We start from the raw sequence: 72089 nt of genomic DNA, 5'->3' as shown, positions 1-72089 counted from the left end.
CGTTTGTATTTCTTTTTGCCTGTTTCATTACTGTATTTTTATATTTTCTCCTTTCATCGATTAAATTCACTATTTTTTCTGTTACCCAAGGATTTCTACTAGCCCTCGTCTTTTTATCTACTTGATCCTCTGCTGCCTTTACTATTTCAACTCTCAAAGCTACCCATTCTTCTTCTACTGTATTTCTTTCTCCCGTTGTTGTCAATTGTTACCTAACGCTCTCTCTGAAACCCTCTACAACCTCTGATTCTTTCAGGTTATCCAGGTCCCATCTCCTTAAATGCCCACCCTTTTGCAGTTTGTTTAGTTTTGATCTACAGTTCATAACCAATAGATTGTGGTCAGAATCCACATCTGCCCCTGGAAATGTCTTACAATTTAAAACCTGGTTCCTAAATCTTTGTCTTGCCATCATATAATCTACCTGAAGCAGTCCAGTGTCTCCAGGCCTCTTCCATGTATACAACTTTCTTTCACGATTCTTGAACCAAGTGTTAGCTATGATTAAGTTATGATCTGTGCGAAATTCTACCAGGCGGGGTCCTCTTTCATTCCTTACCCCCATTCCATATTCACCTACTACTTACCCTTCTCTTCCTTTTCCTACTATCGAATTCCAGTCACTTATGACTATTAAATTTTCGTCTCCCTTCACTATCTGAATAATTTCTTCTATCTCATCATACATTTCATCAATCTCTTCGTCATCTTCGGAGCTAGTCGGCATATAAACTTGTACTACTGTGGTAGGCGTGGGCTTAGTGTCTATCTTTGTTACAATAATGTGCTCACTGTACTGTTTGTAGTAGCTTACCCGCGCTCCTATTTTTTTATTCATTATTAAACCTGCTCCCTATTTGATTTTGTATTTATAACCCCGTATTCACCTGACCTGAAGTCTTGTTCCTCCTGCCACCGAATTTCACTAATTCCCACTATATTTAACTTTAACTTATCCATTTACCTTTTTAAATTTTCTAACCTACCCGCTCGATTGAGACGTAACACATTACAATTATTGGGTAACAGTTCGAAAGGAAGCATAACGAAACATCCACTTATCACTATAATACATTAGTTTGTATCAACACACTACGCCCTTCCTTACACGTCGGTGATTATATACAAGCATCGGAGTCATGCTGGCTTTCATATTCTTTGCAGCAACACCCTCATACTGAAATTTTTAGATCGCTGTTTACAGCTCCTCTCAAAATACGGAAAGTAAAGAGCTGGCCGTAGAAGCGATTTGCTTCACGGTATCGAAGATGAAGAAGAGGTCACAGCTCTTAAGGTAAGTGCTTTAGAGCACACGTTTGCTAAGGCTTTTTTGTTTCGAGTGATTGCCGCTGGAATATCCGCGAATATCGAAGGTCCCTCCTGAGACACCCTCTGCATTTGTGTCTGTCAGGTATATTGTAGCGCAGAGATCCAACACAAACAGTAGCCTGGCAGAGTCACTTCAGGCTATACAATATAGTTGGCGGCACTGCTGCACAAACTGGTTGGCACCAACCCGACACCACAGCACCACAGCTATCAATTTGTTCAGCACAGCGTTTTCGAATTCAGATTATTCGTGTGCCGCGCAAGGTATGATGAAGATGAAAATGTCATCAACGTCAAAGTAGGTGCCATCAAATTCGTACCACGTATTTCCTGATTCGCATATCGGATAAACCCAAGCCACGAAAGGCATTCGACATGACTAGAAAGGCATGCTGTTATGGCATTGACGACAACACATCTAAGTTTTCTATTTGTTGTGAAAGACAATCAGTGATTACTGTATCGGTTCTGCCTGTGAGTGATTGTGATGTATACCGACTGTTGTGGAGGAGGGATAAACAGCGAGAGACAGAACGCTAAAAACGATCTGTTTTTCGAGCACATATGTGATTCATATGTGTTAACTGGCGTAAGACAAATGTCACGAACGACATACGAACATTTCAGCTCATTTCCCACCTGATCTGGAGGCAAGTAACTCACACCGCAAAAATTCGCAACTGCGACTGGTTACCATCACAGCTGTCTCCGCTCTCCTGCTGACTGGTGAATTATTCTTACCTTTACGCCGAGAAAACTTCCTTGTCCACACTGAGAACTGAAATTCAAATCTCGTGATACCGATTTCTTTAAAAGAACATTAGTAACTTCGAATTCTCTTTTAATGCAGGTGTCTATTACAGAACAACCGTGACAAATGCCGAAAAGGAATAAATAAGATTTACTGTTTGTTAGAGCCGCGTTTGTCGACCTTTCCGACTCTTTGGCACACCAACTTACGTGACACCCCTGCATCTGACCATTTCTCGTAGATGCAGAAAAGCGAACACATTATGTTCATACAACATGCTTGTAATAATGATGAGTGATTTCTTACGAATTCAGCTATTCTAAGAAATGGTTTCGCGATAAATTTTTTGTGGTCAAGATGTTTTATCTGCGGACCACGGGAACAAAAAGGACTCCGCCCGAACACGCTTTGAAGGCACAACGGTTCCGACCGGCCGCCGTGTCATCCGAGCCTCACAGGCATTACTGGATGCAGGTAGGGATGGGCATGTGGAGAGCACCCCGCTCTCCAGGCTGTTGCCAGTTCTGGTGACCTGTGTCGCTGCTTCTCACTCGAGTAGCTCCTCAGTTTGCCTCACGAGGGCTGAGTGCGCCCCGCCTGCCAACAGCACTCTGCAGACCCGGACAGTGACCCAGCCAGGTGCCAGCCAAGCCCGACAGCGCTTAACTCAGGTGATCAGATGGGAACCGGTGTTACCACTTCGGCGAGGCCGTTTGCTGGAAGATCAGAAGGCACTGAGGATCCTACGACACACCTGACGTGTATTTGTGTATATCGTGTCGCAGCGGCTGCGTGTTGTCTAACCACAGTGTAGACTAACATGTTACTCTCATCACACTGGTGCCCGTTTTCCTTATGCACAGCGACGGCAGCGCCCCAAGCGGACAGTAACCTGCACTCCTGAAGACGATAAGGGATGAGAGCGGGTAGTGTCGTGTGTGATGACTTACAACACAGTTTTCACAAGAGGCAGTCTGTGTAGTGCAGTAAAAACCGGCATCAACTAAAAAACTACGCCGTATTTGTCTCTCTTTAGTTTGCTAAAGACCTCGGGAGGTACAGAGTGGTACATTAAGCGGGCTTTACACGGGCACGTATCGGTCGTGCACGTTGACTTACAAATGTAAAGGTGCACGTGTGGACACCTAAAATAGCACGTCGTAGCAACTGGCGCACGTAGAGATGAAAATTGAAAGCAGGTGTACCTAGTATCTTGGCTCGTTTTGACTTTAGCCATTTACCTACCTTCGTGCAAAATTTGAACCTATTTATACCAGTTAAAAGTACAGAAGCTGCACGTTTCAAAAAATTCCCGGATAAACGAGATTTCTGCATGTTATTGCACACAAAATGCTATCGCTGCAACTACAAACGGTGCCATTAGCTGTGCATTACTTTCATCCCAATTAAAATCTTCTGCAAAACGAATTAATCGCATTGCACAACTTGCCTGGGCGCCAGCTCGGGGTCGTCGTTCGAACCTCGCTTAATACAGTACACTGTAACGTAGCTGCAGTAAGGCAGATGTCGAATGGCTGCACATATGGCCGCCGGTTCCAAGTAATCCAAAGGCAGTTAACCCTATGCAGCCAGCTCAGACAGGAACCGAGCACCAAAACCTCCCTCCCTCCCTCCCCCCTCCCACACACACACTGTTACAGTGCTCCTGCGTTGTAACGATAAGTAGCCCGGGACAGGAAAAACAGTCTCGTAGCGAACGTAATTCAACGATTACTGTCAGTCATAACAAAAAAGTTAAGCGAACTGTCGATTTGAAAACAGCTACGGCGATGGTACTAGTCCCATATTACCCAGTATACGTATTGGCAAAAATGTTACTCCAATTTTATCCAGTTAATGAATTTTTCGCCCCTGAATTTTGGACGGTGCGTCTTTTTTAGTAAGCCAAAATTAAACTTCCTGGCAGATTAAAACTGCGTGCCGAGATTTGATCTCGGTCTGGCATACAGTTTTAGTCTGCCAGGAAGATTTATATCAGCGCTGACTCCACTGCAGAGTGAAAATCTCACTCTGGAAGCCAAAATTAGACGCACCTGTGCAACTGTGTTTTGTTAGTTTGCTGAGGATGACAACCAGATTCGCAGTGTGTCTCAAACTAACCGGTGCTCTTTCGCCCTGCACTCAACACAGAGCATTTTGTTAGAGCAGGGTTGCCCAATCTGTGGCCTGTGGAACATTGGTGCTCCGCGAGGACAGAAAATGTGCTCCGCGAAATAATGTTTATAACATGGCCAGTTTTTTCGTGAACACCTTGACGATATTAATTTTCACTCTATTTTATTATGATTACTGTGTTATTAGTCATGAGTTAAATTGAAGTAATCACTGAATGAAACTAATCCTTCTCATTTTTTAAAGTTTCATTAACATTCAAAACAAAAAAGGCGTTCCGTAAAAGTACCAGCATTCTCGAAGAGTTCCGTCAGAGGAAACGTTTGGAAACCCCTGTGTTAGATGGGTACTTGATATTACGTTGCAGTGTTTGTGCCACGCCTTGTCCGTCTCTGTGCTATATTGGGAGTAGATAAAAGTGAGGCAAAGTACCTTAGGTTTCAGAGCAGTGTGTTCTGTACGAAGCTTAACAGAGCGGCACTACGAATGGAACCCTATACGAAATGGGCAGTGGCGAAATACTCCCTGTTGGTGAAAGAGATGTACGAGAGACGAGCACTACCGCAGAACACAATGACAACAGACTCTTTCTCTCTCAGGAGTTTTCCATCTTCAAGATGTCCTCTATGAAAATGGGTAGGTCGTAGATTTGTGTTTACGGACAGGAAAAGTAATGTTGTTGAGTTTACTGGATTACAGCGAACGACATTCTGTGCTCCTTCTTCTACATTCGAGGCATACGAGGGTTTGTAAGGGTGAGTGACGCGTGTAGGTAGAGTGCACAACACGAGGACATTAAGACAAGAAATGGAGAACGGAGCAGCCGGCTGCGGCGGCCGTCGAACTGGCAGGTTTGGACCGAAGTTCGCCTCGTGCGCAGCTGTGCGCCGCCGGTGTAGTGCGCTGCTTCGTGAGGAAAGCCTTCGTAGGGCGAGCACGGCGTGGCAGAGTCCGCGGGGGACGCAGCCGGGAAGCTGCTCCAGCGGCAGGGGGGGGGACCCTCAGGTCTGGAGCAAGGTGCGGAAACTTAGGGACGGTACGTTTTTGTAGTATACTCCGCAAACGAAAGTGGAATAGAATAATACACACTATTTTCTTGTACCAGCCAACTAGGTAAGTGTTTTCAAGGCCGTTCCGCTCCCCACACAGGGTGGAATGGACCTCGACCTTTTCTTTTCTTTTCTTTTTAAGTTTCTTCGATGACACGTCTTAGAGGTGAGCTGGGATCCACCGTCCTCGCTGCCTGTGCCAGCACACGAGTCACCAGCCCACTGTTTGCTCTTCTGTCGGGCAATCCGTCCCTCAGTTGGAGTCCAGTACAATTCCTTGCGATATGTTCGTGCCGCATCTTCGTCGTCTTCGGATGTTTCATTTTCTGTAGAGTCAATTTGTTTTTCTTTTGTGTTCCTCTCCTGTAAGGGAAGATATGTTTCTTCTTCTCTTCTCCAGCCAGCAGCCTGATCTCTGCTCTATTCTGTTCAGATTCTTTAGCTTAAGTGGTTTCTTGGTCTCTTGTTGTACCTCATTCTCGTAGGCAGATGATGTGAGAATAGCGGTTCGACCTGTCTTTCTCGTCACTCTCAGGTGCTCTGGATACTGGCTTGACATTTTCCGGGGTAAAACCAGGGACGGTTGACCCAGTGGAGTTACTTATGGACGAATTTGGAGCGTCAGGCGTCAAAGAACACTGACGGCTTTGCTCCAGCTCAGTATTTTATAATCTGGCGCTGCAGTCAGCTTGCACGAGTCCACGAGATGCGTCGGGGGAGTCAGTGGGAGCGTCAGTGCGTGGGTTTTGCTGAACGGTCGGCTGAAGGCTTCTGGGTGGCGGCGGAATACCAGTCGTCGCGGCTGGTGGCAAGTCACCGCCTGAAAAGGCGTCGAGGTTCGTTGGACAAACACCAGTGTTCTGAAATCAATTCATTGCAGTTCTCATGTTGGCAGCAAACACGTAGGATGAGATTTGCCACAACATAACATATTTCCCCGGGTTCTATCTTAACCACCATCTCAGTTCGTCATCATAATATGAGCATTTGGAGCCGAAGGCCCACAAACCTTTACGCCTGGCCTGGGCCCGTCAACACCGACACTGGACTGTTGATGACTCGAAACATGTTGCCTGGTTGGATGAGTCTCCATTACATTGATCGAGTGGATTGACGTGTACAGCTATGGACGCTGCGTGTCAGCAGTGGACTCTTCAAGCTGGTGGAGGCTCTGCAAAGGTGTGGGGCGTGTGCAGCTGGAGTAACGTGGAACCGCTGATACCTGTACATACGACTCTGACAGGTGACACATACATAAGCGTCCTGCCTTGTCGCCTGCATCCATTCATATCCATTGTGCATTTCGACGGACTTGGGCAATTCCAGCAGGACAGTGCGGCACCCCTCACGTCCAATATCGCTACAGAGCGGTTGCAGGAACACTTTTCTGAGTCCAAGCACTTCCGCTGAGCGCCAAACGCCCCTTAGTGAGCATATCTGGGGTGCCTTGCAACGTGCTGTTCAGAAGAGATCTCCACCCCCTCGTACTCTAACGGGTTTATGGCCAGCCCTGGAGGATCCATGGTGTCAGGTCCCTCCAGTACTACTCCAGACATTAGTGGAGCCCATGCCACGTCATGTTGCGGCACTTCTGCGTGCTCGCGGGGGCCCTACACGCCATTGGGCAGGCGTACCAGTTTCTTTCGCTGTTGGGTGTATTATATTCTGCTACCTCAAATGCTCTCTACTGATTCATATATGAGATGTAGTAACAGAGTTGTTCTCCACTGATTTACCACAGCAGGTTACCAAGCGTCTTCTGGCTGCCGCCATTTACTCTCCCATCGGCTGCTTTTTGTCTGCAGACAGAACATGCGATACTCGAAAACTGGCTTCGAGCGGTAGAGAAATGAGTACTTCTTTCTTTCATTTGATGAAAAAGATATCTACAGATTCCTATAAGAAATGTAGTAAATCTGCATAGGTACCCCTGAAGCCACCGTATGGTGCGTGGCAGAGGGTGCCCTGTACAACTACTTGTCAGTTACTCTCCTGTTCCACTCGCAGACAGAGCGAGGCAAAAACGACTCTCCATATACCTATTTATGAGCCCTAATTTCTCGTATCTTCTCTTCGTGGACCTTACGAACAATGCTTGTTGGTGGCACTGGAATCGTTCGGCTGTCAGCGTCGAATGCCTGTTTCCTAAATTTTCTGAATAGCGTTTCTCCAAAAGAACTATTATATCGAGTGCGTTTTATTTGGAAAGTGAACATGCCCTAGTCAAAAAATAGCTTCAAGAGGTAGGGAAATGAGTACTTCCTTGATTCGTTTGGTAAGTAATAACGTCTGGTTTGCATTGTACGAAACGCAGTAATAGGGTTGTTCTCCTCTTCTTTATCAGCAGGTTAACGACCTTTTGACTGCCAATATTTACTCAGCAATCGACAGCCTTTTTCGAGCGAAGATGAAATGCGTTACACGAAATCTGGCTTTCAAATGTAGAAAAATGAGTACTTCCTTCTATCGGATGTTAAGTAATTAGATCTGGTTAAAATTTTTAATATTACATTCTGCTACGTCAAATAATATCTACAGATTCCTATGTGAAATGTAATTTTGAAAGTTTCCTTTAAAATAATTGCTTTCATTTTATTTGAGATTTCGTACTAGTTTCCTGTTTAGCCTTCGCTGCATTTCCAATAACGAGAGAAACGTAATATAATTGTCTGCCAGAATGCGACATGTTGCATAATCGTTCTAAAAATGTGAACTTTACTATTAATCTCTTTGATTAAATTAAGTTGTTCCTATGCGTTAATGATCTGCCAAATAATGCTGTTCATGAAATGGTCTCTGTGCTCTGATAATTTTCGTAGCAAACAAACAGATCGTGAAATGAAAATATCTCACCTCGTAATTTAACTGCTTGGAAACGCAGTGCTTGGTGCTCTCTGCAAGCCAGTTGCGAATTTCTGACTACAGTTGCTGAGAGCCCAGTGCAATACTCCAGACAGCAAGTAAACTATTTCACACACATCACTGAGTGAGGCAGTCCTTAAATGAAAATGACTTGGATCGAGGTTGTGGACAATGCTCGTAGATGAAATGTCTCTTTAACCAGCTTTTTTTTTAAATTATCTGATATATTATTACTCGTATGCAGTTCATATTACAACATTTATTAACGCTGACAAAGGACGACACCGATACCAAACTCTCAATCTCACAAACGTTAGACAGATAATCAATAAACATGAAAAACAGCTCACAGTGAAAATTACAGAATCTTTAATGAAAAACCTGAAGTTCCCTGATGTGGATGTCTCATTAGCTACGTGCGACTGCGGTGTCACTAAATAAGGAATGTTGCCTTTATTCCTCTTCATACTCTTTCCTGCTCTCATTTCATTCCAAATCACTAGTCAAATCTTCCCCCCCCCCCCCCCCCCGTCTCACAATATCCAGACACAGTTCACTTTAACTCAGACGTGCCCACCTCCACGCCTACTCTGCCACGAGTCCGCTGCTCGGCGCCTGCCTCGCTACCCCTCTGACGTCACAACTCCCGCGCTCCTCGCTGCCAGGCAGACTCTGGCCGAAGACTGCCCGTGAAGAATAAGACACTCAAGATTGTCGTTTGGCGTCTCACACACACATAGTACGTATAAAGTACTGAAAGGCAAATGAAAAACTCACAGAAGGTCGGAAGAAGAGTTTTAAGGAAAATACTGGGAGCTAAAAGAGATGATAATGCTGAATATACGTTAAGACCAGAGTGCTGTACTTGAAAACTGAAAAACTAAGTGATGTAATGTGGAAGAGAAGACTACAGTTTTTTGGAGGTATTTTCGGAATGGATAACAACAGACTAACCAAACGTAGAATCACATTACTCTGTAGCTACCAATCCAAACCCGCATGGTTCATAGAGAGTGAAAAGGACATGGAAAACGCTGGAATTACTATACACACAACAGGAAACAGAATACATTTCAGAAAGTCAGTACAAAAGGCAGAATTTCAGGAGGGAAAGAAAACAACTAGACGAGAGTGGACCCAACAAGAAAGGGAACAACACACTAAAAGGAGGAAGGAAATCTGGAAACTAAGGAAATCTAATACAATGAAGAGTAGCCAAAGTTGATTCATCGTACCCTCCAAATAGGTTATTCGAAAGAAGAAGAAGAAGGAGAAGAAGAAACTTACAGTAGACCTATTTCACAGTCTATTTCGCTATCCCACAGCCTCTCCAGCCAGAATTTTGCTCGAAGATGTTTACACATGTCAACGATGGTACTGAAAAATTCGTCTACGTAATATTACACGAAAATAGTAGTAAGCTAGGAAGTGGTATAGTATACTATAAAGAAATATATAGCGATAACAGAATATGCAATATATACATGTTAAGTGCGTATATATGCACTATAAAGAAGTTTTGTAAGTAGCAGTGCTCTGTCGCTCATAAATTAATTTGCAAAAATCATCGCACATTTCGCGCTCAGCTGCACTCCAAATATAATGCTGATTACACTGGTGCTCAGGTGTATTTAGAATGCGCTACATTTCGTTTGAAGGCAGTGTGCACAAGTTAAAGAAAATTGTCCACTACATTAGTGTGCACTAGTTGTTAAGTCATTAATTGTGGGAAAAATGACACTGACGGCATTTTCCTTTGCCGTTATTCTGCACAAAATGTCGTGAGACTGGCTGAGATTACGTCGTCTGCTTGTCGTAGCAAATGTGTATCGAAGCAATGTCTTTTCGTGGTTTTCGTACACGAAGCTGCTGGCTCGAGTGTACACAGTGCGCTATGCAGCTCATGCTAAAGTGTCTTCCAGCACTCACTCACAGCGCTGTGATATCTGACCAGGTGAGAGCGTCGTACCCTGACTGTGTGGGAGGCGGCTGAGGGCGGACTCGGTGGACGCTGCACCTGTCCATAATGAACCCAGTGACAACTCAGAGCCAGACCGCTCACAAAAGGTACTTCCACGTCACTTTAACAAAATGTCCCTTAAACCCATCTAAAATCACGATAACCCATTTGGCTTGCCGTCGGAAAGAAAACGTCCATAATACGTCCAACTGTCTCACTGTGCAGAGAATATCTCTACTCGAGTCCATCAATGTGCTGTTTTCTCAAAGTACGTGTATCCTGCTACAATGCAGTGAAAGAAAATGAATCTTTTACATTTATCTAAAACTACATAAATTATGGTGAATTCTCAGATTAAAAAACAAAGAATAACAAGCATTTCTTACGAATATTCAAATTACAATATACACTGCTGTGTCGGCAGTGACATGTCAGACAGAATAATCATAATGGAAATCGGTTTCACGCTGTGAGAGAAAAGAAACATTAAAATACAGTAACCACTACACGTACAATGCGTTGTGAGAATATCAGTAGGCAAACATTGCCGTCTGCCTTCTTACTGTTCACACGAGCATGCGTCTGCCACTCGTGTTGTTATGCAAGCGTACAATACTGATTTCTGCAGCGTGTATGTTTTTATATACTCGAGTAGATGCCCATAACGATACAGGGGAAAGGAATGAAATGTGAACAATATTTTACTTCTGTAGAGAAAAAAAAAGAAATTATTACATCTGTCTTTTGCCTCTGAGTCACAAAACATAAAGCAAATGAAAATGTGTTCACAAAACCTATGCACGTGCCAATTACAAGTAACTCCCCCAAATGAAAAATGTAAGTGGTATCAGGAAGAGTACTTAATATCTACGAAAAAGTAAAGTCAAGGTGCAGAGCGAAAACAATTAAGAATTTATCTCTTTCCGATTAAGTCTATTATCTAGAGGCGAAAAAGAATGAGAAATGGTATTATCCTGTGAATGAGAAAAAAATACACTAGCACAAGCAAAGTCAGAAATTCATCAAAACAAGTACATCGTAATAAGAGTCTTCAAACCTTCTCATTGCTGTTCACAAAAAATTGCATATTTTAGAAACAATGTGTTTATCTTCCTGTAAATTCATAGCCTTGTATTATCGTTTTGCAACACCTTTTCTCAAACCATTAGAAGTACTACTCGTCAGAGATACACATCAAAACATAATCAACAAAGCATGCAACAAGAGTAAAGTTATCATGTACTCCGTGACAATCCCTAACATCAATATGCCACTTCATGTCATAAATAATAAACGTCTGCATAATAATCATAAAAAGATCGCTATTCTCACTTCCTATTATCTCACCGTATTCTCATTATAGAAATCTATAAATCATTGGTACACATACTTCATCTATAATGAAGCCTTAAGTCTTCACTTCACATACGACACCTACAATAAAATTCCAACAGTGAATGAAGAAATCCTGACTATATCTCAGTCTTTGAGTATCTCAGTGCAAGGCGCTTAAATTGAATATCTCCTCCGATTACTGACAGTACGTGGTATACCTGTGAAAAAATATATACTCTACCTGTTTTATCAGTACTGTCTGGAATCCGAAGTTGCATACTTCTGTACGTTAGCTTGTAAGAGAAAATGCTTTATGACGCGCAAAATTCGATTTATTGTTTCTCGTGTTGCTTATATCTTCTGTGATGCCTTTGTCATTGACGAAAAAAATCATTCCTGCCTTCTTTTACGTAATCTCTGCTTGTAAAATGATGTAGTGTAAAGATCGGGGTGAGTTATGTTAGAGCATGCGTGATATGTGTTCTGTTGTATCTATTGCATAAAAATAATGACAGTGAAAATTAACATACAAACTGGCTTGTACTTATAGTACTGTATGAGAAAAAATTGTTATTTTCATGTACACATACATGTCAGTGAAAGAAAACCTGTAGAAAATGCTTAACTACAACGCGCAACCGGTTGACGTCATAAGAAAATGAAATACGTGTTGTCAGAACATAAGTGTTATATATTAGTATGGTGTAGTCATCTCAAGGAAGAGTAGAAAGTCAAATAATTATACAATGAAAGGTTTTATATTGGTGAGGTGATGGAAACCTCTGGAAACTTTCGTTCTGAGTGTATCAAGATGTGCTACGTTCGGAAGTGGGATTCGTCGACTCCGAAATCGTCCGTTATACAGGACTAGAAATATTTGACACCTGTTCTTTGCTTTAGAAGACAATGGGTGCGCTCGAACTAAAACTTTTTGTCCAACTTTGAATTTTCTATTGTGACTTACCTTCTTTATTAGCATTTTCCTTTTCTCAGCTGCCTTTTTTGTATTAGTAATTACAATGTCAATCAATTCACGATGACGTAAACATTGTGACTTGGGGAGAGAAACAAGTTCTTTTATTTTGTCTGGCGGATTTTTATTCTTCAAAACTAAATGCAGCGAGAGCAAAGTTGAATCATTAGGAATTCTATGAACGGTGTGCTGAAATATCTGTCCCATTCAGTGTGTTGTTTGGTTCGTCTGTTGCTGCTTCACAAGTGTCTACCTTGGCTTTGATTCTTCACCTGTATTGGCGAGAGCAAAAGATGGGTCAGTGAAAAATTGTGTATACCATTGTGTATTGTTTGTGTGTGAAAAAAGCTCCAATCTGTTAATTTCCTGTTCCTCGATGGAAATGCTCTGCTGAAACTGTACTGTTAATCTCTTGAACTAAACAAAGTTGTCCCTGTGCTTCAGTGGTCTGCCAAACAATGTTGTTCATGAAATGGTCCCTGTGCGCTGATCATTTTCGTAGCAAACAGATCGTGAAATGGAAATGTCTCACCTCGTAATGTAGTTGCTTGGAAACGCAGTGCTTGCTGCTCTGCGCACGCCAGTTGCGAATTTCTGACTGCAGTTGCTGAGAGCTTACTGCCGATGCTCCAGCCAGCAAGTAAACTGTGTTGTACACACCACTGAGTGAGAGACTCCTTTAAATAAAAATCACTTGGACTCAGGATGTGGACAATGCTCTTAGGTGAAGTATGCCCTGACAAACAGTTTTTACATTAACTGATACATTATTAATTCTATGAAATTTATGTTACAACATGCATTAACATTGAAAAAGGACAACATTGATGTCAAATGCTTACTCTCACAATTGTTAGAAAAATAATTGACAGACATGAAAAAACCCTTACAGTGAAAATTAAAATATCTTTAATGAAAAATCTCAATTCCCTTCACATGGCTGTCTGATTCAACAATGAATCCAACTACGCGCGACTGCAGTGCCACCAAATAAAAAAAATGTTTCCTTTATCCCAGCAGCGATGACAAAAACGAGCACACCTTCCAGCGACACAGTTACTCTGAGCAAAGACTGCGAGCGAATAATAAGCGATTCAGAAGTGTCTCTCAGCGTCTGAGACATACGTAGTACGTACAAATCCAGAAGTGCAAATAACAGACTCCCAGTAGACCTGTCCAGTGACAGGTTTGTTCTCCTGCTCTTTCTCGGCAGGTTAAGCTGTGTGTTCTGGCTGCCACCATTTACTCTGCCACCTGCTGGGCTTTAACTGCAAATAAAGATGAGCTACTGGAAAACTGGTGTTGACATTTGGCCAAATAAGTACTTCAGTCTTTCATCTGGTAAGCGATTACATCTTATTAACGATTTTAATATTACATCCTGGAACCTCGAATGCTGTCTACAGAGTCCTATATGAAATGTAGCAATGGGTTTGTTCGCCTTCTTTTTATCAGCAGGTTAATGAGCATCTGATGGGTGCCGCCACAAATTTCTGGGTAGCATCTGGCTACTCGCTGCTGCTGCTCATACGGGAAACAGCCGCGCTTCAAGCGGCCAGGAGCGGGAGAAGGCACTGCTCGTACGCGAATTCAGCTCTGCGCATGCGCACGAACGCGCTGGCAGCTGCTCACAGGAACCTCGGGCTTCCTACGCAGTCGCCGCCGCGCGTGCGCAGTGACTCGTGTTTCCTGGCGTTTCCTGGCAGCTGCTCAGACGGACGTAAGCAGCCGTAGCAAGACGAAAGGCCCCAAAGAATTGTCGCCAGAAATAGAAAATACTTTTTTCGTTACAGATGTGACAGAGGCTGAACTTAATTTATCAGCATATGACGCGGAATGTACAAAGTAGCTGTTTAGCGGAAGAGTGGAACTGTTTTCTGGCAACACTTCGATGGTTAATTCTGGTTGTGAATGGCGGTAGCTTTTTAGTTTCATTTCTTTCAGCTAAACACATATCTGCAAAGAAGAGCGATTTGCTTCCTGAAAGCGGAAGGAAAGCGTGATGCATTCCAACTGTAACAACACTCGTGTTGCCACTTTTCCAGATGTCGATGAGTCTTCTGTCACTACTTTGTGTGTGGGTGACGTTGACCTTTCCACAAGTCCTGCACTTTCCAGCCGATTGACTCAGGTAACAATGGACATTGAACCACCCAGAGTGATAATGTGTATTACCCTGTATAGAAATGTGGGTGCAGATACTGACTCCAAATCCGCCTCTTCACGCCTCTCAATGAAAGCGTCCTTTTAGCGGAAATTCAGAGACTGGTTTCATTGTTCACGGTAGACTCACTGTTAGCAGCGATCGTATTCTTTACATATCAAACAAAGCGTACCAACACCTAAATATGAATTATATACTTTTAAGACCTTCTTCTCGGTACCTTCTTTATTATCTTTCTGGACGTGATTTTCTGCGATGTTTTGGGAGCGGATAGTCCAGCTTGGTGAAGCTACAAATTCTTTCGCTCCTTATATCGTTAGCAATATCAGAAACCATGTCCTGCAAGATGGTGTTTCTGTCACTGATTGACTTTTCTATTGCTTCATAGAAATAGGTCCAAAGTGTGTACATTAAACGTCGCGATTATTAACGACCGGATTTCACGTTATTCTGCATCTCCCTATTCATCGGATTGCTTTCCACCAGGGCTACCAGTATGTAAGCATTCCTTACCACACACTTCTCAGCACGTTCTTTCATCCCATACACCAACGCTTTCCGTACTTGCGGCATGGAAATTTTAACTCTTAAATTTATTTCGGAAACATTTGCTGGTCATCTAAGTCACTATGGTTGGCCGTTTCTTTACGAGAGTATCTGCCTACGATTTCTTCACTTCGGAGAACCAGCAGTCGGTTTTATCGAGCATTTCAGTCCCAACGAACCACATGCTGCACTATTCAAACGCTCATCTGGGAGGTTAACAACAATTTTGTTCTTCACACAGTCCTTACAGGTGTTTGCCTTTGATGCGTGTTTCATTTCGATGCATTCAGTTGGCGCCAATCCTAAATCTCCGTAGCAGGCTGCGAAACATTCACGGCACTCACTATGACCTGGGTGGCGAGACTGAATGCGAAGAATTTTTTGAACACGAATTACGCTCATGAGGTGATGGTACAGATTTATTCCCTACTGGGCGTTGTGTAGCTGTGGCTGTGGATAAATGACGAAACGTGTAAGCAGTTGGCGTGGCGCGAATTGTGTACGACGTGAGATCGACTTAACGGCACTACTTTGAGTTCTGGAGGACACGGTGTGTGTTTTGCCGTAACCTCTCACACCTCGCTACAGCCAGCAACTGGGTACAGGAGTGCGCTGTCTCGCCTCTACACAGGGTGTCCAGCACCACGGGGACGGTGTGGAACATTGCGTGCGACGTGGTACGAAATGTGTAATGCAGTTTCTACCCGAATATTGGGTATAAATAGCAGAGGACGCGAAAAAACAAAACTTGGGTGGGCGGACGACAATCGGTGTATTCAAAACGTACGGCCGTGTGGGTGTCTCTCCAGACATACAGAATTCACAACTGTCGGCCGAAACCGGGCAATATTTTATCCAAGGATGGCCGCCCTGCGTTGTGTAGGATGCGGTAATGAAATTACGTGTGTAAGTGGTGGTGAAGTGTTGGTCTGTTTCTACTGTACTCCACTCCGTTCCACCCTCGATTTGATTCAGGAGTTGATACTGCCAGTAAACTGGACGCTCACGCTTTTTGGAAAATGCCCATAATGCAGAAATATCTCGTGTCGGCACTTAAATGAGAAATCGAAACGGGGTGTCCTATTTTCTGTGTCAATTTTCTAGACGTCTGGGTCACAAATCTGAATGAAGTTGTGAATTTGACAATTGCACTCAACTTCTGTAGTATCGGTACAACCATATTCGTTGTAGGTCTGTTGCCGAGACCACAAGTGTTGCTTCCTTTCACGGCAGTAGCAGGCAGTGTGTGTGTCGGGCGGTCTGGCTGTGTACTCGGCCTGCCGAGTGCTGGAGACAGCGTTAGATCAGGGGGACTTTGTACCGACATACGTCGAGTAATGGAAAAATGTCCGTATTTCACATACTTGTAACTGTGTAGTTTGTTATTGTTATGACACTGCGTATGGCTGAAGTTTGCACAAGAAATTTCATATTGCAACATAACGTTTTGTCTCGTAAGTGAAACAACTGTTGTCGAAATAGTGTTTGGTATTAGTACACCGTATACGGCCATTAGGTAGATGTAACCTGCTGAGATACAACTGCGAAATTATTGGTAGATCGGGGGAAAATATCTTTGTAATATCGTGACATTAACTGCTAGCCGGACGCTGGTGTCTGCGATCACGGCTGAATTTTGAATTGTTGAATAGAACTGGAGCTCTAATCGCCAAACAGTGTTGCAAATTTTATATGCAAAGTGATAATCCCGATTTATTTTCGGCCTGGATGTGGTGTGGCCGGTCTTCTCTCTCTCTCTCTCTCTCTCCCCCTCTCTCTGCCCGCAGCGCCCCTACCGCCTGTTGCCGCCCCGACCGCTGCTTCTGCGCATGCGCGGCCCTCGGCCGGATTCGCTGCCCGCATTCCGCGTCGCGCCCCCACCTACGACTTTCCCCGCGGCGTAAATGTCGCCCCCTGCAGCTACTTGTACGTGGATAAAAGTGCCGTAAGCATTTTTCCCTAAACTACCAGACCGAATGTTTACGCAGGTTTTCGTCACGTAGAGAGTAACGCAGCAAGTTACAGGTGTGGATCGCCTCCCACAAAGAACTCTTTCTTTGGCTCGAGTTCCATTGATGACATTCGGATCTCTTGTCATTTCTGTGCTGTTCTCTTGTGTTCTGGCGTGCGCCGACGCGCACTTGTATGGAAATCGGTGCCTTAAACTCATCGCTGTGATCCTACAGCGTACTGTACGATGCTCTTCAACTTCTGCCACTGACACCCACGCTGTTTGTGCTGCAGAGGAAATTTTTGTGCTGACTGCTCAGGTAGTCTGAAGCCTGTTTCTCGTCGCTCTTGCTAGGCAGAACGACCTTCCCACCTTTCTTTGTATTCCTGTTTACAGTCATCCTCAGTGATGCTGTAACGGCCTTGTGATCGCCGATTCCCAGTTCTACCCCAACAGATTCGAAAAGTTCGGGTCTCTTTGTTACCGGCAGGTCTAAGATGTTATCTTCACCAGTCGCTTCTCAGACTAATGGCTCGCGGTAGTTTTTGGGTAAAATACTTGGATCAATTTATTATGATTTTCTGGCCCTACCACCAGTTTTAGCCACCTGTCTCCCTGTATAGATGGCAGGATAAAGTTTCCACCTAAAATGGCCAGCAAATTCACGCGAAACATTCTCCAGGTTCCCCTCAAACTGTTGCGCCGCTGTTGCCGCTGAGTCTATGGAAGCATCTCACTACCACATTTGAGCCAACCTTAACACTTCTGTCGATACAAATTATTTTACATTCGGGATCTCCACTGATCTCTCTAATGTAATCCTACTTCTCACTGCTTTAAACACCAGCGATCGACCTCTCTTAACGACCTACGTTGCGACCGGAATTTAGAATCTCGTTGCTACTGACTTCGCGTTTCACCCAGCTTTCCGTCCCTGCTACTATGTGGACATTGTTACCGCTTTTAAGCGAGATTAGTTCTGAGAACTTTCCGCAGACGCTGCTGCAGTTAACTAATACCGTGTTGAGACAGTGAGAACAATTCAAGGCCAAGTTCTCCAGATTATAGCGTGCTGCATGCGTGACGGCGCTGGATCGGTTGTAGTAAACACGTCACGAGTTGAGTGGATTCTGGGAGCAATGGCCACCCAACGTCGGTCTGTCGCCAAAGGACGAAAAACCAGACAGAGCTCTTAACAGACGAGTAGTCGGAAGATATTTCTCGCACCGTCCCTGAGGACTAACCTGCCACGGCCTTTCACTTACCAAATATTCTACAGTCCTCCGTTCCGAATCATTGATACATGGGAAGCATGTCAACAGAAACGGCAGAATTTCAGCTCCGTTCTCGATTGCTTCCTGAGTTACAGTAAGCCTAGCGTCAGAATGAACCTTGTCCACTACAGTTGTGAAGGAGCTTTTAGGAAAAGGAGGACAATGCAATTTCATAATCTCAATACAGTTCAACAGAACTGTACAAAAATTAAATTTTGAACGGAAGTACGTGGAGGATGCGCTCGGCACTTCTGCTAATCGTAATTGGAACTGATACTTTGAGCTAAAACTTATGAAAGCTGTTTACTCTTGTGGACGTGGAAGTTTTTCAGTCGATTTCAAACTTTTTTATGAGAGTACAACACATTGGCGACTGGAACAGGAAAAGGCTGAAACTCCTGTGGTACTCAGAGTATCCTCCATCACACACCAGAATGGATCTGTGAAGATATCATATCATTTCAGACGTTTCTGATCGGTAAATTGTTTCAGAAAGATGTTATCTTGTGAATTTTTAAGCAGTTTGACACAAACTCAGATGTGTTAAATTTTATGTTCATTTGCATTATAAATACAAAAGCAGTTCTGGTACAGTCATTGTTTCCATGTCTAAAGATAAGTATTAACAGTATCCAGGGCCAACATTTTAATCTAAGTCATTAGTTTTGTAGACAAGTTGCGTATATAAATTACATTCAAAGCGGCCTGCTCTCTCGCAGGCAAATCGTTTGATGAACTGGCTAGAGGGGATTTCGCATCGTGTAGCGTGTCCTTCACATACATTTTTATACAGTTCTGCTGCACTGTATTGAGATTTACGCATATCGATATCAAATTTCAACAATTTCGCACATGGTTCAAATGGCTCTGAGCACTATGGGACTCAACTGCTGTGGTCATAAGTCCCCTAGAACTTAGAACTACTTAAACCTAACTAACCTAAGGACAGCACACAACACCCAGCCATCACGAGGCAGAGAAAATCCCTGACCCCGCCGGGAATCGAACCCGGGAACCCGGGCGTGGGAAGCGAGAACGCTACCGCACGACCACGAGATGCGGGCTGTACGAGTCAAAGTAAGTGTAATTTTATTACCTGTAGCTCCACGACTTGCGTCACCGTCTCAGCTGTGCCGTTGTGACCGATGAGTGTGGAGACTCGTGTGCGTCGTTGCGAAATTGCTTTCGTGTGCTGAAACTCGGGCCCCGGTGTTCTGTCTCCAATACAACTAGGATTGCTTTGCTCGTTGCAATCTTTTACGTCAAGTAGAGACAACAGTACTAGATAGAGAGGATTTCCTTCACATTTTGTATGCGTGTCATGTTGTGGTCTGATTGTGTTTAGTTCAATGTAGACTGACTGTATGGTTCCAGATGATGGTCGCATTATGTGGTGTGAATACCGCTACTACTATGTCATTGTTATTAAACACAACAGGTACGGTAGAGTAGAATGTTTGCTGAATATGGAGAAGTAAATTGAGTCTGATATCAGGAGTGAGAATTCTGGTGATACAACTGATATAGCATTAATCTCGGTATGTTGCAAATTAGAATAGTCTGATGTAGAACCTTGTAGAGTGGTGTGAAATACTTTTCAGCGATCAGATGTTATAGAGCAGTTGTGTTTGTTCACAATGAACTGTTGACTTTTGCCATGTTTACTCTGGAAGTGTACTCGAGACATTCTTGTTGACAGAAGGATTGTCCGTTGTTACCTGAATTATTTTGCTGTTATCTGGAGTTGTCCGGGTTTTGCTACAACGTTCCTTAGAGTATGTGTGTGCTGTATGTTACTTGAGGAGGCCTGCAATTAGTGAGTCACAATGGGATTGAGTTTTTTGGATCTTTATTTAAAAAATTATGAATATTGCTCTCGTACAAACTCTTTCAGTTCCTGTTTTTTTGCACAGAGTTCGCTGGACTGCCTGCCTCATGACAGCATCTCCACCAGCCGCCTGTGGTTCCTCTCCCTGGCGATGTCCAGCGCTGTCTGCCCACCATCACCAGCTGTGGCCCCCCTGTCGGCCCCCGCGACCAGCAGCCCAGCCGCCACTTCTGCGTGGCGGTTGTATGCCGCGAAATGCAGCGGCGTCCACCCACAGTCATCCCTGGCGTCCACCGCCGCACCCGCCCCCACCAGCAGCCTCGCCACCTCGACGTCTCCCCTGCACGCTGCATAGTGCAGGGCGGTCCGCCCCAACTCGTCCCTCGCCCCCACGTCGGCCCCTGCGGCGATCAGCGCCCTCAGCTCCCCCACTGCCCCATCCTCAGCCGCCTGGACCAGCCTCCTGCCCCTCTCCTCTGCAGAGAGGCTCCTGCACAAAACACACAAACTGCCACTCTCTGCTGCAAACACACAACACACAGAACGAGGAAAACAGCCACACGAGGAAACAACTGCTGCGAATACAAATCTGTCCTGAAACAAACCTACCGTATTCCCCCTCCCACAGTACAAAACAGTGCGCAGTTGTGTGTATGTATTAAATTACAGCAAATCTGTTCTATCCCCCTCATAACAAAATCTTCATTCATCGTCCATTACAAATAGCATTATACAACCTCTGAAAGAATTTCATTACCACATTTTGTCACACTCATTCCTGCAAGTTGAAAGGTAGCTACACTGAGCCACAGCGCCAGAGATTGCACCAAAGAGTTTTATTCCGCCGCCTCCACTGGCAGTTCTTGTCGAGATGTGGCAGTTGTCAGTGCTTGCTGAGATGTCGTAGTAAAGAGTTCTTGTCGAGAGGTCGTGCTGGAGTGTGCTTGTTGAGATGTGGTAGTAGCGAGTCGGTGTTGAGATGTTTTAGTAGGGAGTGCTCGTTCCATGTTTTATGCAGTTGTTTGATGGGCTAGACAGCAGATGTTGTTCTAATGGAGATATTGTAATGATTAGAGTGCTTTTCATCAATATATATGAAGGTAACAAAACTCGCTTTTTTTCTCATTATTTCAATGTCTTGAATAATGCGTCATTACAGGTTCAGTCAACAAAGCATCTGGCTTGTCTTCTTGTATTACAGTGTAATTCTGGTTTTCTTGCGTAATTATAGTATTTCTATTTTCTTTAATTACTTCAGTATGAATGACATTTAAAATTTCTTGTCTTATTGAAGAAGAACTGTGCCAGATGTGTACGTTGAATCACACTTCCACACACAGAACAGCTACACTTGTGCTTTGTTGGCTTCGTAGATTTTATAGTTGCTGGAGACTTAATTAATTGTGTTAACGGAAATTTTCTTTCATTCTTTGTTGTTGTTCTATGCAGTCTTTGCCTGTACAAAATGTTCACTACATGAGCCCACAAGAGAAAACTGCTCTGTGTCATTATCGGTTTACATGCAAACTGACACTTTGATAATGCAAATATCAGGAATCGTGTTATTGTACATTACACAGCCATTACGCTTACATATTCAAATTTATTGTAATAAATCAAACCTCAGAAAGCAGCATCCTCCTTTAAATGACACGACAAAAGTTTTCTCACTTCGCTACTATCTGGGAATGCAATCCAGCAAGTAAAGACGAAATATCTCAAGTATGGTTTCAGTCACAAGTAACAAAGAGTGTCCAAGTTGAAACTTGAAATGATCTGCCATAAAGTTTTGCTTCCCGGAGATTCGAACGCAGCACTTAATCGGATGGTTAACTAAGCAGAATGAAACGCCAGAAGTCGTCATTTTTAACCAGCAATGAGATGACAAACTGAAACCAGGAGACGAAAGTGTTTTGCGTTATGCGCACTCAAACCCAGTACCTATCGACACTGACTTCTAGTCATGCGTAGACCTTCTACACTGATTTACTTCATTAGCAGCGAAATGTGCGCATTTCTGTATTGTAAATAAAATTATGAAAATTTTCTGCTGACTAGCAATCGAACCCTGGACACACAGTTGTTGACTACATACAAAGATACCTCGACTGTGCTATTCTCTTTCACCAGTAGCTAGGAGTGGCATGTTTGAAAGTGACACGAAAGGGACGAAAAGCTGCCCGTCTGACTTGGGACTCGAAACCAGTACCACCATTATTGTTAACAAAGTCCAGAGAATCGGTAAAATCAGAATAATTTCTCACATGTATTTTTTTGAGCTCATGTTGCAACTTAAAGTGACATGCCAGGATTCGAACCCAGGGATGTGTCTCTTGTGAACGTCTTTATGACTTTGCAGACAAGTGGAGACAATGAAGCAGTGGAAATGCATCATCTGAAAGTGATCAAACGTGACGAAAAGGGAGATCCGAGTTCGAATTCCAGTCCATCGTCAATATTTTCCACGTCTCAGGCTCGAATACAGTAAGAGTCAAGTGCGCTGCGGACTTGTACAGCAATTGGCTCATTGATTTAAAAAAAATATCGCTTAAGAAAGGTGACTGGTGACAGAGTTTCGACCCGGCGTGACTTCCGCCTCTGTCAGGGCCCAACCTGTAGCGACTCTCCTCCAGGCTACCAGAGGTGGGAGAGATGCTGCTTATGCTTGGTAAAAATGATTGCCGGATACGAGAAACGAACCCAGACCTTCAGCATTCGTAGCAAGAATCATTTCAACTTTTTCTTAACTAGCAACTATTACCACGAATTAAAATTCATGCGAGTTGCGGTATTCGAATCCAGTACACGCAGACTAGAAACTCGCGCCCTTAACCCCTTTATTTCATTTAATTTTTTAACCATTCCGAGGTCTGGCCACGACGCCTCCCCCATACCTGTCACCGAGTCGCTGCGCTATTTTCGCGCATTATTTTTTATTTTTTTATTTCTAATTTTTTTTTATTTTTAGCACTTCATCTGAAAGACCGTGTTTGCACACAAACTAACTCAGCTGAGAGCGACGCCTTCCAAGCTGTGTTCACGATGGTTTGCTTTCCGATTTATTTCTCAACATCTTGTAAATCGCCCAATGCCTCAGTTCCCGAGGCACGTTTGGAAAGCTGGTCTTCTGCCATCACTGAGCACTGCACGCGCTGGAAGCTCCGTGCTGAGATTCCTGATACAGCGGGTGACGATGAATGTAACGCAGAACAGCAGAAATCAGCGCAGTCGCTTCTGGCTAAAAGGAGTTTCGACATACGGAACGAAGTGAAATAAAGTGTCCTAAAAAGTACCACGTGTTCTGTCGTGAGGACCAGCTTTTCCTCCGAGATTCCTTCAACACAAAATATAGTGCTTCTGAGCTAAGTATTTTAAATTAGATTTCTGTTTCCTTAAAAGTAAATAAGTCAGTAAGAAACACCGTTTAACACAAAAGAGCTTAAGGACGATACATTACGATGTTCTTGCGTTACGCCTTTTTCTATTCAGTTTGCACACTGTTTCACGTAACTGTATGTACTGAAACATGTTGCGAAGTTCCTCTCGCAGTTTCCCGCCTCAGCGACGCACGCGCCGCCCCGTGGCCCGCTTGTGCCCGGCGTGCGTGCGGCGACCCACCCAGCGCCCGCCCGTCTCGCTTCCCTCTGCTGGCAGGTGGTGCGTTGTCTGTCCTCTTAGCCAGTTTACAGCATTCCTTTATTCACGCGGCACGTCGCTACGATTCAAGAAAATTGTAAGGCAAGGTACTGGGAGTAGAGTTCGTGTTATTGTGGCTAACAATTGTCTGATAACTCACCAGATGTCCTTCACTTGAGCGCGTACGAACCTCGCCTGCTGTCAGGTAGTAATTCTCTCACGTGCTGCCGACCACCCAGGTGGACTGCCTCAAGTTTCGCTTCGGTTGCTACTTTCCTGTTTACTGCCCTCTACCGAGTAGTTTTCACACTCGTTGGTAGGTGAGGGGTGCCGATGTTTGTCCAGATGGCCCTCCAGCCGTAGTGCGGCTACTTTTGTACAGTCACGTTTCCGCTTTTGCTTCTCATTAATTCCACGCACATGTTCTTGACTTTTACCATATTCGACGGCCAACTCTGGTTTGAGTATAACAGAGTTGGAATCAAAATTGTTCAAAATGATAAAAGCCATTGGCGACGTGCCGTACATCTGTGGGTGGATTCCAGACAGTGGGAGTAATTTCGTCTGGTAAGTGCGGCGTGAGGGCCGTCTGTGTGTCTTCTTCCGCATCTAGTGTGTGGAACACACGAATATAGTTTCTCACTTTCTCCCAAAGTCGGCGATATTTAATCTCCCCCTCCCCCCTCCCCGTTGCCGCCTGAGATGGTCAACGTGTCAAACTTTATCTTAAAAATATTACCACGAGTTACAAAATGGCGCAAAGCTGACAGAAATCTTGCTGCTGTTTCACCTGTTATGGGTAAAACTTGTGCCACACAGTTGACTTTACAGACCATCTACATATGTGCAAAGTGTGCCCTTTGGATGTCGTCAACTCTTCTCGCCCTATGTTCTTTGACTCCAACTGGCACGCTGGCAAGCACTTTCTTAGGGTTTGCAGCTGCAGTACGATTTACGTTAGACCTGTAGTCCAGAGCCAGAACTTGGACTGAGGTCTCGCGTGTTTCGCAAAGATATTCCGCACCCCACATTCATGATGTGTGCTTTAGTGTTGCTTAGCTTTGAACCTGACGCAAGTTGGTATTTGTTGGTGACCTGCAATGCCTTCTGCGACTCGCTCTCGCCGGAGATCACGACACCCCGTCACCTGTGTACGCCCTACACACGATATTCTGGCGACGTGTGTGTGTGTGTGTGTGTGTGTGTGTGTGTGTGTGCGCGCGTGTGTGTGTGCGTGTGCGTGCGTGCGTGCAGCCCTCGTAGCTGTTTCTGCAGAGCGGCTAGCAGGGCCTCAGCGGCAGTGGCGAACGAGGCCCTCCACACAGGACCACCTCGGCGCAAACAACTCTTGAGTGCGAGCTGCCTGGTTAGCCGACCACTCACTGATCATGACTTGCAAACTGCTGTTCCTCAACATTATACCAATTACCTTGACAAAATATTGCAGAAAATCCAGTACGGTCATTGTTTCAAGAAGGCACTGGTGACTCTCCCTATCGAAAGCATTCCCGAAATCGAGCGACATTACGGCGCACTCGAGCGTGACAACATGTGCCGCAGCTACCATGTCGCTACATTCACGGACAGTTTGAATACTTTATCTGTCTCTACCCACCGTAGTTCGATACGGGCCAGTCACCTCATGCATTATCATTTTCACTCTCCAGCAAGAACGCGCACCATTAATTTTGTAACCACCATTCAGGACAATAACTCATCTCAAGAGTCCCTTTAGTCAGCCATAGTGCCAGCAGTGCTAGTGTTTTCAATACAGTCCTTAGACAGGTAGTGCTTTTTTATTGTTTTCTACACGAAGTGTGTGGTAACCACAGTTAACTAGTAGCCGCCTTTAGTGAATTAGCAGTCTAGTTAAAAGTTGATTAACTCTCTACAGTAAATTGATTCCTTAGGACGGATAGGATGTGTGACCGCTGTGTACGGACGCAGGGGGAGCTGGCCACTGTCCGCGAACAGCTGAGCGTGTTGATGGCCGCGGTCAGCCGTCTTCAGGCTGCTGCCTCGGAGTGTAGCGGCAGTGGGGAGTCCGGTGTGTCGCAAGGTACACCCCAGGTGTTACATGCTTCACCCACTGTCCCTGCTGTCGAGACATCTTCGCGGGTACCGGGCGCGGTTGGGCCACCCTCTCCCCAAGGGGAGTGGCGGGTTCAGCGGCGTCCGCGGCGCACGAGGCGGAGGGTCAATGTGGAGGCTGGCCGTGTGGCATCGCCCGCTCTGCCTGTGAGTGGACATGTGGCCGCTCCTTCAGCAAGGTCCGAGCAGGCACACGGGGGGAGGGGTTTATTAGTTGTTGGGAGCTCCAACGTTAGGCTTCGGGAAAAAGCGGAAAGGTCGGGGAAGAAGGCCAGTGTTCACTCTGTCTGCTTGCCGGGGGTCTCACCCGAGATGTGGAGGAGGCCCTACCGGCGGCCATAGAGAGCGCTGGGTGCACCCGACTGCAAACTGTTGCTCATGTCGGCACCAATGACTCGTGCCGTCTGGGTCCAGAGGTCATCCTCAGTTCGTACAGGCGGTTGGCTGAATTGGTGAAGGCGGAAAGCCTCGCTCGCGGGGTGGAATCTAAGCCAACTATTTGTAGTATCGTCCCCAGAACCGATCGCGGTCATCTGGTTTGGAGCCGAGTGGAAGGCTTAAACCAGAGGCTCAGACGATTCTGCGGAGATCTGGGGTGCAAATTTCTCGACCTCCGCTATCGGGTGGAGAAATGTAGGGTCCCCCTGAATAGGTCAGGCGTCAGGAAGCGGCTACAAGGGTAGCGGAGTACGTGTGGAGTGCACATGGTGTTTTTTTTAGGTTAGAGAATCCCCTCCCTAGGCCCGACAACACGCCTCCTGAGACGCAGCAAGGTAGGAGTAGGCAAAATGCAACAGGGAATAACAATATTAATGTGCTAATAGTAAACTCCAGGAGCGTCTACAGAAAGGTCCCAGAACTGCTCTCATTAATAAACGGTCACAACGCTCATATAATACTAGGGACAGAAAGTTGGCTGAAACCGACGTATATAGTAATGAAATCCTAAATTCAGATTGGAATGTATACCGCAGAGACAGGCTGGACAGTGAAGGGGGAGGCGTGTTTATAGCCATAAGAAGTGCAATAGTATCGAAGGAAATTGACGGAGATCCGAAATGCGAAATAATTTGGGTGAAGGTCACGGTTAATGCAGGCTCAGACATGGTAATTGGATGTCTCTATAGGCCCCCTGGCTCAGCAGCTGTTGTGGCTGAGCACCTGAAGGATAATTTGGAAAATATTTCGAGTAGATTTCCCCACCATCTTATAGTTCTGGGTGGAAATTTTAATTTGCCAGATATAGACTGGGAGACTGAAATGTTCATAACGGGTGGCACGGACAAAGAATCCAGTGAAATTTTTTCAAGTGCTTTATCTGAAAAGTATCTTGAGCAGTTAAACAGAGAATCGACTCGTGGCGATAACATATTGGACCTTCTGGTGACAAACAGACCCGAACTATTTGAAACAGTTAACGCAGAACAGGGAATCAACTATCATAAACTGGTTACTGCATCGATGATTTCAGCCGTAAATAGAAATATTAAGAAAGGTAGGAAGATTTTTCTGTTTAGCAAAAGTGACAAAAAGCAGATTTCAGAGTACCTGACGGCTCAACACAAAACTTTTGATTTAAGTACAGACAGTGCTGAGGATCAGTGGACAAAGTTCAAAACCATCGTACAATATGCGTTAGATGAGTATGTGCCAAGCAAGATCGTAACAGATGGGAAAGAGCCACCGTGGTACAACAACCGAGTTAGAAAACTGCTGCGGAAACAAAGGGAACTTCACAGCAAACACAAACATAGCCAACACCTTGCAGACAAACAAAAATTACGCGAAGCGAAATGTAATGTGAGGAGGGCCATGCGAGAGGCGTTCAATGAATTCGAAAGTAAAGTTCTATATACTGACTTGGCAGAAAATCCTAAGAAATTTTGGTCTTGTGTCAAAGCGGTAGGTGGATCAAAACAAAATGTCCAGACACTCTGCGACCAAAATGGTTCTGAAACAGAGGATGACAGACTAAAGGCCGAAATACTAAATTTCTTTTTCCAAACCTGTTTCACAAAGGAAGAATGCACTGTAGTTCCTTCTCTAGATTGTCGCACAGATGACAAAATGGTAGATATCGAAATAAACGACAGAGGGATAGAGAAACAATTGAAATCGCTCAAAAGAGGAAAGGCCGCTGGACCTGATGGGATACCAGTTCGATTTTACACAGAGTACGCGAAGGAACTTGCCCCCCTTCTTGCAGCGGTGTACCGTAGGTCTCTAGAAGAGCGTAGCGTTCCAAAGGATTGGAAAAGGGCACACGTCATCCCCGTTTTCAAGAAGGGACGTCGAACAGATGTGCAGAACTATAGACCTATATCTCTAACGTCGATCAGCTGTAGAATTTTGGAACACGTATTGTGTTCGAGTATAATGACTTTCTGGAGACTAGAAATCTACTGTGTAGGAATCAGCATGGGTTTCGAAAACGACGATCGTGTGAAACCCAGCTCGCGCCATTAGTCCACGAGACTCAGAGGGCCATAGACACGGGTTCCCGGGTAGGTGCCGTGTTTCTTGACTTACGCAAGGCGTTCGATACAGTTCTCCACAGTCGTTTAATGAACAAAGTAAGAGCATATGGACTATCAGACCAATTGTGTGACAGGATTGAAGAGTTCCTAGGTAACAGAACGCAGCATGTCGTTCTCAATGGAGAGAAGTCTTCCGAAGTAAGAGTGATTTCAGGTGTGCCGCAGGGGAGTGTCGTAGGACCGTTGCTGTTCACAATATACTTAAATGACCTTGTGGATGACATCCGAAGTTCACTGAGGCTTTTTGAGAATGATGCTGTGGTATATCGAGAGGCTGGAACGACGGAAAATTGTACTGAAATGCAGGAGGATCTGCAGCGAATTGATGCATGGTGTAGGGAATGGCAATCTTATCTCAATGTAGACAAGTGTAATGTGCTGCTAATACACAGAAAGAAAAATCCCATATTATTTAGCTACAATATAGCAACTCAGGAACTGGAACCAGTTAATTCCGTAAATTATCTGGGAGTATGCATTAGAAGTGATTTAAAATGGAATAATCATATAAAGTTGATCGTCGATAAAGCAGATGCCAGACTGAGATTCACTGGAACAATCCTAAGGAAATGCAATCCGTAAACAAAGGAAGTAGGTTACAGTACGATTGTTCGCCCACTGCTCGAATACTGGTCAGCAGTGTGGGATCCGTACCAGACAGGGTTGATAGAAGAGATAGAGAAGATCCAAAGGAGAGCAGTGCGCTTCGTTACAGGATCACTTAGTAATCGCGAAAGCGTTACGGAGATGATAGATAAACTCCAGTGGAACACTCTGCAGGAGAGACGCTCAGTAGCTCGGTACGGGCTTTTGTTGTAGTTTCGAGAACATACCTTCACCGAGGAGTCAAACAGTATATTGCTCCCTCCTACGTCTCGTGAAGAGACGGTGAGGATAAAATCAGAGAGATTAGAGCCCACACAGAGACATACCGACAATCCTCCTTTACACGAACAATACGAGACTGGAATAGAAGGGAGAACCGATAGAGGTACTCACGGTACCCTCCGCCACTTAAAACTAACTTACGCTAAGGTCGACACACACGCCCATACCAGAGGGAGGACTCGAACCTCCGACGGGGGCAGCCGCGCAGACCGCGCGGCGAACGGTGGAAAGTATCAACACAAAGGCATCAGACGTGACGAAAAGGGAGATCCGAGTTCGAATCTCAGTCCAGCACCGATGTTTTGCACATCTCATGCCGAAATAAAATAAGAATCAGCTGCCCAGTGATCTTGCACAATGAGTGGCACATTCACCAAAAAACACTCTCGCGTAGGGAAGCTTACTGGTGACTGACTTTCAACCTGGCATGGTTAGGCCTCTGTCATGGCCCACCCTATAAGGACTCTCGCGCAACAAGTAGCAAAGTGACGTCTCGTATGTCCGTTTGGAACCACAGTGCAACACTACATTTTTCGAATGCCGTCACCAGAGGTGAAGATGTGCTGTTTGTACTTCTTAAATTGATTGCCTTATGTGAGAACCTAGCCCCGACCATCACAAGAATCATTCCAAATGAACACCCGTCTGCACAGAGCATTGGTTCATGACTGTGTCGTAATGAAGGCCTTTGCACACTAATGGAAAATTCCGATTCCGTGGAGGTCGATTACAACCTGTTGGAAACATTTCTTTGTTGGTCCATATCGGCATTCACTGGCCACCTTGGCTACCCAAGGCGTGCTCCTGACTTGGTTCTGTTATCGCCGAAATGAGATCACGTTAAGAGGCAGCTGCACGAACGGGCAACACGGTATAGTGCGCAGATTTCTGCAGGATGTGTCTCTCCACTTGCGGTTCTACGCTCCTAGTATTTCGGGTCTATTCACAAATTTGTGTAAACCCAAATACCAGATATCGAACATACTCTCCTCTTTGGTTTCGAAATTGCATTTCGTCTCGCATAATTGCATTCCTGCAGCATTTTATGGGGAGAGTACTGCAGCATGTAAGCAACCAGGGTAGATTATACCTAAAAACTGGACAAGTTTCTGTCAAAACTTAAATCGTGTTTGCAGGTGTTAGTAACATAATAATTGGTTGGATGAAAACGTGCACTTTTGAAATGCAGCAAACAGTGGAAACTAGCCAATAATGTGGATTTAAAAACTTCGTTTCAAATAAATTCACTGCCTCAGCGAGGAAGATTAATATAAGCCAAATTTCTTCAGCAAACCGACCAAAATAACTCTATTGTTCTGCAAGGCGATTAAGGCCCGACTGTCAGGAAGATGGTAATAAAATAAAATCTGAAACTAATAACTTCGCTTGATAGCTGCCGGCCACAGAAATCTATTTTGTTTTCGTTTGACGTGAGAGCAATAAACGAGGAGGAGACAGCAAAATCACTAAACGTAAACGCAGGTCACGTGGAGGTTAGCCGCCTCCCCACCATAACTCACAAGGAGACGGCACGACCACGGGGTCGGGGATTTGTCCGAAATTTTGCATGGTCAAAGACGACCCCTAACACTTCACGTGGTTAAAATATTAGGACACACCACTCGGAAAATCCCGTGAAAAATCGATCCAAAGTTTCTCAGGTGCCTTATGAGTATAAAATGTTGGTCCAGTGGCGAGCCGCCGTTTGGCCTAGTCATTGTGGTATTATTTTGTGAATAGGAAATTTTCAATGAACTCCAGACTACATTCCATTCATCTGGCTGATTCCCCTTCGCGTACCACTTGCAACCTGATTGACACAGATGAACATCGATTTGTCTGTGGAAATGAAAATAATATATGGTTGTCAATCAGAAAAAAATTAGCAACTATGCAGAGAAAACCGCCGTATTTGATAACGCCAACGTGCCTTTTATACCCGGAAGAAGAATTATACCCCACCTCAAAGAAAAATGCCGACAACTGGTTGAAGGGACACGCGGTATTTTACCTGCTGTCCAGTAAAGAAAGGAGCAGAGGAGATTTTTGGACGTACATCTCCGACCAGCATCACAAGCTACTGCATATAAATAATTACTACGATACATACGCCAACTTCCTCAGAAGAAGCGTCATGTGAACTCCATTTTCGATTGTGCGATTCAGAACATGAAGAAACGAGAGACAATTTGATCTTTGAAAACCAAATACGATCAAGTGACGAACATCGCTATCTGGTTTAGGCCTTGATTTCTTCTAAAATGTCAAGGAACCTGTAATTAATTTTCGTTTGTTTTATTACTTTTAAATGTTAGTTGATAATTATGTACTACTGTGGAATGTTATGACCAATTTAAAAAAATGGTTAGGGCTCGCACTCTTATGCCAGAGGCCTTGGGTTCTTTTTCTTCTGATTCATTTTCTTTTGTTATTCCACCAATTATTCAAAAAGTTTCTCAAACTTACACTATTTTAGCTCAAGAATGTAAAGTTTTTCATTCTGAAAAATATTCGTGCTCGTTATTCTATTTCGTTTCATGGGGTTTCGAGGTTTAGAGGGGCTTTGTAAGGGCCCCCTTGGGATTGTAACGGCCATCTGGGCATAGGACTGTGCGCGAGCCGTGGGAAGTAAACGGCAGTTTGTTTTTCGACTTCGTCGTGAACAGACATGCCCGTTTCAAATTTCGACGTGTTATTCCGATCCGCGGTTAAACACGTCGACTGAAGAAGTTGCTGGCTCATCTGGAATAGGAGAAGAAATTCCTGAAGAGTCCGTTCATAGTGATCTATCAAAATTACGATTGAAGGGCGCAGTGGTGTATTCTGAAAAGCTGTTGATGGAAAATATTTTAATTGCATCGACATCTTCGGAAGAAATCTCTCACGATGCTATGTTATTGGCCGGAGAACTTTATAATAATACACTGGAACTTTTGGGTGCAAAAACATTCGTAACTGAAGAGAAATTAATTCACGCTCATGAGGATTGTGAAGAATGTGAGGAGAACGATGAACAGTTCGAAGTGCCACAAAATGATTCGTCTCCAGACGAATATAAACCGTCACCGAAAATATTTAAAAGTAACATGATTCCCATAGCCTACAAAGTCGTGAATATTGCTAAAGCGCACCTCACGTGGTCCTTGGCGACGTTGGGAAAAAAGGATGCCGCCAATTGAAGAGAAAAGAATATCTTTCCCAATGGGAGAAAGATCTTAAAAGCGGTGGTACGCGAATGGATAAATTTGAGGCGATAGATTCGTGGACCTACGACCGTTTTGTGGAAACAAGACAGTAACATCAGCAAGTCACGACAAGAAATTTACAGCAATGGACATTGGTTGCGGCTGCACAATTCGTCGATTTCAAATTCAAGGCGTCTGATCGATAGGTCACGGCATTTAAAGAGAAGCACAGAATTTCACAACGCAAGCTCACGAAACTGGTTTCGAAAAAAGAAGCGGCGTCAATGGAGGCCATCAAGGCGTCTGCGGAGGCCTTTCGTCGGCAGACGTGCCGGTTAATCCCCAAATACCACGACGAGGATTATGCGATACATACTGACCAAACAGGTAAATACATGTTTTCTGCGTACAAAATGTTTTACCGATGTAAAATATATCAATTCAAATTTAATTATAGAAAAAGATATTTACATACACATTCGAATATTGTTTAATATTAAAAATACTATTGTTTTAGGATACCAATATCAATCTCACTGAAAAAGTAAGTAAAACAGTTTTCGTGAAAAAGTCGGATTTGAATAAAGTGACGCATTCGTATACCGCACAATATTCAATAACATTATCCGGAAAACTGCTGCCACATGTCTTCATATGCTTACAAGAAGCGACCGGTCATTTCGGACCTCGTATTCACTAATTAATAGATGGCTATGGCAATACTTATACGAACGTCATCGTAACATCATCGCAGTCTGGAAAAGGAACAACAGTTTTATACATGGATTTTCTCCGCAAATATTTAAAATCTTTCGTCGGGGAGATTAAATACTTACTTCTCGTTGACTCTTGGGAAGGTGAAACGATTCCAGAGACATATGATGCAATTTTTCAAGATGACGAAAATATGCCTACTTGGTCTCAAAGTCATACCTCAAAAATGCACTTCTTTGGTGCAAACTTGTGATGTTTACTTTTACAGGCAAGTTAAAAATTTCGTAAAGCGCTTGCAAAATTGCAGCGCATTGTAACAGCAGAATCGTGAAATAATTCCCGGGAAGATTGCATCAAAATTCATTCTATAATTCTCCATCAATCATCGTCACCAATATTCCGAGACATAATTCAGTATGACTGGTTTGCCTCAAAATTATCAGAAACTAGGAACATTTTCGTAAATGTTAATGGGGCATGTTTTTGTACAGATTTACTGCAAACGCCCGTTTTTATTTGTTGCGCAAGATGTCGCAAAAATTATTGCTTTGTTTGTTTTTACGATAATTACTACTGCGGTTCTTGTTTATCATTATTATATGTATAAAAATTGAATGTTTCCCAAGCGACTTTGTTATTCTGATTAAAAAACCAATGTTTGTCCTCATATACTTTACAGTGGAAAATGGAAATCCCACCGCCATGATTTGTGTTGTTGGACAAAAAGAAAGAAATGACAAATGAGGTGACAGATAATTCCAGTCATAAATTACAGTGTTCAAAGAATGAGTCTTTAGCAGTAGCACAAATCGGCACCTTCACTGTCACCTTTAGCTGGCGGCAGTTCAGCACGCACATTTTCTTCTTCTGCAGCCTGAGGTTCCTCATCATAATTTCCCAGACCCAAATTAATCATTCAGCAAATCCTTGACGTGTGTTCCTTCCAGAGTAAATTACGTGGACAGAGGAGCAGTCCCGAACAGCGACATCGCAAAGTCCTTCACTGCCTTTTATGTTTGTCAGTTCCAGCCTTCTAAACGCATCCTTGGGGAGATCAAGATCTTCCTTCATATCAGACACCAGATGTTTGCCGTCATATTCTTGTATCTGCTGTACTACTGATTTATTTTTCATGTGCGACTTGCAGGTGAGGTTGGGGTTGGGGTCGGGAACGTGAACCCAACCCATTCCCTCAACTACGAATCCAGTTCCTAACCTATTCTTTTGAATACATTTCGGAGCATCTTACCATAGTTCTTATTGTGATTCTGATATTTAAGTATTTTCTCGAATTCATTTTGCATATTTTCATGTTTCCGTCTTTCAGCTAAAATCACCTTTCCTGTAACTTTTTTGGAGTTTAAAAGCTTTTTGCTGAGATAACTTAGTTCAAGATTATACTCCCTAATGTGTTTTAGCTTAAAACTTATTTTTTGTATATTTATCGGCGGCTCTACACTTGGCCTGACAATGTATAGTTTCGCTGTAGTGCACCCTGGATCGTTACACATTATGCACCATGTTCGTTAACATACAACGCCATCGCTTTACACTTTATGTCAGACCCATTCCTCCATTGCTTGGATCCAAAACTGCTGTCTTCACCGGCACTCGAAACAATTCCCCTTTCCACAAGAACTTTGCTAAGGTGGACATGATCGCCTTCTCCACCATTGATGGAATGGGGTGAACCTGTGCTATGTAGTAGGCCTTGGATAAAATATACGTGTTGATAAACAGTATTCTCTGGAACTGGTCTATGCTACGTTGACAGCTCCCTTGATTTTTCTTGCCACCTCCCGCCAACTTATTGCTATCATTTTTAAAAGGGGAGTTGTCAATGCTATTCCAAGAGCTTTCCGTTCATTAACATGGTTCGCCCACTCAATGCGCAAGTTAGCAAGCCGCTTTATATCTTGAAATTTACTTTTGTTTCCATTTACCCCCGCACCCGATGCGGAACAGTATTTTGCAAGTACCATCTCTAGTTGCGTCACATCTGTTTGGTCTCTGATGATTACGCCTGCATCGTCAGCGTAAGCGCCTACCACGGTCATGGTAATGCCTATCAGCCTGTGCTGTAGCTGTCTCAGGGGAGGTTCCAGCGGTATAACGAACAGGAGCATGGATAAGGGGCTTCCTTGGGTAACACCCCTTTTTATGTCAATTTGTTTTGTCAGTTGACAGCTAACGGAGATTTGTGCAGTAACACCCATAGCCACATTCTCGAGGATGTAGATGGTTTTTGGCAGTAAGTCCATTCGATGCATTGTCTCTATCAGGTATTTGTGATTAATTTGATCAAATGCCTTATGGACGTCTATGAAAAGCAGTCCACATTTTATGTTACTTGCCTGCGCTAGTGCAATGACATCGCAATACAAAGCCGCAGTTTGTAAAATCGTCCTTCTGACAGCACAAGTCTGCTGTTGACCTATGGTGTCAGCGGTGCATGGCGTAAAGCGCTTGTTAATTACTCGAGCCAAAAATTTATAATCCGAATTTAAAAGCGAAATCGGCCGTAGGTTGTTTATTTTTTTTGCAGCCTCTGTTCTTCTGGATCAACACGATTTTGCATTGTTTGAATTCTGCAGGCACTGGCTTCCCCTATAAGACTTCATTGACAATTTCGGTGAACTTTCTCCTATTAGGGTCCAAAATCGTTTATAGAATTCAATGGGCAGTCTGTCAGCTCCTGGAGATTTCCTAGCGGGGGAGCTGCACACGATTTCCAATACATCTTCCTTGGTGATGTCCGAAGAAATGTTATCATCATCTCCTCGCGATATTCGTGGAAGATATGCACCAAAGAGCTCATCGTATTCTTCTTCGTTTGTTTCCCCTGACGCATACATACGTTCATAATACACTGAGATATCTCTATTTCCTTCTGGGTGGTGAATATGGTACCATCATCGATCTGAAGTTCATCCACGAAACTACTACTATTCTTGGCGTGTCTGACAAGGTGGTACAGTGCAGCAGTCTCATCTTCAGTGACTGACTCTGCTTTGCTTTTCATTTCAAGTCCCTCCAGTTACTTACGTTTCAGACTTGATAATTTTGCTTTTATTTGCTTGATGTCTTTTAATCTTGTAGGAATTGCATCTGTCTGATCGTAGAGTTCCCTTAGCACGCTGTAGTAGAATTCTACAGTCTGTTTCCTTTCTGTGGCCATATCTATACTGAAAGATATTAAAACTTTCCTTAACTTTGGTTTCGCTCGTTGGGTCCACCATTCTATCACACTTGGAAAGTTGGTCAGTGAACGGAGACATATTTCCCAAGCTCTGGTCAGGGCATCTTCTAAGTCTTCTTCTGATAATAACGAAATATTTAGATTCCACTGGCTTCTTACTCTTCTGGTAGGTTGTGGTGTTAAATTTACGCAGGTCAACAACACACTGTCATCGGAAAAACTAACGGGAACAGCTTCTGTTTTCAGTACTTTATCTGCTAAATTTTCCGTTACGTAAATTCTGTCAATTCTACTACATTAATTCGCAACAATGAGTGAAGTTCACCATTGTTGGTTATTTTATTTCCCACGCATATTTTAAATCAACAACGAGATGTCTCAAGTCTCGTGAGTAATTGAAGTTGGGGATTTGATCCTTTCGACTCAATACACAATTAAAATTTCCCCCTATTAAGTTGGAGGGGGTGTTTCCTCAGTAAAGAAATGACGCTTTCAATAAAGAATGTGGCTCTTGCAGCTTTATTACTGCTGCCAGAAGGAGCATATGAACTGACTATAGTGACTCCTGCTACGTTTATTCCAATACCTCATCCCGATTCTAATTTATCAACGTTATGTACGGGGATGCCTTCTCTAACTAAAGTGGCTGTGCAACACTCGTTTCAGTGGAAATATTGTAAAAATCGACGTAACTGGACAAATTTAATTGTGGGAATACCACTTCCTGTAGGAGAGCAATATCCGTCGCTGACTCATACAGAAACTGTTTCAGAGCAGCTATTTTAACATCCGACTGTATCCTATTAATGTTTAGCGTGGTAATCGTATATGACTAACATAGGGGAGTGACCTCTTTTCCCGCTAGTCTATCATTTGATGCCACTCCATGCCGGATACTTCCTGAGAATCTGACTGGAGACCACCGTCCCGGTTTGCATTACAACCTTTCTTTATACTTTTCTTGCGATTTGCATTGAGTCTGGCCTTCACCGAATGTCTGCTCCGCCCACCCCCTGAGCAGTTTTCCACTGAGGGCGGTGTCGGTGGATCTGAGGGGCAGTCGTGTGCCACCATCTCGTCTCGTCTGCCAAAGGCGGCGCACACGCAGTTTGCGAACGTTCTTCCAACGCCCCGTCACTTCTATGATCACTTTCGTTTGCTGTTTATGTGTTATTGCTGTAAAACTCCACTTCTTCGTCTTGGGATTTGGGCTGTGACGTCGCCTGTTGTTGACAATCACTCGCTACCTCGTCACGTTTGCTTTCAGTTGCATCTGCGAGTGAATCTGTCTGCGATGGTTGACGTACGGCTACTGCAGCGCGGGGCTGTGGCGTCACCAAGACGAGCGCATTGCCATCTACTGGCGCGTCCAGCGCTACAGAATGGGACTGTAGTGTCACTTTGACCTGTTCCGGTGATGGTGGCGGGTTCGATTTGTCTACTGATGCACTTGACTCAAGAGTTTGAATCTATGCTGACAATATTGTCTGAAATCTGTGCTACTGCCGTTACAAGTTCGACGTCTCTTGTTAGTCGCTATACTACTTTTTCCAGCCGGATTGTCTGGAGTGTCTTGCCTGAGTAAAGGTGGAAATGCTTCAAGAGTATTTTGTGGCCCGTCGTCCACATTACCTGTAATGCTGGAAAGGTCGCCACCCGTCATTGATTTTCGGTCACAAGATCAGCCAATGTTAACCTTTTATGCTGTTGTAAATTATTCTGCAATACAAACACTTTTTTTTAGACCGTTTTGCCGGAGATGCCTACTTTCATATGTGACAAGTCAAAGTCTGTCCATTGTATATAAGGTGCGTTTTGTAGCCACAAACCAAAATATGAGATGGAATGTTTTGTTTGATATGCACATCGACAGAACAAACGCCACTTAAGCATCGCAATCTATGCTGGCTTGACCATCGTTCATTACAAATTTGCCTGATGTCACCTTATTTAGATAACACGTCTTTTAAGTAGCAGTTTTCTACCTCATGGGGGAAATTAAATTCTCTGACTTGTTTATAATCAACATCAGCATTTGAAATGGTAACTCTACTCACCGAATTATCGCGATGGCGCAATTCAGCTTTTCCTTCAAATTTATGCAAAACACAGTAACAGCGAATATATCTGTCCACTTATCATTGTAAACAAGGATGGAGGAGTACATGTTGCCATTGATGCACAAACTCTAAACAAAATAAAAAGAGAGGTGGACAGGCCTGAAAATCTGGACAAAATGTTGCAAAAATTTCATAATGAGGTATTTAACCAGCTTCGACATGACTGCTGGCTATTGGCAAATCCCATTAAGTCTAGAATCGCATGAATATAAAACAATCCTGTTTACCGGGAAATGTTATCGATACAAAGTAGTTCCATTTGGACTGAATACCTCTCTGGCAGTGTTTATTAGAGCTCTGGACTGTGTTAGGGGAGGAGTTGAGTTCCAGGTTAACTATTTATGCAGATGATTTATTTATCTCCAATGAAAACTGGCAAAAAAAACTCCAAACTGTTGCTCTTCAAGCAGGAGGCATCACTTTAAAATTATAGAAATGTGAACGTGTAAAATTAGAAATTAAATTCTTGAGCCATATAATTACTAATACTGGCATTAATAAGGACCTGGAGGAAGCTACGTGCCTTAGAAAAATTTCCCCCACCAAAAAATACGAAACAGTTGTAAGCTTTTTTAGGTTGGTGTGGATTTTACAGAAAATTTGTTAAGGGGCAACCCTTCAATAATCCACACTCGAACAATCTATAAAAAGATTTAGTGCTTTTGTTTGGACAGATGAGAGTCGGCAGGATTGTGAATCTTTAGAGATTAAACTTTGACATGATAATGTTTTACATCACCCAGTACTGTCACAGACTTTCAATATGAATACTGACAGCAGCACCTATGGGATTGTATTGAAATTTTCCACGGGTGGACCAGAGGGTCCACAGGATAAAGAGCTTGGAGACTGAGGAGAGAGCTGAGAGAATCTGAGCAGATAACTTACTGTATCCGCTGATGGCGGCGGATGTAGTGGACAGCCTGGAGAACAGTGTAAAGCTCCGCAGTATAAACCGAACACTGGTCGGGAAGCCAAAAGTGATTTGGGGTGTCGCCAACAATATAGGCACTCCCTACACCTAACGATGTTTTCGAGCCGTCGGTGTAAATAAATGTGGCGTCCGTCATTTGTGCACATAGAGCAGCAAATGCCCGACGATAAACAAGTGTAGGGGTACCATCCTTGGGAAATCGACAAAGGTCACGGAGCAGGCAGATCCGGGGACGGAGCCAAGGCGGTGCTGTACCCCAAGTTGTCAAGAAGGTTTTAGGAAAGCGGAAGGAAAGAGAATGGAGCAGTTGACGGAAGCGGACTCCCGGGGGTAGTAGGGAGGAGGAGCGGCCTGCATACCCTACATCAAAGGAGGCGTCGAAAAAAAGGTCATGGGCTGGATTAGCAGGCATGTAAGACAGATGGCTAGCATAACGACTCAGAAGGACTGCTCGCCGATTGGACAGCGGAGGTTCAGCAGTCTCAGCATAAAGGCTTTCCACAGGGCTAGTGTAAAAAGCTCCGGACACTAAACGTAATCCACGGTGGTGGATAGAGTCGGGACGCCGAAGAATAGACGGCCGAGCAGAGGAGTAGACTATGCTTCCATAATCCAATTTCGAGCGCACTAAGGCGCGATAGAGGCGGAGAAGGACCACTCGGTCCGCTCCCCAGGAGGTACCATTCAGGACACGGAGGGTGTAAGCGATCGCAGACAGCGAGCCGAAAGATAGGAAACGTGGGAGGACCAGCACAGTTTTCTGTCAAACATAAGACCCAAGAATTTAGCGACGTCTGAAAACGGAAGGTTGACAGGACCTAGATGTAAGGAGGGCGGAAGAAACTCCTTACGTCGCCAAAAATTGACACAAACGGTCTTACTGGGTGAGAAACGGAAGCCGGTTTCGATGCTCCACGAGTGGAGGCGATCGAGACATCCTTGACGACGTCGTTCAAGAAGGCTGGTCCGTTGAGAGCTGTAGTAGATCGCAAAATCGTCCACAAAGAGGGAGCCCGAGACATCAGGAGGGAGACAATCCATAATTGGATTTATGGCGATGGCAAACAGTACAACACTCAGCACGGAGCCCTGGGGTACCCCGTTTTCTTGGGAGAAAGTACGGGAGAGAGTAGTGTTCACCCGCACCCTAAAAGTGCGCTCTGCCATAAATTCGCGAAGAAAAAGGGGCAGCCGGCCTCGAAAGCCCCAAGAGCACAGTGTGCGGAGGATGCCTGTCCTCCAACAGGTATCGTATGCTCTCTCCAGATCAAAAAATATTGCTACTGTTTGGCGTTTCCGGAGAAAATTGTTCATGATATAAGTGGAGAGAGCAACAAGATGGTCAACTGCAGAACGATGCTTTCGGAATCCGCATTGGGCAGGTGTTAAAAGACTGCGGGATTCCAGCCACCAAGCTAAACGGTAATTCACCATACGCTCCAAAACCTTACAGACACTACTTGTGAGAGAAATGGGGCGATAGCTAGAGGGGAGATGTTTGTCCTTTCCAGGTTTCGGAACGAGAACGACGATAGCTTCCCGCCACCGTCTGGGAAAAGTACTGTCGGTCCAAATTCGATTATAAAGGCGAAGGAGGTAACGCAGACTATGGGTTGATAAATGCAGCAACATTTGGACGTGGATACCATCCGGTCCTGGGGCGGAGGAGCGAGAAGAAGAGAGGGCATGTTGGAGTTCCCGCATGGAGAAAACAGTATTGTAGCTTTCGCGATATGGAGAGGAGAAAGCAAGAGGTCGCGGTTCCGCTGCACGTTTCTTCGGGAGAAACGCTGGCGGGTAATTTGAAGAGCTCGAAATCTCAGCAAAGTGCTGACCCAATCAGTTAGAAATTGCGACGGGGTCCACTAAGGTATCATGCGCGACAGTGAGCCCAGAGACCAGGGAGAAACTAGGCGCGCCTGAGAACCGTCGAAGCAGACTCCAAACTTCCGAGGAGGGAGTGAAGGTGTTAAATGAGCTAGTAAAGAATTTCCAGCTTGCCTTCTTGCTATCGCAGATGACGCGACGGCATCGCGCACGGAGCAGCTTATAGCGGATACAGTTGGCCAAAGTAGGATGGTGACGGAAAATGCGAAGAGCACGTCGCCGCTCATGTATTGCATCACGGCATGCCTCGTTCCACCAAGGAACTGGGGGGAGCCAGGGCAATTCGGAGGTGCGTGGAATTGAACGTTCCGCAGCTGTAAGAATAACGTCGGTAATATGTGTGACCTCATAGTCGACGATGGGAAAGCGACGGTCATCGAATGTCGCTAGAGACGAAAAAAGTGTCCAATCAGCTTGGGCAAACTTCCAGCGTGGCGAGCGCATATATGGCAGTTGAGGCTGCAGTCTAAGGACACATGGAAAGTGGTCACTCGAGTGTGTATCATCAAGGGCGAACCATTCGAAGCGCCGAGCTAGCGGAATAGTACCGACCGCAAGGTCCAAATGTGTCGTGGAGGCAGACAAAAATGTGGGGACCCCAGTGTTGAGGCAAACTAGATCCGCTTGGTGGAAGACGTCTAGCAATAGTGAGCCACGTGGACAAGGATGTGGAGATCCCCAAAGCGGGTGGTGGGCATTTAAGTCCCCAACCAGCAAATAGGGGGGTGGAAGCTGACCAAGAAGATGAAGGAGATCAGCTCGTGCCATTGGTGTGGACGATGGAATGTATACAGTACAAAGAGAGAAGGTATATCCAGAAAGGGAAAGACGGACGGCGACAGCTTGGAAGGAACTGTTTAAGGGGATTGGGTGATAATGGAGAGTATCATGGAGAAGAATCATGAGTCCTCCATGGGCTGGAGTGCCTTCAACAGAGGGGAGGTCATATCGGACTGAAAATGAGGGAGAACAAAGCGGTCATGGGGACGCAGCTTTGTTTCCTGAAGACAGAAGATGACCGGCGAGTAGGATCGTAAGAGGATCAATTCATCCCGACTGGCTCGAATGCTGCGGATATTCCAGTGGATAATAGACATAGGGTGAACAGAAAATGGAGGAATGTGACCAAGGGTGCTGTCAACTCAACGACTGCTCAGAGCTTGCGACCGACAGCATGGAATGGCATTCAGCCGAAGGCAGAAGATCCTGATCCATAGGTTGGTCAGGAGCAGCTCCTGCCACCAGCGATCGGCCGGTTGACCGGCCACCAGCAGTGCGCCTCGGCGACAGAAGACGGCCGAGGGCGATTTCCGCCAGGTGGTGCTGTAGATGGGACACGCCTTGGCAGAGAAGGAGAGGAACTGGGTTTCTTTGTAGCCTTCTTGGAAGTATGGTGTTTAGATGAAGGAGGTACCGATGGTTGTGAAGTTGCTCTCTTTTCGAAGACTTGGCGTCTGACTTTTGGGCTCGAGATTTAGCAGAACCCGACGAAGGGTGAGCCATAGAGAGGGCAGGCGAAAGTGGTGAGGTTGAACGGGCGATCTTTGCGCTGGCCGATCTGACGACCGTGGCACTAAAGGTGAGGTCGCAAGTCTGCGTGGCCGCCTCCTTTGTTGGCCGAGGAGAAGCAAGGACAGTGGTGTATTTTCTGTCTGAGGCATGGTGGGCTGTCGACTGGCGAATAATTTTCGAGCAGCAAAGGTCGACACCTTTTCCTTCACTCTTATTTCCTGGATGAACTTTTCGTCCTTAAAAACGGGGCAATCTCGAGAGGAAGCAGCGTGGTCACCCATACAGTTGATGCAGCGAGGGGATGGAGGTGGACAAGCACCCTCATGGGCATCCTTGCCACACGTAACACATTTGGCCGGATTGGAACAGGACTGGCTGGTGTGATTGAACCGCTGACATCGATAGCAACGCGTAGGGTTTGGGACGTAATGGCGAACGGAAATTATCTCATAGCCTGCTTTGATTTTCGATGGGAGTTGAACTTTGTCAAATGTCAAGAAGACAGTGCGGGTTGGAATGATGTTCGTGTCAACCCTTTTCGTAACTCTATGAACAGCCGTTACGCCCTGGTCAGACAGGTAGTGCTGAATTTCTTCGTCAGACAATCCATCGAGGGAGCGTGTATAAACGACTCCACGCGAGGAATTTAAGGCACGGTGCGGTTCCACCTGGACAGGGAAGGTGTGGAGCAGAGAAGTATGCAGCAATTTTTGTGCCTGGAGGGCACTGACTGTTTCAAACAACAAGGTGCCATTCCGTAATCTGCAACAAGACTTTACAGGACCTGCAATTGCGTCAACACCTTTCTGAATAATGAAAGGGTTGACCGTGGAGAAGTCGTGACCTTCGTCAGACCGAGAAACAACAAGGAACTGTAGCAACGATGGAAGAACTGTCTGTGGCTGAGACTCAGTGAACTTACGCTTGTGAGCAGACATAGTGGAAGGTGAGCAAACCATTGCGGAAGAATCCCCCATGATTACCGGCGTCTCCGATGGCGTGCTCCTCCCTTGTGGGGGCCCTCACTGAGGGCACTCCCGCCTTAGGTGATTGTTCACACCTCAGGTCACACCTCCCGACAAACGGACAGAGGGACCAATCGGCACTTTCGGAAGGTATCAGCTCGGGTAATCACCCCTCCCTGGGCCTGGCCGTTACCAGGGGGTACGTACGTGTCCTACCTGTCTACACGGGGCGGGGAATTACGCGTTACCTCTTCACCGGCTACGCATGGAAGTGCGTGGGTCAGCCTTCAGACACGCACAGGGAGGAAAAAAGAGAAAGGGAAAGGAAAGAAGAGGGGTCTCAAACGCCGTAGCAGAGAAAAGGGGCAAAGAGAAGAGGGAAGGAAAAGAGAAGGACAGAGGAAGGATGAAGACTTGCAAGTGTAGAAAGCAAGGAATTTGGAACAGTTTCGAGCGTCCGTCTCCGGACGTAGGCACAAACCACACTCCCAGAGGGGGAGAAAGGGAAGGAAAGAGCCAGAGGTGAGGGGGGGGCGAAGATGGGGGACGGGGAAGGATGCGGAAAGGGAAGGTATGCAGCCCGGAAAGGAAGGAGGGCCACATTAGCTCGGGGTCCCGTGCTCGCTACGCACGTGTCCACAAAAGAGTTGTGGACCCCCTGGGGGGGAATGGATGGTGTGTTGGCCTACCCAATTTGATACAGATGTCAGATTATTTTCACTAGCATTGGGCCAAAGAAGTGTCTAGAAAAATTGGCTAGTGTTATAGTGATTGCCAATAGTACGAGTCGACAGGTAACTGAACGTATTAGGTCTTGTGACATTTGCCAGAGAGCTAAGGTAACCAATAAAACTAATCAAGGCCCAATGCAGAATACGTTACCTAAAGATACCATGGATTTACTGTCTGTGGACCTGTATGGACCCCTCCCCACAACTTCTGGTAAATGTAAATGCATTTTAGTGATTTTGGAAGTATTTTCTAAATTTATAAAATTGTATCTCCCGAAAAAGGTGACAATGTCAGTATTCGATAGGATAATTCAGTATTTGAGAACCATTGGAAAACCCAGTGCAGTACTGCCCAATAATTGCCCCAATTTAATTCCAAAAACCTGGAAAGATGGCATGGAGCACAATGGTGTAGAAACTAAACATATTTCGGCCTACCATCCAGGCAGCAACCCTGTTGAATGGTACACGAGGGAAATAGGATGGTTATGTAGGACCTATTGTCACCACAACCACTGAGCGTAGGGCAGATTTGTATGTAAATTTGAGGGTCTAATGAAGACCTTGCCTCATGGGTTTACTGAGTTCACACCTGGGGAAATTCTACTCAATACTAAGAGTAAATGTTTAAATGAGGAAAAAACTAGAGTTCCTACCATTTACAGATTTGGGATTAGCCCAGAAGAAAGAATTGGTGAAAGAAAAAACAAAGCCGAAACGAGATCTAAAAGGCACAATAGCAACCTGAAGTTTGCCATGTTCAAAATTGGAGACTATTTTCTTCTGAAGACCCATGAATAATCAAGTGAACTTAACCACAAAATTTCTAAATTTATGTATATATAATGGGCCATTCACAGTACAAGACACCTCACAACTACGCCTACTATTTAAACTACCCAGAGTCGAAGAAGCTCCTTGATGTCCATAATGTAGTGGATCTCAAACTGTATGTACCTAGGAATGAATAAATGAAGGAATCATACCAGACAAAAATGTATATTATGCTGTAGATGAAATAATGTATATCTTATGAAGCTACTATACTGTATTTAACTGTAATTTATGTTCTTATAAAAATGTTACGTATGTAAAATTGCTGTTACTATCTTAGAAGTTTCAGATTCTAAAACCTGTTGTAAAATATGTGATACCCTATACTGAAAGGGCTACAAGCAAATGTTGCCAAATTGAAAAGAAATGTGGAATGCTTTAAATACAGAATGGGCAGCATAGAAGACTTGCCAAAGTGGGGCAAAAAAAAACAATGTCTGTAATAGACTGCCAAAACCCAAAATGGGCAGCCAATTGATTAATGTGATATGTAATTTGTTAATGTTGTCAAATGCAGTGCAAGCTGCTATTGCAGGTAGCAAAATTATTTTATTTCCATATCTGTTAGTGTTGTATGTGTTTTGCTACAGTTTTCAAAGAGGGACTGTGTTTCAAATAAAGGCAATAAGAAAAGAATAGTAGGTTCAGTTTAAATATGTTTGTTTATGTAAATATCAAAGGATGGACTACTATTATTAGAATCAGCATTGATAGTTTCCTCCTTTGTAACTTCAAAATCACGCTATAGGATGTGTTGCATGTACAATGTCAAATTGCTTGTGATATTTGTAGGGGGTATACTTTTATGTGTATACCTACATTTCTTAATGCTTACAAAATGCTACTCAATATTCTAGGCAATACAGATAAATTTTGCTTACTACTCAACTTACTGTTTCACAAAATGAGAGTCAGATGTGACAGGTGTACATAATTGAATAATGTTGCTTATGTCTTGATTTGATAATGAAGTGTATAGTGGTTTAATGTGTTTTGCAATGTATTGTTTTCATGATCAACTCTGGATGAAGTGATTATTATTTTCGACTGCTTGGCACCATTAAGGTGTTATTGATGTTTGCCTAGCAGGAATCTTCAGTGAACCCTGGGACATATGTAACATCCATTTTTGACCTACTTTGTATTGATATTTCTATTTGTAGAGTTGCTTATGTAGAGTGCTGTATCTGTCATATGTAAAGTGTTTTATCTGTCAGAAATTCTTTGATAACGTATACATATTGCAGTTATGTGAACTTTTGGAACAAAGTTTAAATTAAGCTTGTTAATGTAAATAACTACTGGAATGATTATTATGTAATGCACTGTAAATGACTTGGTCCATAGTCAGGGAATGCAGGGTTGAATGTAAAAGATGTGGGGAATCACTGCAGCTAAAGAAGTAGCCTGGCAGAATGGAAAAGGTGTCGTTCACGCAAGCGGCAACTCGTCCCTAGCGACGGCTAAGGAGTCTGGCTTGAGCAGTGCTGTGGTTAATATCTCGCTAGCAGTAGCAGAACATTGTGGCTCATATTCTTGCAGTTTTGAGGCTGAGGAGCTAAGAGCATTACTTACGCACCTTTGATTCTGCATTTGGTGATACCATGTATAATGGCACGGTTTTCAGCCCTGCAAAAATATAGTTCAGAAGATCTATAACAGGGCGAGGCCAACAGTACTGCCATGACTACATCGCCGTCATGTTAACAGCCACTGCAAATCACGCCACCAGTGCCACCAGCCTTCCACCAAATTGTTTATATTTGGCACTCTGTAAATGGACCAGGTATTTGTGAAATTTGGTTGATTTTAATAATAATTGTGGTATTGCTAAAAGCTGTATCTTGCACCTGTGATTATCTCAAATCACAAACCTCACCAGGAATCCTATCCTAGTGAATTTAATTCCGAGTGTGCTAATTTATTATGAAAAGACTATTCAGGAATAGTAGTGATTACATTCTGATCTGTGGAGTTGTGTTTAAAGTTCAGTTTTATAGTTTGAGAAATACTACACTGCCAGTGTGGTATTCAATCTATCTGCAATCATTTTCTTAAATAATTTGCCTTACTTAAAAAAGTACCAGTAAATAGTAAAGTTGTTAGTTAAAAGAATAATAATATTGAATAGAAGTAAAAAAGATTATTAATTATGCACTTTGATCAGAATTACAAAGCTTTATCACTGTTCATTTTATGAGTAGGTGTTTGAACTTGAATTTAAAATTGTTTTGGCAATCGCACAGTCAACCATATTTTGAGAAGGTTAAAAGACTGCTTTTCAAAGCACATTTGTTATTTGAAGAGTTATAGTTTGTTGTGCTTCACTTAATTAATAATTATTCATGACAATACTCACCATTTCCCATACACACTTGTGTCGTTTTGTTAATGAGCATGGTTCATCAAACCACTAAAGTTTAATAGCCCTCATGTGCTAGGCTAGATGGTTTATGAAGCAAAGCAAAGGTCCCTCCAGAGCCACTGTAGTTAGATTTGCTTTCTGTTTAATTGCTTCAAACTGAGCTCAAGAAAGAAATATTTACTGTGTTAGCTATTTTAATGCAAGCTGGTTCATGTAATGGCATAGAGAAACTCTACTAAGCAATCATGTTATAGAGTATGATCATAATAAACCCCGATTTAAATCAGAATCATTTCATGCTCTGCCCTGTTCAGCAATGCTATTAGTATCGTGTGTTGGTGACTGGTTGTATTAACTGCTGCATCTAGTTCATTCAAGGTACATCGTCTTGACTTCCAAGTTAGTACTACATTTATCTGCAAGGTTAGGTTACTGTGTTGTATTGCGAACAGATGTCAAGAAAGAGTTTAGTAGGTGTTAAGCAAAGTTAGGTTAGCCGTAGCACTGCCTTGAGCGTTATTACATTGTTTGACAAAAATTCCTAATTAGGCTGGCAACTGATATTAATATGTAATATTACGACTTGCTTTAGTGCTGGAGAACATATGCTCCTCACCCACCTGATTAGTGTTGGTTATACTCTGCTGGAGTGTTTTGGAAACGAATCCCAGTCAAACAGATTGATTATACTGTTCCCATTAGGTTATCTCACGGTCACAACTTTCTCAAAAATTCCTCAGAGAGGTTTAATGCAATCACTGACTGCCGTTCATGGTGCTCTGTGTTACCATTACAAGCACTCCCTTCGGAGGAGCCCTCCTGCACCATTCCACAACATGTGGATGGCTGACTTGCTGCAAGCCTGTGCCCTGTGTTCTGTGACATTTGTATGGCTGCTTCGGTATCTTGGCATTTTCAGCTCTTAAGGAGGGAGGCAGAGCTTTAGTTGGTAAAGACATTTCCAGCTGGAGTACATCACAACCAGACACACATTATAGAATCAGGTATTGGATTTTAAGGTGTATCCAGGACCAGATGTACACTCAGATCACAATTTAGTTATGACAATGAGTGAAGTAAATTTTAAGAGAATTGTTACGTGAATTCAGTGTGTAAATAAATAAGATACTGAAGTACACAGAAATGGAATGTGAATTTTAACTTCTATGAGGCTCTAGATAATGTGATAATGAATGGCGATCAAACGAATTTTCACATTCGTCTATATAATCAATGAGATACAATTCATAACAACAGACAGCCAGGAAAAGACATCCAAACACTACAGAAGTGACCAAGCGCTGGTAAGTGTGATAGCTTACGCACAATGAGCCAAACAGCTCATGAATCCAACTTACTGACAAAAATAACAACATCCAGAAGAATGGAAGACAAAGCTGATGATCTGTTTGAGGATGCTAAATTTGGAGTAATGGATCCAGGGAGGTCAACTTGACCTCCAACCTTATAGTGGCAGGAATGTGTGAGAAAAATCAAGAGATATTTATTGGATTTGTAGATATTTACATGACATTTGACAGCATGAAACGGTGAACTTTTTTTCTCTAAATGGTACGTATATGGTACAGCAGATAACATAGAATATGAGCAATAATCAACAAGAATTGGTACTCTGAATCAAAGATGATTAAAGATAAAGATGCAGGTAGTCTCCACAAATGTTCAGATGTGAACACTGAAGAATCATTGGTGGAATTGAAGAAACTTCCAGGAATTTAATTAAATCTGAAGGTGAAAACGATTTTGTTTAATAAAATTCACTGGTGATATTACTGTGTTCACTGAAAGTCCGAATGAATCACCAGAGTTGATGAATGTAATAAATAGTTGAATGAACACTAAATCAGGATTAATGAATGGAAGAAAGAGGAAAGTATTGCTGAGTAGCAGAAATAACATCGGTGGCAATGTTTACATCGGAATTAAGGACCACGCAGTAGATTGCTTGTAGTGACTATTACACATCAAGCTAATTTACACTGAGGGACAGAGCGTGGTTGTTATAAGGAGTAATATTGCGTGGGAAAGCAGGAGATTCCTTGTAAAACAAAGTTACTAATACCAAGGATAGGTCTTAATTTGTATTGGATGTCCCTTAATGTATGTTTGGAGCACAGTACTGCATAAAAATTAATCATGGATTATGGAAAAAAACAAGAGGGGAATCGGAGCATTCTAAATTCGGTGCTATAGAAGGACGTTTAAACTAGGTGAACTCGTTTAAACTAGGTGAACTCTTAACAGAAGAACTGTGGAATGTCTGTGCAGAACAGGTGAGGATAGTGTGGTATGTGGAAAACTGTGACAAGTACGAGGGTCAGCATAGTAAGTTATATTTGAAGGCATCAGGGAATAACTGCTGTGGCACTAGACGTAGTTGTTGAGGTTAAAAACTGAAGGGAAAGACAGAGAGGAATGCATACCACAAATTACAGTGGATTCTGGGTGCCCATGGCACTGTAAATCTGTTGCTCACACAGACAGACACATTGTCAACAGGAGGAAGAGTTTCTGTTTCGCATGTCTGTGGTTACTGGGACTGGCTGTTACAGCAGTGGGGCAACCAAGGTGGACCACTCCCTGACAAGCTAAGGCTCTGCTGACGTTTGCTTCTGGCTGGTGCTTGCAGAGTGTAATTTTTGTTACTGACAGAAACTTTATAGCAAATTATTGGTTTTTTTTTCCCGTCTCATTCCTGACGAGAACCAAAAATGGTCTCATAAATGTGTGTCTATGTGTGACCTCTGCTAGATCATTCCAATACATCCAGAGTAACATACAATTATCTCATTTGACATAGTGTTACACATTCAGTGCACTCATACTCTACCTGCCACTAAATTTTCTGTGGATGACATTGCATGAAATATTGTTGGCATTGGTTCGCTGATCTTGATGAGAATAAGTCACTGAACTGTTGACAATAGCTATTTTCTCTACCAACCTATTCTTAATTAACCTCTCTCCCATGATACTATGATCTAGTCCTGAGGATACCACCCATGAATGATTGTTCTGATGCTTTTCAGTATTTATGTCTGATCTACCATATAATAGTGTGTGTGTGTTTTTTTTAGGGAACTCACTGCATTTGAGAGACAGTGGCCTCATCAGGTGGAGGAGTCATGGGCCGCGCAGCAGCAGGTGTCTGGCAAGGTGCGCTGGCAGAGGTGGCGGCAGCGGCGGAGGTGGTGGTGGTTCTGGTTGTGGTACTCAGCTCCGTAACGACTGGTGCGCTGCACATACAGAGAGAGGCAGGGTGTGAGCTGGCTGGTGTTTCCTCGTGGGGATGTGTGGGTGCCTCCCTATGGCCAGCACTGCTGAGGGACCGTCCACACACTCGCAACTATATGGACGACATGTGCCACATATGGGGACAGGGCTCCCGTTAATACAAATGAATGACCAGTAAGCTAGTAACTATCAGCTGCACCACCCGAGCTTCCCACGGCAGTCGCCGAACACGATACAACAGGTAGTTCAAAACAAAGTGCAGCCAGAAGGTACATACAATGCCCAACATTTGCAAAAACTCAATTACAGAATTACTGGAGAGGTCAGCTCAGGTATTATCACCATCAAATCTGTACCAACAGCCTGAATTGCACTCCACCTAAATTGTATGCAACCACATAATGTTACAGTCTTACAGTCCCTCCGATCTCGTTTCAGTACGGGCATTTCACTCTACAAAATGGTTACTACGAGACACTACTTGGAGAAATTGATCTGTAATACTGAGTCTACAATCAGACTAATGTCACGATAATGTAAATATCACGAAACCTGGTATAATCAGGTGACAGTCTTCAACACTTGTAAACTCAAGTTTATTGCAATAAATGACATTCCAGAAACTTAAGTTTCAACTTGAAATTACATGACTAAGACATTTGTATTACAATTAAGCAACTATTGTCTCTTAAGTAAGTATGAAAGATCTTAAATATCATTTTGGCCACATGTAAGCATATGTGTGCAAATGTTGAAATGACATAGCATAAAGTTTTGTGTTAGATGATTCAAACCCAGCAAGTAATAGGATTGTTAACTAAGGGCAATAATACATTACATATCCAAATATAGCTGGATGCGAATCTGAAATGTTGAGAAAGTATTTTGTACCTTTACTGGGATTTGAATCCAGCACCTATCATTGTTTTCTAACCACAAATACACATTAAACATCTGCTTAGACTAGCTGTAGCGCGATTTGCATATGTCTGAATCGGAAATAACTTAATGGAAACTTCTGTGTGGAGTGGAAATCTAAGCCTGCATGCTGCATGCCTGCATGCATCATCGTTGTTGACTGCACACAAGAAAATGTTTATTATCAAATTCCTTTTTGCCAGTTGCTACGAGTGACATGTCTTAACTTGAAACGATGGCTTGAAAAGTTTCGTGTGACAGTTGAAATCAACACCACCCATCATTATTGAAAAGACACGTAGAGGCGATAAAAATCAAAATTACTTTTCTCCTTTGGTTTGATGAGCACATATTACTATTTCAAATGACACAATGAAATTATTTGCAGACAACCACGAATACAACGGATGCTAACTACTATGGACATATCCCTGGGAACAATTTCTTAGCACAAAAGATCTTTGTCACACCAGATGCATACTGTTACATTCTGAGGACTCATTAGCCTCTGATTGTACATTTTTTTCTAAGGACCAAACATTTTCATTTTATCAAGTTAAGGCCCAATGGCTCAAATGTCCACCCAACCATCCTGGTTTACATTTTCCTTTTTTTTCTTAAACTGATCAGTGCAAATGCTGTGACCTTTCCCTTGAAATGCCACTATCTGTTTCCTTTCCCACATTTGAGTGCTGTAGATTCTGCTTCATCTCTTATGGTCTTGCAGTCGATAGGACGTTTAACACTAAATTACTTCTTTCTTTCTTCCGCAATATTTGCTATTGAATTAATGTGTTCCATGATGGTTAACTGGTCACATTTCATGACGTTTACCAGTAATCAATTGGGCCATACTGGTAACCCACCACATCAAGACAAACCAACTCAAAATGAGAAAATTATTTTCTGATTTGATTTGTTCAGCGCACTTACCACATACACGCACAAAATACTTTGTGCACCATTTTCTAGGCTTAAACAACAATCTTCATGACCATCAAGAGTACAACATTCAGTAAGTCACTCCAAGAATAATTTATAACTTCCAATAAAAAATTATGGCTGATAACTAAACTTATTGCAATCTGTATGAGAACATGTAAAACAAAATCTCTATGATCTTATGCATGAATCTACTTGTTTCAGTAAAATTATGGGTGGCCCTCTTAGGCAATATGCATCAATGTAGTACGCTACATAGAAAAAATTATGGACTTTCTTACGCAATTGCACGATACTTTTTTTAGGCCTCCTTTTACCACCTGGAATTTATCTGGAGGGATTATCTGTGCTACGTAAGCTACGTTTACTGAAGACAAGTCTCGTCTTTGCAATGACCGGTGGTGTTAATAGTAACAGAAGAAACTACAATAATGAATGACCTCTTCAAAAAAAACATTATATTGGATAAACAAAGCTGCTTAGTACCACCTCAAAGTAAAAAATAAATTTCTTCAGAAATTATAACAAAAGGAATCCACTTCGAGAATAACAATGGACCCATTCTCAGAACAGCAACTGCCTATGATTGACTTCCTTATAAATCAAATGCATCTCTTCTCTTAGTAAAATTATATGACCCCAGCACAAAAATTAAGAACTAGAAAATAATTAACTTTCCTTGACACAATACCACACTACTGCAGTTATTAATACAACAAAGGTACCAGGAGAAAGTTCTGAAAGTTTGATTGATACTTGTCACCGAGTTTTTTTGTGTGATCTAGTATTGGTGCAACCTAAACTCTTAGAAGATCACAGCTGCTCAGGTGGGAGCAACATTTCCTGCAGAAATTTCCATAGGCTACGATAATTCCAGTAAGGCAGCTGACAATTATGTGATTTTATTTCATCGATTACAAAATCAAGTCGAAAGTACACATTAGGTAGCTGAGGCAACTAGTGACCATTGATATGGATTAACAAGGAAAAGAATGTTTTGTATAGGCTGTAATTAACCTCCAGGGAAAGGGAATGCTCATCCACTTAGAAGCATCCTTCGTTAACAACAAAACAATGGCACTGGACTGAAAGTTTGGTCGTCTGTTAAAATGGCTCTAGCTTCATATGATTAAGCTCTGTGTTCGAGTCACTGATCAGCCGAACACTAAACAACTATGAAAAGACTCTTAGCTTCTGTTGAGTTCAGTTAAACAACATAGTCTGACAATTAGAAGCTCACCATCATCAACCTTTCCTATACAAGAAATTTTATTTCATTACTGAACCAATGATCATGTAAAGTCACAGCACACTTATTTGAACTTGTAATGTTGAAAATGTTGGTGCTGAACTGAGAATCTAACTCAGGTATCTCTTTCTGCCATTTTGAACACTTTTCGGACGATACAGTTCCATCATTTTGTTGTGTCTGCAACATTCCATAGTCATCCAGGTTTCAATGAAAGATACAGGTGTCAGGTTTTAAATACTAGTTGGGTACAAAAATTTTCACTGTGTAATTTCAAGTTGTAGCATTCGCACTGCAAGTAATAGGTGAAAAGCAATTATGATTTTTAGCATTTGTGCATGCAATGTCCACAATAACAATTGGTGCCAGTTACGACTGAATCAGGCACAGAACTTTTTGGCCTATCATTTCAGATTTATAAATTCCACTCCTAGTGACTGGTGGAAAAGTATTTTGACAGTGTGTAGTGGTAGCATGTACAGGGTTAAGAGTCCCTATCAGCAGAGTACTTTTCCTCGCATAATTTCTAGTTCAGACACAAGCATATCTCACTAGTGGTGAAATAAACTGACATTGTGCATCTATATGTGGCTAGAAAACAACACGATATGTGCTGGGTTCGGAACGCAGTGGGGGAATACTTTGTTGTATAATCATTTCAGTTTCATCATCCCTCTAGTGGTGAAAAATTTCGATACATAAAATTATAAGATTTTATTGTGCGCCATTCACAATCCCTGTCCAAAACAAAACCTTATGCCTCATCATATCTAGTTTGAACAAGCGCAATGCTGTTACATGTGGTTAAAATGATAGTTAAGACCTCTCATGCTTTGTTAGCAAAGACAGTAGTGACCGGATTGGAGTCCTGGGTTCCAGTCCAATACAGAAGCATGTCGTTTGAAGCAGAATCTTGCTTTTTGATATGTCATTTATTGTAATTAACTTTAGTTTACAAGCACTGAGGACCGCCAGCTCTGGTAATGGGTTTTCTGATAATAACGTTATTGTGGTATTGGTTTTCATATGGACAATAGCAGGAAAGGGCAGTTTTCTCTAGTGGTCTCTTGTAGTAATGATTGTGTAGTGAAACGACTGTATGAGAAAGAGAACAGCCTAACTGCAAGACAGTTATGTGGCTGCATACAAACCAGGTGGAATGCAGTTCAGGTCATTTGGCTACTTCTGAGCATAGTAGCACATGCATATAAATCAGGCACAACACTCGTCTGGCTCTCAAAATTTTTTTAATGTAATTAATGTTATACTTTTGATCATCAGATATCGTTCAAAGCCTGTTTTAAAAACTGGCCTTTGAGAGGTACAGAAAAAAACTTGTTGACAGTGTGTTTGAAGCTGAGCTGGGGAAGGAATTTAGTACAGCAGACAGTGCGGCAAGGTGAAACTCGTGATTTGACACCAGAAAGAGGCTGTGGCCGTGCAACAGTTACTTGTCATAACAGTATTACCACACTCTAAATTTCATTCATTAAATACGGTTGACAGAAATTTAAACATTTTTCAAGTGAGCATCCTCACTTTGTAAGCACATATGAAACCACGAGGTAGTTAATGTAAGCTGTGTCATTCCCCAATCCAATCATGGGAAAACAAACACTAACATCTCTGTGTCTGTATGTAGTATGTTTGTTGTTTGAAACATGAATTTTTATGATAATCTTATTGAATAAAAGAGAAAAACACTGAATGATTTACGTACTGGCTATAAGTTCATTACAATTGGATCAGGGAATGCACAGTGTCATCTCAAACACAAGATTTCTGATATGCCAAATAGCACATAAAATATTACGAAAGTATTAAAACCTAAATGAAAAATAAATGATCATTTATCAGTGTTAGTAGCTAGTAGACTTTTATGGACATATGCAATTGTAAAATGGTGCAGAATAAAGGTAACTCTGGATGCAGAGAGACTTTAATGCTCACAGAAATCAGAGGCACAATAGCAACAACAATGGATGGGATAGATAATGTCATAAGGTGTGCCACAGTAGAATGCAAGTCTGTAGTGTTCACTGGGTGGCTATCTAAAAGCCATGGAGCGATCGAGACACGCAGACGGGTCGGATACCTGTTCATCGAAGATGCAGTAAAGCATGGTATTCTGTGTGTCACAGAAGGAAATGTATCTAAGTACTGTGTGAGCTTTATCTAACGGCAGAATAGAGATGTCGACAAAATGAGGTGAGAAGACTCAATTTTAGGCAACCAGCCAGAACTGCCTCGAGGACTGGCTTGTCTGGTGAGGTGGTCCAGGGTGCGAGAGGTGTGAGCAGCCATACACTGGAGCACCGATGCTTACTTCTCCCAGTTTTCTGAACACCTTCCATACAAGCCGTGACACCAGACGATTATTCTTTTATGTAACAGTAAAGGAAACAAAAGAAAAATTCGGAGTAGGTACTAAAGTCCATGGAGAAGAAATAAAAACTTTGAGGTTCGCCGATTATATTGTAATTCTGTCAGAGACAGCAAAGGACTTGGACGAGCAGTTGAATGGAATGGACAGTGTCTTGAAAGGAGGATGAACATCAACAAAAGCAAAACGAGGATAATGGAGTGTAGTCGAATTAAGCCGGGTGATGCTGAGGGAATTAGATTAGGAAATGAGACACTTAAAGTAGTAAAGGAGTTTTGCTATTTGGGGAGCAAAATAACTGATGATGGTCGAAGTAGAGAGGATATAAAATGTGGACTGGCAATGGCAAGGAAAGCGTTTCTGAAGAAGAAAAATTTGTTAACATCGAGTATAGATTTAAATGTCAAGAAGTCGTTTCTGAAAGTATTTGTATGGAGTGTAGCAATGTATGGAAGTGAAACATGGACGATAAATAGTTTAGACAAGAATAGAAGCTTTTGAAATGTGGTGCTACAGAAGAATGCTGAAGATTAGATGGGTAGATCACGTAAGTAATGATGAGATATTGAATAGAATTGGGGAGAAGAGGAGCTTGTGGCACAACTTGACCAGAAGAAGGGATCGGTTGGTACGACATGTTCTGAGGCATCAAGGGATCACCAGTTTAGTATTGGAGGGCAGCGTGGAGGGTAAAAATCGTAGAGGGAGACCAAGAGATGAATACACCAAGCAGATTCAGAAGGATGTAGGCTGCACTAAGTTCCGGGAGATTAAGAAGCTTGCATAGGATAGAGTAGCATGGAGAGCTGCATCAAACCAGTCTCAGGACTGAAGACCACAACAACAACAACAACAACAACAACAACATTCCCTTAAAGCAATTAAAATCCCTTATGTACTTGCTGACATGGCCTGCACACAGAAAAAGGTGACAGACAAACTATGTAACAGAGACAAAGCTTACCGAGGTGTGAATAGTGAATACTCTGATAATCTGCTTTTCTACACGAAGAAAATTCCGCAGATCAACATCAGCTGTCGAAACCTGTAAATTTGTTGCCACCCTCCTCGAACCGTTGTGCAGTAAGCTTCCTTGCTCGAGGTGTCGGCCAGAAGTGACGTACTCGGTCGTCGTCTTCATGCAGCGTGACACTATTCAGAGGTGTCTCATTGTCATGAACAACTTTAAACGCTGCTCTATACGAACAGGCTTACAGCAACCCATAAGAGCTGCTGGCTGCAAACTACACACATCACTGTGTCTGAGGCCGGGTTGGGCAGTACAGCTTTGTGTGCACAGCGGAATGCATGATGCTGCGCTTACACAGTGAATGTATCCTATTCTCCTGACACTTGATGCCAAAACCTAAAGAACCACTTTTCCTCCACGTGTAGTTCGACAGATAAATGTCTAGAAATTGGTTGTTTGATGATTTTTGCTAGAAAACATACCTGTTAATGAAGTGGACTCAGCTTAGGGATTCAGCTAATCTGCTACAAGAGGACAATGATAGCATCGTGAGCTAGCAGGAAATGACGGTCTATGATTGCGTATCTTACAGCAGTGACACATCTAAGGAAATTCACAGGAAACATTATAGTCAAGCAAATGCACACACAGTCTCACACTCTCACACACACACACACACACACACACACACACACACACACACACACACACACACACACACACACATCCAGAACTGAGGGACACGAATGAGTGGGTTGTCTCGCCCTTACCTGCTTTTTGGTGGTGGATCATACAGCAACCGGCTCACTTCGATCAAGTCTTTTGGTTGATGAAGCATCGCATCTGCCCACCCCTGAGTGGCCATCACCTCGAACGGACAGGTCTTAATGAACGCCAGTGCAGCTCGCCTGAGGTCACTGCAGGAGTGGCGGACTGCGAGGACGGCTGCGGCCGCCGCGGTCTCGACAGTCAGCTGAGCGGCCACCTGCCTCTCGCACTCTGCCTTCAGCCCCGACACCCCGTACTTATCCGCTGCGGCCAGCAGCTGGGGGGCCGTGCCGGGCAGCTGGGAGGCCCGCAGGGTGTACAGGTAGGAGACCAGCTGCCTCAGCACCGGGCCCTCCACGTCGGCAATCCTCACCACGCCGGTGCTCGTCTCGAGGGTGTTGTGGGCGAACATGGCCGCCAACACGGGGCTCCTGTCTGCAAGGACAGCCCTGTGCGCCACCAGCCGAGTGTCGCCTGCCTCGAGTATCACCATGGCGTCGTCCCCGGCGTCCAGGAGTGCACCCAGGTCCGCAGTCACTGTCTCCGTCACATCTTTAACTGCTTCCATTGTGGACAATTCTGAAACACGGCAACACGGAGCAGCCCTTTCAGCATACAGGTGACTGACGATACTTCTACGAGAGACAGGCACACCTTTCTCCAGCAACAGTTGATAAATGTTGTCTGTCATCAGTCAGTTTCAACACTATCACACCCTTTCTGTCAGACTGATGCCATTGGTGAGTAACTGCAAATCTTTAGCAATAACATTTTCAAGAGTTCATTTCCTTTCGGCACATTTCATTTGGAGTACAAGCTCCAGATGCGGCAAAGACATTATCCCCAAATTTTTTCTACAGCGAAATGTTACTTGGTCTGGAAATGGTTCAAAATGGACATCTACCAAAATATTAAAAAGGTTGTAAAGATCTATAGTAGTACTTTATTCAACGAGATATTCTCTTTACATCTCATGTTATTCAAGAAAACAACATTGTCCACGAGACTCAGAGGGCCATAGACACGGGTTCCCGGGTAAATGCTGTGTTTCTTGACTTCTGTAAGGTGTTTGATGCAGTGCCCCACAATCGTTTAATGAATGAAGTAGACAACACGGACTATCAGACAAATTGTGTGATTGGAGTGAAGAGGTCCTAGATAACAGAACGCCACATGTCATTCTCAATGGAGAGAAGTCTTCCGAAGTAAGAGTGATTTCAGGTGTGACGCAGGGGATTGTCGTTGGACCGTTGCTACTCACATTATATATAATTTACCTTGTGGATAACATCGTAATTTCACTGACGCCTTTTGTGGATGATGCTGTAGTATATCGAGAGGTTGTAACAATGGAAAATTTTACTGAAATGCAGGAGGATCTGCAACAAATTGACCCATGGTGCAGGGAATGGCAATTGAATCTCAATGTAGACAAGTGTAATGTGCTGCGAATACATGGAAAGAAAGATCCTTTATCATTTAACTACAATATAGCAGGTCAGCAACTGGAAGCAATTAATTCCATAAATTATCTGGGAGTACGCATTAGGAGTGATTTAAAATGGAATGATCATATAAAGTTGATCGTCGGTAAAGCAGATGCCAGACAGATTCATTGGAAGAATCCTAAGCAAATGCAGTCCGAAAACAAAGGAAGTAGGTTACAGTACGCTTGTTCGCCCACTGCTTGAATACTGCTCAGCAGTGTGGGATCCGTACCAGATAGGGTTGATAGAAGAGAGAGAGGAGATCCAACAGAGAGCAAAGTGCTTCATTACAGGATCATTTAGTAATCGCGAAAGCGTTATGGAGATGATAGATAAACTCCAGTGGAAGACTCTGCAGGAGAGACGCTCAGTAGCTCGGTACAGGCTTTTGTTGAAGTTTCGAGAACTCCTACGTATATCTCGCCAAGAGACCATGAGGATAAAATCAGAGAGATTAGAGCCCACACAGAGGCATGCCGACAATCTTTCTTTCCACGAACAATAAAAGACTGGAATAGAAGGGAGAACCGACAGAGGTACTCAAGGTACCCTCCGCCACACACCGTCGGGTGGCTTGCGGAGTATGGATGTAGATGTAGATTGTTTTATGACCTGAATCTGTATTATTCGTCATTTAACTAGCGGTTATGCACGTACCCTTGCAGGAGTTGTTTCACACAGGGGGTCTACGAGTGAGCTCCTGTCTCAAGACTTCATCGGGAGAATGACTCATTCATGTACAGTGGCAGACGGTCTGAATCGGGCTCAGCAGAGTACGTGGTTCCAATTTTCATCCACCAGAGTAAAGTAGGGGACAGACACATTCAATAAACGGGCCAAGAGAATGTTTTTGTGAATTTTTCTGTTTACTTCTTGAATGATTTTTTGTTTATTTATGTTTGTACAGTTTTGTATACGTTTCAGCAGTGTGAATGACGCGTGAATGTGTAAATATGTAGATATTGTTATACTGAGAAACGCTGTACGAACTAGTGTGAGAAATTTTTAAGACACTGAATGCAGACGTTTTAGGAAGTACAGATTTTGTAAGTAATTATCACGTGGCACATTGAGAAGATCGATGACCAAAAAGTTGATTTATTAATTAGACACTGATAAACTTAATAGTGCGGCGAGCATTTGCGTTTAAGAACAATCCTTGCTTAGCAGGTGTTCATATTTCGGGAAATACGTTACCACAGACTTGCTAACGTGAATGAAAGGGTTTGCGCATGACTGTGGTACGATTAGCACCGCCTTGGCAGCGAACTTTTAATTCTAAATTTCAGAATATACCTCAATTTTGTCAGTACTTCTACCTTTCACTCAAAATTCAGACCTTTTCCCAATTCTTAGAATAGTTACGCTGTATGCAGCCTGGTGCGCGTCGCAGTACGGCAGGTTTCTGCTCGGCTTTCCTACCAGTGATCTGCTGCAACGAGTTCACAGGTAGGTGCAGGCAACAGGAACCGTGCTGACGCACATGGAGCACATGCCGGGTAAACAGTAAAAAAGCCGTGGTACATTGAATCCGTGGTTGAGGGAAATTTAGTGAGAGACCGTATAGTGAACGATAATGAAAAATTTAGTGAATCGGTACACGCGGAATTTTGAACCCAACCCATTTCGCGACGCCCGAGAGACTGACAAGAAAGAAGACGTAATACAGAGCGCAGCGAAGCAGCAGGCGGCGTCATAGCGGTATCAACGAGCAGCACTACGTAAGAGCAGGGATGCCAACTTACACGATGAGCGGGGACCCTTAACACTGGTACGGCAGGCTGAGGTGGTCTGACACTCCGTTTCAGCATGCCGAGGCTGCAGCATTCAATGAAAGGTAAGTTTGTTACATTTGTGTGTGTGTGTGTGTGTGTGTGTGTGTGTGTGTGTGTGTGTGTGTGTGTGTGTTTTGAAAGAGTAACATGGAAGGTGATAAACATTTTAAAATACGATAAAAAGAGGAAGGACCCTCAATGAATATAAGAGCTTCACAAACCAGCAGGGCTGAACAGAGAGGAGTAGGCCTAGTAGATGTTAAAGTAAAAAGAGGAGAATTTTGACGATGTTTCTTTCTTATTTACGGGCCGTGGAGTAGAAGCTGCTTCAAGTACGTCAGTTAATGTAACTGGTGGAGATAATGTAGAGCCTGGAAGTGACATGAAACATGAAATCGGTAACAACCAGTTGTGTCATGACAATGGCTGGTAGTGTAACTGAATCAAATGTGTCAAATTTGGATACAAAATTTGGTATAGTATCGGTGGAACAACATAAACAGGAAACAGTAATGCAGAAAATAGAACCAAGATGTATGCAATAAATGTTTGCAGCTGTAATGGGTTCTATAAAAGATGAACATACTAATTTTGCCGAAACAATTGGCCAGAAAATCAACGAAAAACTTGTAAGGCAAACTGCGGTTTAAAAAAATGTGAGAAAATGATTTGAAGTCGTTAGAATGTAAAGTAGATGACAAAATTTCTCAAGTTGAGAATAACTCCCAACACTGCACTAGAACTGTAAAAACTGAATTAACAGATGCCTTGAAAAAGTTACTTTTGCAAACAAAGGATAGAGGTGATAAAAGAATATGCCAAATGTATGGATGAAGTAAAAAGTGTGTCTGACCTAGTGGATGTGTCAGAAGAAAATGTTCTTCAGCTGACTAACCAGGTAGAAGAGGTTGGAAATAAGTCGGGTGAGCATAGCAGTAGATTATGCCAAGTTGAAACTAACCTCAGACATGGGACTAACACATGTGGGTGTAGTTTTGTAGCAGAATCGTCTGAAATATCATATGTCGCTAACACGCAGTTTTTACATTTTGATCCAACAGGAAATGTACATACAAAAGAATTTTGGAAGGTATTCTAACTACCCATGAACTGGCGAAACAAAATTATTGCAGCTCCGAGGGATGACTTCCATAAATTCGTTAGTTATTTGGAGAGAGTTGACAAGTAGTTGTATGAGGAGGAGCATGCAAATCGTAACGAGTTTAGAAAAGTTGTGGTATGTTTTCAAAGAGATAGTATCGAGAGCAACTGAGAGATATGTACCACATAAATTAATGAGTGATGGTACTGATCCCACATGGTACACAAGACGCGTCACATCGTTGTTGCAGAAGCAACAAAAAACGTATGCCAAATCTAAAAGCACTCAGAATCCCCAAGATTGGCATAGTTTTACAGAAGTTCGAAATATAGCGCGTACTTCAATTCGAGATGCTTTTAATAATTGCCACAACGAAATTCTGTCTCAAAATCTGGCAGAAAACCCAAAGAGATTCTGCTCATACATAAAGCACACCAGTGGCAAGACGCAATCAATAACCTCCACTCCGCGATAACGGTGAAGTCACTGATGACAGTGCCACTAAAGCAGAGCTATTAAACATGGTTTTCCGAAACTCCTTCAGCAAAGAAGACGAAGTAAATAGCCCTGAATTCCAATCAAGAACAACTGCCAAGATGAGAAATATAGAAGTAGATATCCTCGGTGTGACAAAGCAGCTAAAATCACTTAATAAAGGCAAGGCCTCCGGATATATAACCACTCGCTCACAGAAAGATCCGTACCTAAAGACTCGAAAATTGCTCAACTCACACCAATACCCAAAAAGGGAAGTAGGAGTAATCTGCTGAATTATAGGCCCATCTGATTAACGTCGATTTGCAGTAGGGTTTTGGAACACATACTGTATTCGAACATTATGAAGTACCTCGAAGGAAACCATTTATTAACACATAGTCAGCACGGATTCAGAAAATATTCTTGTGAAACACAACTAGCTCTTTATGCTAATAAAGTAATGAGTGCTATCGACAGAGGATGTCAAATTGATTCCATATTTTTAGGTTTCCAGAAAGCTTGCGACACGGTTCCTGACAAGCGTCTTCTAACAAAACTGCGTGCCTACAAAGTATCGCCTCAGTTGTGCCACTGGATTCGTGACTTCCTGTCAGAAAGGTCACAGTTCGTAGTAACAGAAAGTCATCGAGTAAAACAGAAGTAATATCCGGCGTCCCCCAAGGAAGTGTTATAGGCCCTCTATTGTTCTTGATCTATATTAACGACATAGGAGACAATCTGAGTAGCCGTCACAGATTGTTTGCAGATGATGCTGTCATTTACCACCTTGACTCGCAAAATGATTTAGATAATATATCTGTATGGTGTGAAAAGTGGCAATTGACTCTGAATAAAGAAAAGTTTCATGTTATTCACATGAGTACTAAAGGAATTTAGCTAAATTTCGATTACGCGATAAGACACACAAAACCGAGGGCTGTAAATTCAGCTAAATACTTAGGGATTACTATTACAAATAACCTAAATAGGAACGATCACATAGATAACATTGTGGGTAGAGCAAACCAAATACTGGGATTCATTGGCAGAAAGGAGAAACAGGTCTACCAAAGAGACTGCTTACACCACGCTTGTCCGCCCTATTCTGGAGTACTGCTGTGCCGTGTGGGATCCGTATCAGGTGGGACTGACGGATGACATCGAAAAAGTACAAAGAAGGGCAGCTCGTTTTGTACTATCGTGAAATAGGGAGATGGTGTCGCAGACACTATACGTCAATTGGAGTGGCAATAATTAAAACAAAGGCGTTTTTCGTTCTGACTGGATCTTTTCACGAAATTTCGATCACCAATTTTCTCCTCCGATTGCGAAAACATTGTGTTGCTACCCACCTACGTAGGGAGAAATCATCATCACGATAAGAAAAATCGGGGCTCACACAGAAAAATAGAAGTGCTCGTTTTCCCGCATGCCGTTCGAGAGTGGAATGGTAGAGAGACAGCTTGAAGGTGGTTCATTGAACCCTCTGCCAGACAGTTTATTGTGAATAGCAGTGTAACCACGTAGAAGTAGATGTTGTATCGAACGACCAAACAATGCAGAACCGCGGCACAGTGTAAACGTTAACACAATTGGCGAGTACCGTGGAAATAGCAGGGGCGGAGGTGGCGAGAGGTGGCGCTATCCACCAAATGATAGGCGAAATAATGGGGAGCAGGTGCACTATTATCGACCGTATTCTCCTGTGTGAGAGGATGATGATGCGCCAAGGCGACTGCAAATGGTGGTGGACATAAGAAATGGTACAGAATCCGAGAATCCGTTAAACTAAATGCCGTCTGTGAAAGGGCTAGCGTTTACAAGATGGGAAGTACTAATTTGAACCCGCTAGCAAAACCCTACGTACGTGTTAGAACTAAAGAGCCAGGAATTGTGAGGAGCAGAAGAATGTAGTAACAGGCGGAACGCGCTATGTACAAATCTGTACATTTAACGGAGGTTTAGGGGATTTTTTGGACGTACACACAAAATAAGCACTGTGTTGCAGACGAAGTGGGTGATGTATTTGCGGAAAATCTGACAGAACATGATTGCCAGAAAGTCTTTAGTGACCAAGTTGAAGTCGAGTCATGATCTGGGGAAGGAGAAAGTACAGAAGGTGCAGAATTACAGGAGATTAGTGACGTCAGTGTAGAGGAAATACTAGCGTCTATAAATGACGACGTTGGTGAGGCTACAAGGGAGAGGCAGGAAAATGGTGACCAAAATGGGGTCAGCCAACTAATTGTGGGAAAAAGGGAGAGATAGAAAGGAAAGGGAGAATGACGAAGCGCTAGAAAAAATTTGAGCTGTCATTTAGTGAATAGAATAGTATGACGGAGAAAAGTGATAAGGGTAATTCTGCAAAAATGTGTGTAATTTCTGGAAACAGAGGTTTCGATTGAAGGGAGGCTGTGAACGATTTGTTGGAGGAGGGTTCTGACACCAGCAATGAAAGGCAGGTGTTGAGTCAGCCAGTAAGTATTCTGCAAGTGTGTAACGAAGAAGTGCAGTGTTTAGCAGATAGTGGCAGTGGTTTATGTTGGTTAGAATTGTTGCCAAATAGAAATGAACTTGTAATAATGCCAGTAATGGGGGTGCAAATAATTGTAGCCACAGAAACGAGTTATAAAAACGTGTTAAACTAGAAGTTCTCTTGCCAGTAAAAAAATGGTGTGCAGGTACTCCAAAACATCCTTATAATCTCTGATCTATGTATAAAAATGCCAATTGGTGTAGATCTCCTTAACCAATATAAAGGGAGATTAAATTTTAATGAAAATACAGTAATTTTTTAACAATCGGGAAATAACTGAACATTTACGCTAGTTGTCCATCCAGCGGAAATGTAGACCGCTAATAAAGTTTGAATTATTTAAAGCACTTTAAGACAAAAAATTTCTGAGGTATTACTTTTCTGCTAGCCCTTACATTCGCAATCTCAAATTTTACTTTCCGATTCGTTTTCGTGCCTTTTATTAAAATACTAATAAATACAATGTCTGGAGTATTATTCCGTTTTATTTGTAGTGCATGTGACATACAAAATGAAAGGAAAAAGCTAAAGAGATTGCATGTAGGGACTCGGCCCCAGGACCCTCGGTTCACCGCTCTGAACTCTCTCTGGTGCGCCAACCGCTGACTGGGAGCTGTGCTGACAAATGGCTCATTCCTCGTCCGACCCGCGCCAAAACACCTGCTGTTTGCTAAACGCTTCGCCTTCTGGAGCCCCCGATTATGTCGCATTGACTTCTGGCCGAGCCCTGCAGAGACCATAAATCTGTAGGGAGCAGGTGAGCTGCCCTTGTGAGTGTAAAGGAGTAGAGAGACGTCTGTTCGACAGAGAAGGTAGAATAATTTCTGGCGCCGAAAATGCAAACGATTTGGAATTATCCAGTCTTACGCTTTCCCAAATTTTTTCATGTAAGTATGCATGTCACTTCTTGCAATATAAGGGAGGTAATTTTCTGCCTTGCACAACAATCCAGCAGACATGCGTGACGCTAAATGAGGAGCATTTGAGTTATCATTTATTTGTCATGTTGCTTTTAGCGCCGGGTGCCTCGAAACAGATGCTTGGCATGCCCTTGATGCAGCTGCTTTCATTTAAGCAGAGGGGCTGCGTCTTTAAGGGATGTGGAATCTCTCAGGAAAGAAAGGCGCTCGGAGACAACTGTATGTGCGCTATAGTAAGGAACCAACCCTGGCATTTGACTAAACTGAAAATGGGAATCCACTGAAAATCATTTTCAACGTTGACGGCAGATAGATTCAAACCACCTCGTCTCCCGAATCCAGGGATTGCTAGCTCAGCGGCTCGGCTCGCAGAACTACCCGGGGTCGGAAGAGAATCGAGGAAAACCAGATGTTTTACAATAAAATAAAATGCCCCGCAACAAACGATTGAATTCTGACATAGCTTGTTTTTCCTTTACACGTGCATGTTTAGTCACTTGACACTGCATGGATGAGGACACATCTTTAAGATTTAACTGTGCATGAAGTTGCTGGCGTCAGTTACTGGGGTGTCACAAGAGCAGAAATAGATTTCGTAAGAAAGGGTGAGGGAGGGACGAAGGGCGCTGCCGGCTCGGAGGAATTCAAGCAGCGCGCTTTTGGAAACGAACGAACTACAGAATGCGCTCTCTCATCCTGTACCACCCCCCCCCCCCCCCTCCGGCCAAAAAATGGTTCCATATCGGAACTGACTTTCATAACTGATACTACCCAGGTGATAAGATTGGGTCACGTTTCGGCATTTTGTCCACTAATGACAGAAAAGTAGGCAAAAGTTTTGAAAAGAATACAGCCATCGCCATTTAGGCGATAGTTTTCTTGATGAACGCGATTTTTGGGCGACACAGCTGAATCCGAGCGTATTTTTGTGCACTGATTATAATTTAATGTTATTTTCTATGATATTTACCGCTTCGCTGCCTTGTGAAATACTGAAATATGGCAACCCCAAAGCTCCACCAGCCTCCGAGTAACGACTACAGTGCTAACACTGAACTGCTATAGGCAGGTAATTACGCAATGACAGTAGTGCGTACATATTTTTAACTTACCATAACGCTGGCGGACGAATCAAAATCGATTTGCCTCTTCTTTCCTGTTACGAACTTATTCATAATTATAAACTATCACAACAGCACACAAACAATAAACGGTAGCACTTACATTACATTTGAAACGTCCCCTTTGAACATTTGTACACGACTGTGCTTAAACTGACACACAATACTTTTTTAGTGCAACGCAAACTGACTTTCAATAATCCCTACAAAAGAATGGCCCTGACTAACATTAACCTATACCTTTCACAAATCACTTACCTCACAAAAAATCTTCGTTACTCGAACTACTGCAATACAGCGAGCGCCACTACTGCCAGCTAAAAAGATTCAAACTACTGAAGGCACTAACTACTGATAGGCATAGTTAGCAAATGAAAGATTTTAATAGAGAACAAACAATGTATTTACCTCAATAGTGTTCAAAAGTCATAATGTATATAGCAGTTCATGACATCCAGTCTTAAAATTTCAAACACATTCAACTACAATTAACTGAAGTGGTTAATAAAACTGAACAAACAAGGCCAACATTTGGTTTTGGCTAAGAGAGCGACAGAGAGCTGACAGTGCTACGAATGTGTAGACAGCTCCAATCTATCTTTGAGCTAACTGACTACTGACAGGGCGTATCCCCCTTTCGTCGTGTGATTGGAAATCAAAATATCTTTCAACTTCAGTACATGGTACCTACGTCTTAAGTACTTTCGTTTGTGTGATAGGGGGCCCCCGGACATTCTGCACCACCCCTTTCCCTACCTCCTTGCGCCATTTCGTGTAGTATGATCTGTTACTGCGGGATGCGTTCCTTTTTTGTTTACTTTTCGTGCCATTGGGAGCGGCACTCTCCCTCTGCCCCCCCCCCCCTCCCCCTCCCCACCACCACACACCACCTCTCTCTGTGCGGTGTGCGTGTGTGTGTAGATTACTGCACCCGCGGTCTACGCGTCGCGTATTTCACTAATAACCACGATTTGCCTGGTCTTCGGTTCCAGCCTCGCCACTGATTAATTCTAGAATAAAAACAATCGGCAATGGCGGCCAAAGACTTCCGGCACAAAAGTCACACTCGTTCCGCCAGCGGCCTTGTGAAAGATGCCGGAGGGGGGCTGTGAAACTGCTTCAGAAATGTCGAAGAATCAGCAGTGATCAACAGCACGAGGATGCAGGGCGCAATGGAAACCACTTGTGATAGGCGGTAAAACATTTTGTCATTGCAAAAATTTGAAAGTACGTATTTGTTGCAAAAACTTAACTGTGATTTTATTAAAAAAAGCATTATAATCATTGAAAATGGCAGAAAACAAGACAAGGAGAGAAAACGGGAATCTTTACGATCCTTTTTTCTTACAGTGTTTTGTGAGAGGGCCTCGCTAGTTCCGGCGAATGCCTGAACTGAGCAAAACCCTTGATTTCTGTGTTGATATATTGTACACCGCATCAGAGACAACACACAGTCGAAACCGGTTGTAACGACGTACAAGGGACCGATGGTTTACGGTAGTTACAGCTGACAGTCGCACAAACCGGTTGTTTTCTTTGGATTTTAATAATAATTTCACGTCTGTAAATTTTAGGCTGTCTTGGAGTTGACTTTCGGAAAAGCAGCAGAAATACGGTGCACCTACATACAGTTTTTATAATGCGGTATTTGTCGAGAGGGACTGAAGAGGAATTTTTCTTACGTTTGTCCGCTACGTACAGCAATAGAATGCCATCAAAATGCAAAAACCTTCAATAAGTGAAGAAAGAAGGAGCAACGACGTGAACGGTTCACTCATATTGAAGGTGGTCTTGGACTGAACGAGGTAACGTGTTGAGCACTTTTAGAACTTGCAGTGAGAGCTGTGAGGTAGGGCAGCCAGGAAGGACACACCTCCGCTTCAGTTATTGAATCACAAAAATTTAATCAACAGAACCAAAATGGTAAGACAGTATTCTGAACATGGATTACAGGAAGGCCTATACTTGCTCCTATGTTTCTCGTTAAAATGTTCCTCTAGAACTGGCATGTGATTACATTTTCACGCAATTTGGGTGCATAGATCCTGAGAAATCAGTACTCAGAACAACCACTTCTGGCCGCAATAACGGCCTTGATACGCCTCGGCATTGAGTCTAACAGAGCTTGGATCGTGTACAAGTACAGTTGCCCATGCAGCTTCAACGCGATACGACAGAAGTAGTGACTGACGTATTGTGACGAGCCAGTTGCTCGGCCACCATTGACCAGACGTTTTCAACTGGTGAAAGATCTGGAGAATGTATTGGCCAGGGCAGCAATCGAACATTTCCTGTATCCAGAAAGGCCCGTACAGGACCTGCAACATGCGGTCGTGCATTGTCCTGCTGAAATGTAGGGTTTCGCAGGGATTGAATGAAGGGTAGAGCCACGGTTCGTAACATCTGAAATGTAACGTCCACTGCGAACAGGAGGTGACCGAGACGTGTAACCAATGGCACCCCATACCATCACGCCGGGTGATACGCCAGTATGGCGATGACGAATACACGCTTCCAATGTGCGTTCACCGCCATGTCGCCAAACACGGGTGCGACCATCATGATGCTGTAAACAGAACCTGGATTCATCAGAAAAAATGACGCTTTGTCATTCGTGCACCCAGGTTCGTCGTTGAGTACACCATCGCAAGCGCTCCTGTCTGCGATGCAGCGTCAAGGGTAACCGCAGCCATGGTCTCCGAGCTGATAGTCCGTGCTGCTGCAAATGTCATCGAACTGTTCGTGCAGATGGTTGTTGCCTTGCAAACGTCCCCACCTGCTTACTGAGGGATCGAGACGTGGCTGCGCGATCCGTTACAGCCATGCGGAAAAGATGCCTGTCATCTGGACTGCTAGTGATACGAGGCCGTTGGGATCCAGCACGGCGTTCCGTATTACCCTCCTGAACCCACCGATTCCATATTCTGCTAACAGTCATTGTATCTCGACCAACGCGAGCAGCGATGTCGCGATACGATAAACCGCAATCGCGATAGGCTACAATCCGACCTTTATCCAAATCGGAAACGTGATGGTACGCATTTCTCCTCCTTACACGAGGCATCACAACAACGTTTTACCAGGCAACGCCGGTCAACTGCTGTTTGTGTATGAGAAATCTGTTGGAAACTTACCTCATGTCAGATCATTGTAGGTGTCGCCACCGGCGCCAACCTTGTGTGAATACTCTGAAAAGCTAATCATTTGCATCTCACAGCATCTTCTTCCCGTCGGTTAAATTTCATCTTCGTGCTGCAGCAATTTTAATGGCCAATCGTGTACTTAACACACGTAACCACAAAACATGAATGACGAATACCCAATTACTCCATCTCTGTTCTTTGAAAAAACAGCACACATTGGGATTTAATTTTCTAGTTTTCTCTGACCGCAGCGAAGTCAGTTGCTTTAAATGCAGTACAATAATGCATACTACAATATACTGTCCTACTTAAGGTAATCTGTTATATTTGTTTGCTTTTCACATCTAAGATGTGCGTACGCACTTTGCATTTACGATGTATTCGTTGTGAGGCCTAATTTAAAGACAACAATCTGCTGAAATCGAAAGTTCAAAAATAAGCGTTGCGTCTACGAATACGCAACAACCAAAAACGAACATTGGGCGTTACAGCCTATGTGTTTCCCCGAAACCGGATTAAACATCGTACTTTTATACGATAAGTCGCAAAAAGCGATGTCGTACTAAGCGACCTTTTAAATATATTGTTGACACAGGCTTTAGATGGAACCATTAGATTTCGGTGTCACGGCCAACAAGTCGTTAAAAGTGATGTCGCTATGAACAGTCTCGAATGTATGTACACGCGAGGCCGTGTGACCTGTAATCGAGAAAGTGGGCTGATGATTCCTCCATTGGCAAAGGATTCCTGATCGGTCAGCCATTCGGATCCCTTTCAGGGGACTGTCTAGGGGGAGGCGACCAAAGGAAAAGGCGGAAAATGAACTAAAGGTTTACGTTGTATGACCTGGGGCATGAAATGTCAAGTTTGAACTTGTGGTAGGGAGGGTGCAAAATCTGAAATGGCAAATGGTAAGGCTCAATCCAGATACAGGAAATGGCAAATGGTAAGGCTCAATATAGACAGTGGGGTTCAGTGAAGCGAAATGGGAAGAAGACATGGGTTTCGGTCACACAGGTATACGGCAATATCAACGGCAGAAAATGGTACAACGGGAGTAGGATTTGTTATGAAAAGGAAGGTAGGACAGAGTGAATTACTGTGAACCGTTCGGTGACAGGGCAGTTTTCAGGGCTGAAGCGGTGATTCAGTATATAAAGGGAGATGAAAATGTATAATCCGTTCATCATAAGAATAAAGATGATGTAAACAAAGGCGATGATTGGTCAGAAGCCGTAGCACACGTACACTGGTGTTGTTAACACTCCTAGAAGTAGGTCCTACTTGTGT

The 72089-nt window shown here is 43.4% G+C and overlaps 1 protein-coding gene across 2 annotated transcripts; it reads right to left on the bottom strand.

The window, feature by feature from the left end:
- Nucleotides 1–20159: 20159 nt before the first annotated feature.
- Nucleotides 20160–61543, bottom strand: LOC124770907. 2 transcript variants are annotated; one of them, XM_047249225.1, is made up of 4 exons: nt 61148–61543; nt 58241–58817; nt 50861–51010; nt 20160–20645 (listed from the first exon to the last, which is right to left on the bottom strand). In XM_047249225.1, exons 2-4 carry the CDS (start codon nt 58804–58806, stop codon nt 20261–20263), a joined length of 1101 nt encoding a protein of 366 aa, XP_047105181.1. In that variant the 5' UTR covers nt 58807–58817; nt 61148–61543; the 3' UTR covers nt 20160–20260. The 2 variants fall into 2 exon arrangements, with proteins under 2 accessions (XP_047105181.1, XP_047105180.1); XM_047249224.1 differs by lacking the exon at nt 61148–61543 and having other exon boundaries at nt 58241–59270.
- Nucleotides 61544–72089: the final 10546 nt, after the last annotated feature.

The sequence above is a fragment of the Schistocerca piceifrons genome, unplaced genomic scaffold (assembly GCF_021461385.2).
Source record: "Schistocerca piceifrons isolate TAMUIC-IGC-003096 unplaced genomic scaffold, iqSchPice1.1 HiC_scaffold_835, whole genome shotgun sequence".
NCBI classification, from domain to species: Eukaryota; Metazoa; Arthropoda; class Insecta; order Orthoptera; family Acrididae; genus Schistocerca; species Schistocerca piceifrons.
Note: the sequence above shows the minus strand (reverse complement) of the source record. Positions and strands in the feature narration are given on the sequence as shown.

Coding starts and splice junctions, on each gene's coding strand:
- LOC124770907 (XM_047249224.1), bottom strand. CDS start 58,929: ATGACAGACAACATTTATCAACTGTTGCTGGAGAAAGGTGTGCCTGTC. Junction 51,011..58,240: donor GATCCACCACCAAAAAGCAG/GTAAGGGCGAGA, acceptor CTGTATGTGCAG/CGCACCAGTCGTTACGGAGC. Junction 20,646..50,860: donor GCCACTGTCTCTCAAATGCA/GTGAGTTCCCTA, acceptor TGTTTTGTGCAG/GAGCCTCTCTGCAGAGGAGA.